The 71846-nt window shown below is 33.6% G+C and overlaps 7 protein-coding genes across 11 annotated transcripts in view; 4 read left to right on the top strand and 3 right to left on the bottom strand.

The window, feature by feature from the left end:
• LOC18102563 (chaperone protein dnaJ 15) overlaps window positions 1-4810 on the top strand; it is a 7574-nt gene extending 2764 nt beyond the window's left edge. For 2 of the 4 annotated variants that reach the window (XM_024610744.2, XM_024610745.2), the window contains exons 5-13: window positions 12-123; window positions 203-307; window positions 437-487; window positions 2943-2966; window positions 3076-3165; window positions 3281-3389; window positions 3475-3623; window positions 3708-3761; window positions 4280-4810. In XM_024610744.2, the coding sequence (XP_024466512.1) occupies window positions 12-123; window positions 203-307; window positions 437-487; window positions 2943-2966; window positions 3076-3165; window positions 3281-3389; window positions 3475-3623; window positions 3708-3761; window positions 4280-4492 (907 nt within the window). In that variant the 3' untranslated portion in view covers window positions 4493-4810. The remainder of the gene's footprint in view (window positions 1-11; window positions 124-202; window positions 308-436; window positions 488-2942; window positions 2967-3075; window positions 3166-3280; window positions 3390-3474; window positions 3624-3707; window positions 3762-4279) is intronic. The other 2 variants (XM_024610746.2, XM_052456434.1) reach the window with 1 other exon arrangement.
• An 8534-nt stretch (window positions 4811-13344) lies between these two features.
• On the top strand, window positions 13345-14291 carry LOC7475578 (zinc finger protein GIS3). Its single transcript, XM_002314815.4, has one exon. The coding sequence runs from the start codon at window positions 13452-13454 to the stop codon at window positions 14193-14195; it is 744 nt and encodes a 247-aa protein (XP_002314851.1). The 5' UTR covers window positions 13345-13451; the 3' UTR covers window positions 14196-14291.
• Window positions 14292-24027: 9736 nt separating this feature from the next.
• Window positions 24028-30703, bottom strand: LOC7475579 (cysteine--tRNA ligase 2, cytoplasmic). 2 transcript variants are annotated; one of them, XM_002315896.4, is made up of 9 exons: window positions 30410-30703; window positions 28581-28644; window positions 27521-27682; window positions 26444-26614; window positions 26085-26366; window positions 25839-25964; window positions 24987-25220; window positions 24783-24899; window positions 24028-24590 (listed from the first exon to the last, which is right to left on the bottom strand). In XM_002315896.4, the coding sequence occupies exons 1-9, from the start codon at window positions 30577-30579 to the stop codon at window positions 24318-24320; spliced, it is 1599 nt and encodes a 532-aa protein (XP_002315932.1). In that variant the 5' UTR covers window positions 30580-30703; the 3' UTR covers window positions 24028-24317. The 2 variants fall into 2 exon arrangements, with proteins under 2 accessions (XP_002315932.1, XP_024466182.1); XM_024610414.2 differs by lacking the exon at window positions 30410-30703 and adding an exon at window positions 29143-30386.
• A 4161-nt stretch (window positions 30704-34864) lies between these two features.
• LOC7466889 (uncharacterized) lies at window positions 34865-35769 on the bottom strand. Its single transcript, XM_002315897.4, has one exon. The coding sequence runs from the start codon at window positions 35585-35587 to the stop codon at window positions 35105-35107; it is 483 nt and encodes a 160-aa protein (XP_002315933.3). The 5' UTR covers window positions 35588-35769; the 3' UTR covers window positions 34865-35104.
• A 5014-nt stretch (window positions 35770-40783) lies between these two features.
• Window positions 40784-42940, top strand: LOC7466890 (uncharacterized). The gene is made up of 3 exons (XM_002314816.4): window positions 40784-41833; window positions 41923-42000; window positions 42585-42940. The coding sequence occupies exons 1-3, from the start codon at window positions 41045-41047 to the stop codon at window positions 42588-42590; spliced, it is 873 nt and encodes a 290-aa protein (XP_002314852.2). The 5' UTR covers window positions 40784-41044; the 3' UTR covers window positions 42591-42940.
• Window positions 42941-50169: 7229 nt separating this feature from the next.
• On the bottom strand, window positions 50170-50964 carry LOC7475580 (uncharacterized). Its single transcript, XM_002315898.3, has one exon. It carries the CDS (start codon window positions 50962-50964, stop codon window positions 50170-50172), a length of 795 nt encoding a protein of 264 aa, XP_002315934.1.
• Window positions 50965-60022: 9058 nt separating this feature from the next.
• LOC18102565 (glutamine--tRNA ligase, cytoplasmic-like) lies at window positions 60023-69590 on the top strand. The gene is given in 25 exon segments (XM_052456016.1): window positions 60023-60385; window positions 60627-60677; window positions 60945-61016; window positions 61249-61348; window positions 61587-61682; window positions 62322-62383; window positions 63352-63453; window positions 63553-63640; window positions 64268-64422; window positions 64544-64599; window positions 65133-65223; window positions 65314-65400; window positions 65629-65672; window positions 65755-65908; window positions 65993-66085; window positions 66858-66989; window positions 67090-67226; window positions 67319-67418; window positions 67493-67588; window positions 68144-68244; window positions 68376-68467; window positions 68470-68480; window positions 68639-68728; window positions 68833-68962; window positions 69303-69590. Coding segments are annotated over 25 exon segments (2358 nt in total). The 5' UTR covers window positions 60023-60262; the 3' UTR covers window positions 69398-69590.
• Window positions 69591-71846: the final 2256 nt, after the last annotated feature.

Genomic DNA, 71846 nt, shown 5'->3' on the forward strand with positions numbered 1-71846 from the left:
GTTGTTTATAGCAAGCTCGGTGTCCCTATCAAGACTACAATTTCTGCTAATGTTCTTGAAGAAGCTCTTAATGGAACTGTCACAGTCAGACCCCTCCCTGTCGGTACATCAGTTAGTGGGAAGGTACTTGCTATGTTTATGACTGATATAAGTTATAATTATACTCTTTCTTTTTTGTTGATGTATTTGATCTTAATTGCAGGTGGAAAAGCAATGTGCCCACTTCTTTGGTGTAACCATAAATGAGCAACAAGCTGAGGCAGGGATTGTTGTAAGAGTAACTTCAACAACACAAAGCAAATTTAAGGTTGTTTGAGTTCCAAGTGCGGTGAATATGAGGAGTTTTTTGGCCCCACACCCCACCACTTTATATCTCCTTCCACCACTTTCCTTTTATGCGAATATAACAGCTTTGTATTGCATTTCTGATTTACAGTTGCTATATTTTGAACAAGATGCCAATGGTGGCTATGGTTTGGCCTTACAGGTGCTATTCCTTTCTTACACTCCTGTATGCTTATAGCTTATTCTTTCTTGAAGGAAAAACTTTCTTTAAAGTTGTGGACTGACAAAATCATGGATGAAAGCTTAATAACTTTTGTGTTGTTTTAGCTTATTGCTATATTTTCTCCATAAAGTATGCGTGGAACAAAGTTCTGTACCTTTATTGATGTTGTGGCAACATTTTGTATGCTTATTGCCATATCCTTATTGGCTTGCAACTTTGGATGACAGTGTTGCGTATTCTTATGATTAGGGCTTGTTGTTAAGACTTTTTTTCCAATCAGTTTCTACCTGTTAAGCCATCCATGCTCTTCTGTATCACTACAACCTGAATCCCACATTCCAACCACTTAAAAGGCACCCTTTTAGGTTTTGAATCTTAATATATGCAATCATAATAATATAATATTGTAGTTTCAGGCAGCAAATGTTAATATTCCAATCCTTTTTCACCATTACATGCACCAAAATGGATTATACATTGTCATACCAACAAATAGTAAAGAATTTATCAAGTTAGACAGAACGAGAGGTTGTACCAACTATAGGATTGTTCTCTGTTATATAGATCTTCTGGGTTACTGATATGTGGTGTTGCTGACCTGTAATGGTGGATCAATGTGGAGGCTTTTAATTAATGACTCATATTTACTTGATTTTATGGTGGTGAAGGTGGCTCTTTAAAATGTATATGTTGAGCTTTATAAAGCTTTGAGACTGTCGACGTATATTACGAGTCACCATGAGAAAATCACAGGAATTGGATTTAATGGATTATTGGATTACTGGAGCTCTCGGGCAAGGTGACTCGTTGCTGAATTTAATGGATTATCTTTTCCCTTAACATGTATTCTTTTTGGCTATTAGTGAGGAAAAAGAATATGCCAAAAGAGTGCCTCCCATTTGTGTATACCACAAGTATTCCTTGGAAGCTAAAAGTGTTATCCTTACGATTTAGGTCATCTGCTAGCTTACAATAAAAAAAGTAGTGAACCAAGTATCGTGTTTAACTAACCTGCACCATAAAATCTTTAAAGAAGAGATCTCTAAACTAGAAACAAGGGTGTCTTCATTAAATAATCTTCAATTTCTCTCCCTCCTAATCAATTATAAGAGAGCATGAGGAAGCAACCCAATAGAGGATGTGATGGCTCATTAAATGGTAGTACTATGTGGATGATAAAGGTATTGACGCGTGCCAATGGCAGTCTCTTAGATGGGAAGATATTGTGGCTTGAACATCTGGAGATGAGCTCCTTCTATCAGATGACTTGGGCCTGTCTTTGTAGTTGTTTCAATATTCCTTCTTTTGAAGTGGTACATTTTTAAACATTTGTCGCATTTTGCTGCTGATTGAGCCTTGATATCTAGGATGAAATTCTTTATATTGGGAGTTTTGAATTGGGGCTTAATTAATTAAAGGAATTGACTAGTAAGAAAGATGGCAATATTCTTCCCAAAAAGGTTGGTTTGCACTGGAAGAATTTGACTTCAACTACCATCTGTAGTTGTTAACTTTCTTTTAGGTTCTGATGGTGTAGCAAATATCATTCAAAAGCTGTTTAAAGGTTCTTTGGATGGTTTTGGCCCTTATTAAGGATTGTAGTGATCTTCCAGAAAGTTTGGTTTAGCATTTCCTCTTGTGATGAATGGTACATGCTAATTTGATTATTTTTTGGGGGGCAAGCTTAATGATTGTGGGCATGTGAGTTCCCCAAGCTGCATTGCAATTGTAATCCATAGAGAGAGAACATATAAGAGTTGCTACTCGGGTGCCGAACTTCCTAAATCTTTACTGTTTTTTGTCTCTACTTTGACTTCCTCTTTTGCACAATCTCAGATTTTCAAAGTACTTAGGACTGCCTGTTATATGTTGAACTGATCTCGGTTGAGCCAAACCGCATTAACCTTTTTACTTTTACATTCGCTTACCTGCTATTTAATGCCTACCATGTTTATCTTGCATTTGGACATGTGTGTAATTTAATGAGGAAAAACTAAAGATTTCTTGTTTTTCTTAATAAAGTTATGAGGAGCATATTCTCTCAAACATCAGAGTTTGATCACTTGATTGTAGTTGCTTCACTTATGGATTTATTCTAGTTGTTCAAAAGCAAATATATTAACTATTCATTTCAGATTTCCCTGGAAGTTCAATTTGATTTCCATGATTACTGTGAAATCAAGTGATATCTCATCCTAGCATTTAAAACTTATGTTAGGTTTATGAAATTTCCCTTTCTTATGATGTTATGTACCCTGGATAATGTTTCTGATCATCCTATTTTATTTGCTCGACCACTTAGACATGTATTTAAATTGTCCGCATGAGCTGTTTAGATGCATGTGCTTAAATCACCAGTCACTATCTGGTGGTGATATAATCAACACCTTGATTGCGGATTCACAAAACTAATTATATTACTATCTATATACAGGAAGATAGTGAGAAACCTGGCAAGGTGACCTCTGCATGCATTTGCTTAAATCACCAGTCACTATCCGGTGGTGTTATAATCAACACCTTGATTGCGGATTCACAAAACTAATTATATTACTATCTATATACAGGAAGATAGTGAGAAATCTGGCAAGGTGACCTCTGCAGGGATGTATTTCTTACATTTTCAAGTGTACAGAATGGATTCAACTTTGAATGCGGTATGGGGTCCCATCCTGTCACTTGATTTTTCCCCGTCTTCTTACTTTGGTGGATGTTATCTGCTTTTTTCCTCGTGTGGCTGTAGTAATCTTTTTCTACACCATGGTGGTGCAGTTAGCAATAGCCAAGGATCCTGATGCTGCTTTCTTTAAAAGGTTGGAAGGTCTTCAACCTTGTGAAGTTTCTGAACTGAAAGCTGGGACTCATATATTCGCAGTTTATGGTTCGAACTATTTTCTGTGTCTTAGAGCATGGTTTAGTTGTCGTACAGAATTTTTATCTGTCTGACGTTTACTGAATTCTTTCAGGAGATAATTTTTTCAAGACTGCTACCTACACAATCGAGGCACTTTGTGCAAAGACTTACGAGGATACCACAGAGAAGCTCAAGGATATTGAGGCCCAAATTCTTAGAAAAAGAAATGAGCTACGCCAATTTGAAACAGAGTACAGAAAGGTAGAATCCGCTTTATTGATGTGACTTGCATGGGTATAGGGTGGTGCCCATTTGTCCTTGAAACTCACTTGTGATGTTCTGTAGGCTTTGGCTCGTTTCCAAGAAGTAACCAACAGATACAGCCAGGAAAAGCAATCGGTATGTTTCAAAAATTTGGTGTCTCCTGTTAGATGTTCTTATTCTACATGTGTGCAATATTTCCAAACTAAATTAGCAGCATACAAAAGCATATACACATGCTATTGTAAATTTCCTTGAATTGTTTTCTGGAGCTGAGTTCATTGCAAGAGGAGAAGAAGGTCATCTCGTTGCTTGGTCATAGTGACAACATTTACCTTGTATCTTCCCTTTTTGTCTTTCAGCAAAGGAAAGTTATATGATGGAAAAAAAAAGGTGAAAATGAATTTTTACAACGAGGAAAATCAAGGGTGTAGCTTCTTATTCTACACAACCATTTGCCACCTGAAAATGCTGGAAAGCTCTGTTTAAGATTGTTTTCCCATCCAACTTAGTATTTGATATCTTTTTCCCGTCATCATGGTGGAATCATAGCTGCCATAGCTTACTCTGGCTCCATATCTTCTGGTCGCACTGTACGTTGGAGGTCCAGGTTCATTATTTTTATTTAGCTCACCTTATCATTTTGGTTGCTGCAGGTTGATGAGCTGCTGAAACAGCGGGATAGTATACATGCTTCATTCACTGTAACTAAGATGGTGAGCTACTTAAGTAATGGAAGTACAAGCAAAGTTATCGGTGACGATTCAAAAGCTGAGAGTCCAGTGGAAGATGGAGGCTCTGATGGAAAGGATAAATCCTCCAAAAAGAAATGGTTCAACTTGAACCTTAAAGGGTCTGAGAAAAAGTAGAGACGTATTTTGATGATTTTGTATTGCTTCGAGGGATTTGACTGGATATCCATCATTGGGTTAAGTACCTGGGCCGCCCACTTAGCATGCATAGACTTGTCTTGTATTATTTGCTTGATTTTTTTTTCTCTTTTAGGGTTTTAACGAGGTGGCCTTTTCCGAGATGGTTCTGCAAGTGTCAAAGTCTGAATGTATCTGTATGTATAATCTTAGTTCATATTTTCATAAAACTGCACCCGTCTTCCTAGTTCATGTAGAACCTGAACATTGGTTGTAATGCTTACAAGTGAAATAAAACATTCTTTCGTTTCTTCTTTATTTTTTTCCTCTCTCGTTGAGGCTGTGATGATGGCGGCTTTTCTTAATGTATCTAAACAGAAATGAGTGGTATTATTGTATTCAGAATTTGCATATTTATTAAACAACAAGACTTTTTCTTGAAAGAGATTGTTAAATCAATCTGATGGCCAGTGACTAGATGCTCAACTACTTCAATCATCTTCTGACTTCCAAGTAAATATATTATATATTTCCTCGATTTACAACTATCTGTAGGCGTTTTCTACAACTTTGAATTTAAAATATTTGTTCATGTTATCCAAGTTTTATTCTCATCTCTAATACAAACAAACATGGGGTTGAGATTTGGAAACATTTGTGAAGACAGACACATCCTTAGAAGTCCAGAAACAAATTGTGTAATATCTATATGTCCAAACTGTACTGAATGTCATCTTTCGCGTGAAAAGCAACATGCAATCAGATAGATAGATGAAATTCCGTTGCCAATACTATTGGATGGAATCTCTTAAAGTAAAAAAGACCTCCGGTTGCCGACATAAGAAATAGCTTTACTTGTACATAAACGATGAACTTTTCCCAACAAGATTTAGTTGGGAAAAAGCTTTTCTGACAGAATGAGGGGTTTTAATTTTACCAACTATAATCGGATTTAAATTGTCCATTTTGATCAGTAAGGAGAATTCCAAAATCAGTTTCATTGACTGGAAAGATGCCGGCGGCATGAGATTTATTGAGGTTGCCACACTGTGTGATCGTCTTAGCTTGAGAATGGTTTAAACATTGAGGGCAATGCGTCTTCAAACAGCATTCCTATTATTATGATTTAGGGTTTTTATTAGGGGAGCTTAAGAGAAATTAAATTAAACAAATAACTTGCGATGATGAGTTGGAGTGACAGAACAGGTAACAGTAGCATCTTAGGTTATCTGTTTAAGAAAACATGTGAGGATGGCTTTTTAAGGTGCTCAACATGAACTCCCTTTCTTTTAATCAAACTTCTTGTCTGGGCCTTTCTTGAATTAAAAACAATTGCAGCTGTGGTTAGATCCTTGTATCTACTTGGATTTTTCCAACAAACAAATTCCTCGAGTGTTCCAGGATTCATTGTTTATACTTGCACAAGGGTCTTGATAATTAATTAATCGATAATCACATGAGGCAGCTATGAACTGCCTGAAACCCATAATATTCCAGCTTTTAATTTCTCTGTTGAGCCCTTATTCAGAGGCCAAGTCCCACATGCACGCTAGGGAACAGAAACTCTATGATTCCAATATTTATCAAGATATACGTACAGGGGTTGCTCAAATGCAGCATAATACTCCAAATCTTTATAAATTTAAAGTTAAGAAAAAATCTATATTTTTTTTAAATACAATATCTTTTCATCTAACAAATTGGAAAGCTATTTTTTTAGTTTTCCAAATTTATACTGAATTTTAAAAACACATTTTAAAAATTCTTTACAGTTTTCCATTAATGTTTTTCAAAAGAAAAAATGCAAACAATATTTTTTTTCTTTATATACAATCACTTTTTAGAAATGTAAAAAATCAAAATTATTTTTTTTCTTACATTTTCATATTTAGTTAGTTAGCATTATAAATTTATTCTTTTTTATGAATCCAATATAGAGGGTTTTGTTTCTTTGAGTTAACAATATAACTTTTTCATAATCATTTTTAATTTAAATAAAATAAAATTAATTTAATTTTTAAATTATCACGCACATAAAATATTAAAATACTTATTATAAATTATGATTTATATTTTTTTATGAAAATAGTTATAATCTTGATATACATACATAGTTTTTGATGAACAAATATATCTTCATATATCTTTAAGTAATATACGAATAAAATTATAATTAGAGATCAAACAGTACTATCCAGCTTGATAAGTTAAAAGCTACCCTCAATTATACATGGTGCATAAATCTTTAAGTAATATCCGAATAAAAAAATCATAGTCTGCAATTCTATTCCTTCCATAACAAAGACAAACAAGACAGGTGGGTTAAACAACGATCTCACATTAAGATAATATTATAGTACCCTGATTAACCTAAGATAAGGGAATCTTTGCTATACAGCAAATTTTAAGGTGGTCGGTATAATTTTTCAGAACTTTTAACCTAGAAAGCAAGATAAATGCTTCCTCTAGGCGAGGCAGCATCAGCAAGGTATTCTCTCACACAAATGTAATGTGGCCAATACTGTAATGAACCAATGCTATATAAGTGTGATTATTTATTTAAGCGGCGAAAATTACGCATAGACTAATAACTAGAGGAAACACAAGTGGCAAAAACTTTGATTTATAAGAAGGCATAAGCTAAAAACTAATTTGGAACAATATTAAATAATTTTTAACAAGTATTTTAATAACATCAGTTGGGCGAACCTGTATAAAATTTGCTATAATATAAGTTGCTATGTCATGTGCAGATGTTTCCCAACTATGTAACTCTGGGCTAGAAGTTATGTGTGTCTAGTACTGTAGTGTCTTGCTTTATTAGAAACCAAAGCACATATATTTTTGTCTCATTGATTGACCAAGGTCTTCTCCTTCCAAACTTATTTCACGGGCTTCTATTTCATTAAAAAAAGAAGAAGAAAAAAGAAAAATCACACTCGGAAGCTTGATGGGATTCATACTGGCAATGATTTGTTTTTTTTTTTAAGAGAAATGGTAGACATTCTAGACGGCAATCGAAGTTTTAAATGCTTCATATCATGTTAACAACATGATTGATTTGTTTAACTGGGTTATAGGAAGACCAGGGAGAGAAAAAAAGTGTCACCTCACATGACTTAAAGCTAACTCCACCCAGCTCTACCCTTACTTTCTTACACATTTTTTAATGAAGGAGGCAGTGTCACTTTGAATACATGGAAGGGTTCTTTGAGTCATACCCACAATGTTTGGGATTGTTTTTTAAAAAGAAGTTTAATGCCTGAACATATCCATGAAAGGGATTTCCAACTTGAAAACTAAGTCACTTTGGGGCAATCTTTTTATCTTTTTGGATCATTCAAAAGTAATTGTTGCAGAAGAGAAGAAAGATGATTATATAAAGTTAATGGATTTCTAACGTGATAGGATCATGTCTCGAATAATCTTTCGTTAAATAATGTTTTTATAGAGGCTCGATCATTGGTTGATTTTCTTTGATAAGCACAACTTTGGTGGGCCATCTACGCGATTCGGGTGATCTTACATGATAATATCGGCATCCCTTCAATCAACCAACAAAGTAAGCATGATTAAGGCCCCAAAGTGTTTTTATAATATCAACAAAGTGTTTTTATAAGATCGGCATCCCTTCAATCAACCATTAACGAAGGAGGAGGAAAAAGGAAACCTTCGTAGAGAGGACAGTTGTTAACGAGGGAAGAAGATGGTGAAAGTATGATTGGACAATTCTTTCACCACCCTACCCACTCTAGCTAAGCTGCTTAAAACTCTTTCCAATGGGCCCAATGCCACAAATTTGCACATGCGGTCCCTTTGTACCCCATTGAGGGGTGGGTCCTAGTGTAGTTTGTTCAAAACAGGGAGAGGCCACTTAGCTTTACCCTCCTCACATGTGTCACCCTCCATTAGTGGAGAAACCCTTGCGCCTCTGCCAACCCACCATCTTGACAAATTCATCCCATAGAACTCCTTCCTTAACCATGGCGGCCTCTACTACTACCCATCTCCTGCCTGTCAACCATGCTTTTATTGATAGGCCTGGCTATTTTTTTTTTTGTAAGGTTTGTCATATCTTGATTCAGCTGATGACGGTTTTGCTAGCCCCCCCGAAGCACACAGCAGGGAAACCCTCAAGTCTGCCCCATTGTTTTTTTATCCTTGTGATTATTGAGGAAGGGCAGTTCATTTATCAAAGGATAAATTATAACTTTATAATCTAACAAAATCATTTAATCAGTTCTTGTGCTTTGAAGAACTGTATATTTGATCCCAATATTTTTAAACCTATTTATAATAAAACTACTGAATCGATGATATTGACCAAGGAACTCTTAATTGTTTTTTATAATGCAAGGACTAGTTAGTTAATTTCGATAAACTCAAGTGACTCCCTTATAATTAACTCTTTACAAGTGAACAAAGAAGTTAATTACCCGGCACAAGTACTGTTCCCGACAAGCATATATCTGTGCGAACTCTTTAACCTTTAGGAGGATGACTTCTCGTATCAGTTGAGGTGGTGGTCACTTGAGTGCTTTTTATTTTCGAGTGGGAAGTACTCCTTGAGCCCCCCCGGTGCGGGGGATAGTGGCCCCGCCTCTGCCTTTTTTTTTTCTAACCTTCCCAGGAAGGAGAAAGACCTAAAGAAAAAGATCATTGGATCCAACATACTAAAGCGAGAGGGGTGGTTAGGTTTAGGAGAGCTTTTTGTCTACACTAATGGAGATCCCAATGAGCTTACTTCTGAATCCATGGAGGTTGAAATTATAATCCAAGCCCTCTTACTGTCCAATTTTTAAACCCCATTTTAGGGACTTCATTATACCTAACGGGGCCCACATAAAACTATTCACCAACGGGTCATCACAACAATCCCATCAGATCCCTCATCGTCTTGTGCATCCGAGTAGATAAGGGGGGCAAAAAAAAAAATGGTTAAATTCGAAAGGAGAAAAAAAATATCCAAGAAGCCACGTCCATTACAACCGTTGGTTATGATAAGCTAACTTGACCTTTAGTTTTTTCACTCGTGATATTTAAACCTTGTGTCATCATATATATAGTAACCTCGTAATTAGGAAAAAATTGCCATTTTGGTTTTTTTTAAAAAAATTTATTCATGAAATGGGTGTGCAGGTAGGTTAATTTATATACACGTCTTAAATGAATAATAGCTATTTGATTGATGTTTAGTCGAGAATCCAATATTTTTCATATAGATTTTTATGATGTGTTTTTATATATAAAAAAACCCCTAGTAGAATTCAATAAGTTCATGCATACATCTAATTAAATAAGTCAAGAATAATTCATGCAATAACAAAAATTATCCAACCCAATCCCTAGCTAACCAAAGTTAATTAGTCAAACTTGTGACACAGGCCATAAACTTAATTAAGTTCAACAATGTTTTTTGTAATTTTTTTAATCTAAAATAGACACCTGTAAAAAATATCAAAGTGATTGGGAAAAAAATAAAATTGAAACAAATTACATTGCTCAATTAATAATCAATCAAATATCAAGTGATGAAAATGGAAAAAGCAAAAGGCAAGAAAAAAATGCAATTTTAATGGATAAAAATAAAAATAAAAAAGCAAAAACGGCTCGCCCTCTCATGCTAGGAAGGCCCAGAGTTCTTAGGCCTCTAGAAAAAGGTCTAGGCGTGCAGGCCTGAAGCAACCCCCGTGCCTAGGTCTTACTTTTTAAAAAATTTATTATGGAGAGGATGACAGGTCACCCGCCCTTTATTGCTTTGAAAAAAAATAGTCACCTACATTGTCCATATTTCAACGACCTCCGATCGTTGAAAAATCAAGTTGGTCTGTTTTAGATCAAGACAAACTCATTGCAAATTTGCAACCATATTTCAACATAAAAAAAAACACTTTAAAAGCTTTGTAAAATATATTTGTAGCCTCTGACAAGCTAGAAATTGGCTCTAAAACTCACAACTAACCAGAAACAAAATTTTTTTTAGGGTTCAAATCTACCAGTTCAATAAGTTTAAGAGAGAAAAAAACACATTTTATAAACTTTACTCACCGACACAGAAACAACTTATTTGCGTGGCTAGAATCACTCTCGACCGAGACTTTTCCTCTCTACCACTGGAATCCAGTCATCTTTTCTCTTACCTCTCTAATTAGAGATAAAAAAATAAAAAAAATGAAATTTAAAACCAAAATTAAAATTCATAAATTGTTATGGTTTGAAGGTTTATAATTTAAAAAGTTAGAGGACCAAAATGTACGTTTAACTCCAACTTTATAAAAATCATCTTTTTCTTTACCACTTTTTTCATGCTAGTACTTTATCTTTGAATCTTCCTATTCCTTAATAAATTTTTTTAATTGACCATTAATTTGGGCCTATAAAGGTGTAATAAAATAAATTAAAAAAAAAGATAAATCATTATGGCAATCCACAATGATTTGTTTACCGGTAAATAGTGATGTGGGGAACAATATTTTTCTTTTTTAAAGCATTTCTTAATTATTTATTCTATATACATATTCGAAGAAAACCCTATCACAACCATGCTTAAATTGAAGTATAGGATATCTTATGAAAATGGAGCAAATCAAACATAGATATACTAGCAACAAAACTTGAATTTGAAACAAGATTTTTTCTTACCATCTAAATCTAGACTATTTAATATTTTATTAGCTAGTAACAATAGTGTTTATTGATGGAATCTAACGGTCGAAAAAGAACATAAGCTTTCAAATCAAAGTTGATCATCAAGATTCATGGGGGATATTGACAAGGCCTTTTTTTCTTACATGGGAAAATTTGAGCAATTGAAAGAGGTCTTTCGAATAGAACACGCATGAGAAAGAGGGGACAAAGGTGGGTCATACGTTGGAGTTGTGATGAAGACATTGCAAGTAGGTTTTCAATAATTATATACAACAATAATAATATTTATGTGCTCTTCCTCAAGTGGGTTATCACAAATTTGCTAAAGAAGCTCTCTCTCTCTCTCTCTCTGTCTCCCGTAGTTAGTAAGATTCGGAGAGATCTCTCAAAAGAAATAAATCCATATAGTAATGAAGATCTCAACGTCAATCACGCAAACATCCTAAACATTATTCATCATCAGCACGTAATGGTAGGACCATGTGATAGTTGTAAGCACCTGAACATTTATATTCAAACAATTCATGTTTGATTTTTCCATCCAGCTAGCCAGTCTTGTATAGTTTCTTGTTTATTAATTATATATAGTATGGCCTTTCAAATAAGTTAAAGCAACTAGCTAAGCTAAGCGTAAGCTAAATTTCTAGTTTCTTATGTTGACTTCAATTCACAAAAAAAAACTCCCATCATCACAGGGGGGGAGAGGGGGGGGGGGGGAGATAGAGCCGATCAGACATAATAGTGAGAAAAAAGGTTATATAGTATATATCATGTGAAACATGCGTATCTAATGCTATATATGCAAGATAATTCAGATGGTGACACGTGGGCCATGAAGAAGTGATTAGTTGGGGACTTCGATGGTGTTAAATCTTGAACGTATCTTGCTGTTTTAGGACATGGATCCAATGTTGCAAGTAGTTAATGTGCTGCATGCATGGTTCAATGTTTTGACTTTTGAAAGTGAGCGTGGTGGGTGGTTGTGGTGGTGTGTGTGCCCTGAGATTGAGAGCCAAGGTACGCGCGCAGTAGCTTTGGGCTTGAGAGTAGGATCGAGAGACTCAAGGGCTAAAACGGCAACAGAAACATGTCTACAGTTGAGAGAGGGAGTTATGCTTTGTAAGATTAGGGCATTATTAATATTTAGCAGCCTGAGACATGGACTTCACGATGTGTCGTCGGGGTTCGTTCCACCGCATTCATTTAAGGACAGTAAATTAAGGTTACAAAAGTGCCCGAGCTCTTAAAAGATGATTGAAGGTACAATCATATACATGTGCAATTTGATTAATTTATCTGTGAGGAATATTGTTTAATCCAAGTCATGGAGAAGCATTGACATTATATACAGTAGAAAGGTACGACGTGTGTCACGTACGAAGTGGTTCATTAGGACTTACTTGTCCATTGCATGTGTACTGAGTATTAGAGCAGCCAATAAAGTCTCTTTAATTGGTTTATCAAACCGATTTGTTGACTTCTAATTGGTCACCTTACTGTACTTTTCATCACCCGTATGAAGTGAATGCAAGTGATCCAGATCATTCTAATTGCACAGTTTTCTAACCTACCTGCAATAACAATAAGTTTCCTCTCATCGCAGAACTTAATCAGTGCAGTAGAATCCTCCAAGGAATCTCTTTGTGCGTAATAATATATCTTGGCTTGTTGGGGGATGTTAGCCATTCCTGTGGTGGTATTATTTGAAGACGATACAGTAGGGTTTTCTTGATGAGAAGTTATGAAATAGCAATGAATTGGAAAATCAAAAAGATTTTAACTGGCAGCTTAATTAAAGAATTGTTTTGGCTAAAAATATAATAAAGAATTATAATAATTATTATTATTAATTACCATTACTATTACTATGTTTAATTAATTAAGAACTAATGGGACTATTATTGAATTGAATCCCAGTGTCTAACAAAGGGCATTCTTGCAATTTATCCCCATATACACCAACAAAGCTAAGAAAGTACAGTGGTGTCACGCAATAGAGAGAGAGATAGAAATTTGCCCGAGACAAGTGCAATCCTTTTGGGTCCAGTGCTCTTGGTTCGTGTTCCCAAAGACCATCACACACTTTCTCCTCCTTGGGATGTCCGCAACCATCTCTCTCTCTCTCTCTCTCTGACATATCACACTACTCTTTTTTATTTTATTTTTCTCAATTACTTTTTTTTTAAATCCTGTATATATACCCCACCCATGCAACATCTCGCCTTGTACTTCACACCCTCAGCTCCCACGCCCCTGTTTCTCTCTTTGTTTCTCTAAACAAGTCTCTCTCACCTTGCTTGCCTATCTAAACATGGCAGAGCTAGACTACGAAACAAAACATAACTCAACCTCTACACGCTTAAAACTATTCGGCTTCAACGTCTCAGAAGATGAAGAACAAATAACCACAACAGACTCTCTCAAGTCATCTTCTTGTAATTCTCCTGACGACTCCTCTTTTGCTACAGCTACAACGACAGTCCCAGCTACGGCTTCAGGAGACAGCAGAAAATACGAGTGTCAGTACTGCTGTAGGGAATTCGCAAACTCACAAGCCCTTGGTGGCCATCAAAACGCACACAAAAAAGAAAGACAGCAACTCAAACGAGCTCAAATGCAAGCCACAAGAAACGCAGCTGCGGCTGCCGTTTCTTTTGGTAGAAACCCTATGATCTCTGCCTTTGCTCCTCCTCCCCATCTCCTGGCCCAAGCAGCAGGCCAGGTTATGGTCCCGGCGGCTTCTCCGTCGTGGGTTTACTTGCCACGTGCTGCAACACCGTTTCACGTTTCACATGGGTGTGTGTTCCCTAGTGGGGTGAGTGGGAGGGGTGGAGGGGGCTTACCATATGGTGACAGCGTAGGAGATTTTGGATTTTCTACTAGTGCTAGTGGGCCACACCAACAACTGCAAAGTAGGGCCCATTTTAGCAGTGTAGTTGATGATCATAGTGGGCCTACATCATTGAGTAGGTTCTCCGAAGGTGACGATGGGCCTAACTTTGATGAAAAACTGGGCTTGGACTTGCATCTTAGTCTTGCTCCAGCTGGGCCATGATTTTGTTAGGAGTGACCTGGAATATTATTTTCCAAGTCGGATATTTGTACATTTTCAAATTTTATTTATTTATTTTTGCGATGATTTATTTCATTAGATCAGGAATTGCTTCTTCGTCTCCATTTTGCTTTGCTAACCAGTTTAATTTTACAACTGACTCGCTACCTTTAGCAAAATATTTGTTTGTTCCTAACAAGCTTGTTAATTGTGTATACACCACATGGTTGATTTTTTCTGTGGACACGTCTAAGAAATTTCCTTGAAGCCTCGAGGTCACATTACACTAGCGTCTAGCTGTGACTTGTGAGACCAGGGATCATAGCTGTTCTGATTGTCATTACTTAGCGTATATTAGGGTTTTGTTTACTTTTCTTTTCAATTTTATTTTTCTAATTTTATTTTGTACAAATTCATCATAGCATCTGACCGCAGGACGATTGAACGCCCGTGCATTCATCCCATCGAGCCCTTCCATACTTCCCTTTTCAATATTCTTACATTATATGTATGCTTTGCAGAATTAATTGACAGTACATGCGGGGGTAAAAAGAAGAATTCTCCAGTGCAAGAAATAATATAAATTAAAGCTTAATTAATTATGAGATAATGTAGTTTGACAAATTAAGCTCAGCTTCATTATTAATTAATAAATTAAGTATATCCATTTTAGCATTAACTGGGATTGACTGCACCACTATCCCCCATTGATGCACGATGAGCAAATAAGAAATCTAGAGTGACCACTAGAATAGAAGGACAATAAATGCCCCATAGAGACACATCACGGGAAAGAGAGAAGGAAAAACTATCATTTCCTAGCAGAAAGAATGAAAGAAAATACATTATTGCACGAGCTCCAGTCTCCAGAAAACTAACAAATCGTTTGATTAAGTGCCTCCCTTTCGTCAGTGCCTTCTGCTTCTTGAATTTTGAGTGATGCAATGCGGGACCGAATCACATTCGCAAGACCAAAATTTTCCACACAGATTGTAGTCAAATTAATATTTGAGTTGGAGTGTGGTGAAATCTGAACCTCTCGCCAAGAAAAAAATTATAGTATAAGAAAATAATAGTACTCCTAGCTAGCTAGGTGCCATCTGCCAACAATATTAGTTTCTAATTATTGCCTTAAGATATTGTTTATCACCTTTTCTTAATTTTAATCAGAAACATGGCCCCTTAATTACATTATCAACTCCAATTTGAAGCTTGTGAGTAAAACAAAGCTTGCGTGGAACCACTGAGACATGATAATGCAAGTGAAGCACCTAACACATCAATATTCTAGCTAGGGTAGTACTTTCCACCATATATATATATATAATTTGACGTATAAACGGTCAATAAAGGTCATGCAGACGCCAATCTTTAATTTCGGTGCAAAAGTGATAAATATAGAACTTTAAAGTATGAACATAATTACAAGGCCGGTCCTTTAGTGCATGCATGCCTGTGAGCGACCACAGCTAGCTTGGCTAACTTTGGCCAATAATTAAAACTTGTTCACCAGAAAAAAACGAAGTACCCATTATGTCCGCGCAAAAATCCTGATAGCCAGGCAGGATTTAGGAGGTAAGTGCATTGGACAAGAATATTCCAAGGAATAGATTGAATTTGGTTGCTTGAAATGATTATGTTTTGGGGTTTGATATTGAAAAGGTAAAGCAAGCAAACGTAATTGCATTTGAAAACTTGTGCCCTAAGAAAAAGTTTCTTCTTTGGACCCTTTGGATATATGAATAAATTTCCAAAAAGAACAACTCCTCTCCTAGTGGCAAGGGAGAAGAGGAGTTGAAGAAAATCAAACCCATTCCCACAAGATGATGACTTTGCATTTAAAACATATATGATACTAGCTGGGGATTGGACCCCGATCTCTTGCTTCATGATGCCATCAAGACTGATGGCGACTTGCACTTCTAGGTAACCAATCAAAATCCCTTTCTCCAAAAACTTGGTCACGATTGGGGAACCATTTCAATGTATGAACTTATATATATATATATATATATATATATATATATATATATATATATTACAACCCAAAATGAGTTGAAAGTATCATTTCATTCCTTCATCGCCATGTTCCAATCAAGCTGAAATATATATAGTTTTTCGTTGCCTAGCCAGTCACCTTGATCCAGACAAATTTTTAGCGCAAGTTGTTTGAATATTCGAACGTGATTGAGCGCTCTCAAACAATCTAATTAATCGATGATTCATCCATAAAAAGGACCCGTTGGAAAGTATTTATATTATATTTATGATGTATTTGTGTTTGAAAGTGTTTTTAAAATATATTTAAATTTAATAATTTTTAAATATCTTTAGATAATTTTAATACGTTGTTATCAAAAACATTAAAAATAATTTAATGATTTTTTAATCTAAGCACATTTTTTTGCAAAAACACTGTATTGAATAGCTAAATACGCAAGTCATTTCTCAGAAATTTTTATCAGAATAAAAGGTAAATACTGGGCTACTTAAAACTTTCGATAGACATGTATCCTTTTGATCATTCGTTTTAATTCCTTGTGCCAGGAGGGGAAAAAAACTTGTAATAGAGGATTTTAGGGTGTTTAAAAGTATAGTCACTGAAGTAAATAGTGTTTATTTTTTAAAGTGTTTTTTACTTGAAAATATATTAAAATAATATTTTTAATATTAATATATTAAAATAATTATAAATTAATCTTATAAATTTTTTTTATAAAACATCTTTTAAAATATAATTCCAACCGGAGTCTTAAAATAAATAAATAAATAAAAGATGCTAACTCTGTCAACCCATTAATTATTAATAATTACCATCTTTAAGGAAAACAAAGACTTGCAAGAGAGGATTTAAAGATAAGTAATCGCATTAATTTCCACATCTCAATTCGTGGAACCAGAATGTCATAGGCATGATGACACTACCCTGGTAAGATAGGTTAAGCATCAATTCTTACTTTTCCTAGAAAATGACCTCATACATTACGGTGAATCCATATCATAATCTTAATTTTTTTTTCCTTTTAATTACTATATATTTTTACATATAAAAATAAATCCACCTTTTTAACTATCCAAGACCAGATGAATCATGATAATTTTATTTGCAAGAAATTTGAAATTAATCCGATGACTATGATGAAAAAATATATACTGATCTATAATTAATTATCAAATCAATTAATCCTTTAAATTTATCATAATAAATAAATTAACTACTATGCAGCGTTGTCTTCCTTTAGAAGTGTAATGGTTGGTGTGACAATAACTCAAAACTTCCCGATTTCATGTCAGTTCTCCTTTTAGTATGTTTGCTATGCAATTTAAACGTCGTTGGTGGGTGATTGGAAGCGACCTAATTCCACTTAAAATAATTGCAATTTCTTGAGAATATTTTAATGGCAGTTGTAATTTCTTGAGAATATTGCAGGTCTGATAGATCAAACTCAAGTTGTGTGAACGATTGCTTTGGTTTTAGGGTTAACGATTAATTAAGTTATGCCTATATGTTGGAGGATTTGTATATTGGATTGCTCCCTGCGTCCTAAAATCAAGTCCATAAATCCTTATATTCTAATATAATTCCCAATATTCCCGTTGTCACTATTTTTATGATGAAAATAGTATTCAATGTGTAAATCTAATTTTTAATTTTGAAAAATAAAAATGTTTCTCCTCAATATAAACTCATGTTAGAATCCGTGTCTACAAACTAAAATAAGAAAAATGGTTCCAAAAGCCAAATGTACATATTAAAATAAAAGGATAAATTTTTTTGAAAAAAATAAAAGGAAAAAATAAAAAATATTATACAAAAATGTTCAAGCATAGAATAAAATAAAAACGAGGGCTTAAGAAAGTTGGTTTTGAAATCAATCTCAACCCACTGCGGGTTTTTTTTTTTTTTTTTGGGAGTAGGGTTGTAATGTGGAACCCCAAACAAAAAAAAATGACATAGTTTTTATATTAGTTTTAGAACATCCAAATTTTTTTAATCCACCCATCATTTAAGCATTGTTTCAAAGAATATCTACATTTTGCATCCCCAATAAAATAAATTACTATTATTAATGTTAGGTGTGTCTTAATTTGTGAGCTTAAATGAGAAAATAAATATTTATATACTTGATCCATATAAAAACATAAAATTGTTATATTTAGGGTTATATTTATTTGTGAGTATTTTTATCCTCTCACTCTAGCGGCCAAAGAAAAGAGAGGGAAAAAAAAGTTTTAGGTTATTTTAGAATTGTGAGATAGAGAGCAATTTTGTGTGACGTCTTATAATCTTTTACTTTTTATAGTGAATTTCTCTAAGTTTTTTGTTTGTAGAGTAGACCGAAATTGTCAAACCATATGAATTTTATGTGTGCTCTTGTGAGATTAATTATACTTGTATTTATATTTCTCTACGTCTCATTTTAGTTTATCATCAGCCTTGTCACCATAAACCAAGGAGGAGTAGAAGAACTTGTCAGGTGTTTAGTATCCTAATGCAGTTGGAAGCATTATATATGTTATGATCTGCACTCGTTAAAGACATTTCACATGTTGTTAATATGGTCTGCAGGTTTATGAAAAATCCTGGTAAAGTTCATTAACAGACAATGAAATGAATACTTTATTATTTCAGAGGTACTACAAATATTGGTTTGGTATATAACAGAGTAGTAGCACTTGAGGTAATGTTAAGGGCTTTATAGATTTAGATTACACTATTGATTTGGACAAGAGAATGTCACTTGCAAGTTATGTTTTCACTGTCTTGGAGTGTGTTATTAGTTAAAAAGCAATTTTACAATTGATTGTTGTCATATCTACAACATAGATCGAGTATATAACATTGATAGAGGTATTAAAATAAGTTTTTATAGCTAAGAGGTTTGGCTGATAATTATGTTTGACCACATGAGTTAACTGTTATACATTGTTATAGATAGAGTGTTATTCATCTAGCCAAGAACCAGATGTATCATGAAATGACCAAACTTATTAATGTCATTTACCATATCATTCTATATATCATGTCACTTGGTGCTGTATCAATGAAGAAGATTGTTTTTTATTCATAACCCTACTGATATATTGACAAAGTCTAACTCCACAATTAAGTTCAAGCATTGTCTGGACTTGATTGGTTTGTATAGTACTTGAGAGGTACTTGATCGAGGTGATCAAACATGAGTTCATTTTTTGTAAGTTGGCTAAACTCATGTCGAGATAGAGATTTGTTTGGCTTGTCTTAAACTATGGGTCCAGGTGAAAAAAGAAATATCAATGCACAAAAAAATCAAATTAATAAAGGGGAAACATGTAACACACTGGAATTGTTGAAAGGTGGCGGTGGCGGAAAAATATAGCAGCGGCGGCTGGATTTGTACAAAGCCCCACAAGTAAGATGAGAGATTGTCGTGGTAGAGAGAGAGAAAGACTCTCGCCGTAGAAAAAAAAAAGATGGAAAGAGAGACTAGATCTACACTAAAAATGAAATAGAAAGTAGGAAGACAAAAATAAGAAAAGAAAGGGGAAGAAATGGTTTTGACATTCTAATTTGAAGGGAATCACGTGTGAGAAATGCGACTTGAAAGTTGAAGATAACAACTATCATTTTAGATTAATTTGAGTCTCATGTGTCAACCGTGATTCTTAAAAATATACTATTATTCTAAATAAATGTTTAAATATGATATTTTTGTTAAAAAAATCTCACCTGCTATTTTGAAAAAATAAAAGGGTGTTTGGGAGTGTGGTTGCGGTTGCTATTCAAAGTGTTTTTCATTTGAAAATACATCAAAATAATATTTATTTTTTATTTTTTAAAAATTATTTTTGATATCAGTGCATTAAAATAATATGAAAATATCAAAAAAAATTAATTTAAAAAAAAATTAACTTCTTTAAAAAACACTTCTAAAAAACAACAAGAAGCAGGAAATGTTGCCCCTCGATCAATGACTCTAATGCCAACATCACAGCAAGGGTTTTTAGTGAGTGGTAAGATTTTCCAGGTATGGAGTAATTTTACGATTCTCAAGGAGTGACTGTTGGCACCAGCTAGCTATCTGACAAATCAGCTTAGTGTTGCTAACAAGAGTTTGAACTATGCCACTGGTTCCAGGGGACCTCTGAAAATTTCCAAAGATTCGGACCATTAATTGCCATGTGCATGGAACCATGGACCCTACAACGGGTTTGGTTGGTAGTTTGACTATAAGCACCACCTCTTTTTCCCTAGGGAGGGATTGATAATTGATTGATCAGGAACTACATGGGATGCATTCAAAGTAAAGTTCACGCCATCAAAGGTCCGATCTACCATTGATTGCAAACTACCATTTACGTTTTTACATGTTTGCCTCTCCTAGTAATCATTCAAACTAGCCGCGAGCCAGCTTTAAAGTACATAATAATAATAATAATAATTTAAAATATAACAGTAATTATTTTCTAGAGTGTTTTTTTGTTTGGAAATATATTAAAATAATATTTTTTTAATTTTTAAAAAATTATTTTTAACAGCATATCAAAATAATCTAAAAACATAAAAAAAATTATATCAAAACTTTTAAAATATATATAAAAAAAATTGAAACCACAAAAGTCCAAGATAATAAAGATAGAATGGTAGGTAGACAGAGAGATAGAAGTGTCGAAAGATGCAACTTAAAGACAACCAAAGGGAGAGGCAGCGGTTTCTACTTTCTACGAGGGAAAGTGGGGGCCGAAGGATTGCGATCGATCAATAGTTTTTCTATGATAATCCTTAGTATTTTAAACTCGACAAAGACAGGAAGCAAGTTGGGCCTTATAGCAAGTTAGCGACTACTTAGGGGCTAGCTCTCTTTTGGTTCCATTCCAGAATTTCCCAGCTCTCAATGGCTATAGCTACTCCCCCTCTTTGGAGGATTTTGGCCCTCTTTTCTACGCAGTGAATCCCTAAACTTTCAAAAAAGAAAAATTATTCGCTGGAAAGGTTTGATTTCATGCATGTTCCCTTTTTCAGATACACGTGTTTGACAAAGGAAACAGGTAGGGCTTGTACGCATAGATGGACACCAAACCTCGTTTCAAAAACCTAATCTATTGATCTATGGATCCATCCTTCTATACAAAGCATCTTTCTTTCTTCATTTCTAATCTGCAAATGAACTTTTAGTCCTCTGTGTTGACGCAAATCCATTAACAAAACAAAACTAAAACCCATGGCACAAGTACGATAGCGATTTTACCGTAGCTCTAAACATTGGGGCATTGTTGATTGGGATAATAAAATTATAGAATTTCATGGGTTTTAAGTTTTTAACATGAGGTTAATTCGAGTTTATTTATAAAAAAAAACTTATATTTTTTTAGTTTTATCTGTTAATATTGATTCAATTGGAGATTAGACTCCGATATTTTTATTTATTTGCTTTCTATAAAAAATTTCATTGGTTTTAAAAATAACTTGTGTTATCTCGGTTCTTTTTATTTGTCGTTTTTTTTTGTTTACTTTGGGAAAAAAATTTAAAATTAATTTTTTTAATTTTAATTTCATCTTTAATATTATATTGGTTGGGAATTAATTGTATTTTTTAATTTTATCCTTCAAGGTTGGAGTTTTTTTTTATTTGCCCTTCAAGATTTTTTTTTCAATCTCTTTTCTATTCATTTATCCTGGTCCCTTTATTTAGACCACGAGTTTGGATAGTTATTTTGAGTTGACTTGTATTTTTGTACGATTGTTTTTTTAATTTAATATTTTTTACATTACATTCCTTCAGCATTGAGTTATTTTAGAATTTAGCTTTGTAATATTTTTAGTTTATTTTCTATTAAGTTGTCTCATTGGTATGATATGAATAATAAAATTTGATAAACTTGCACGGTTTACTAGTTGTTTTTCTTTTTTTAATTGTCACTATCTAGTCTTTTATTATCTCATTAAATTATATCAATTTTTGTTTTTCTCTATAACTCAAGTCATAATTTTTTTACTTATTTGAAACAAGTTTGCATTGCCTGGATATGTTTTTTAACAAGTAAAAAACATTCCGACTCGTGAAATATCAGGGCCCACAAACCTAGCTTACTACTTCATCACACTGGTGGCTTTCTTCTTTGTGCAACAAATGATCGTAACTGAAACGGAATAGGAGGACGATGTTTTTCAGAAGTTCAATTATAAAGCATTTCTTCTCTCTGTTTAATTTGGTGGATCACTAGAATCGGTTTCTGATGCAATGAATTTTAGCAAGCAACCGATATTAACCCAACCATTGATCCGAGACACCATGGACGCTTCTTTTATATATAATTTGCAATTTGTGCCGAAAGAAAATTCAATGATCATAAACAGGCTTTCTAAAAATCAAAACAGCTGCTTTATCCAAAATGGTAAGAATCGAAGTCCTCCAAACAGGCCACCGGTGAAGGCGTAGAGCCCATTCACCTTCGTGATTGAATCATTCGGTGTGTTATATATCCAAAGGCAACAAGTTCGTGACTTTAGGCCTTTATGTAGAGTGTAGACAATGAATTGGGCCAGCCGAGGGAAATGCAGCAATTCTTCCAGGACAAGGAGAGCTCGAAACAGTAACCAAATTGAAAAAAAAAAAAAAAACAGTTTGCATCCTTGGACTCTATGCCGCATCGTCATGTTCGTGATTCGAACCCAATCTTTAGTACCATGTCAAATGATTTTACAAGTTGAATTGGCTATCACAAAAAAAAAAAAGCACCTTGCTAACAACCAAAAACAAATTTCAGATTAATTTACAAGCATTAGAAGCAGAAGTTGCAGGAGAATTTTTTATTTCTTTTTACTCCGACTATTAATTACTATTCTATTGAATAAAAGTGATGAATGGTTGTCATTTGTCAAGGACCAGCTTTTCTAGTTCCTTGCCAACCACAAAATCTTATCCTGTTAGAGAAAAGCTATCTCCATTTCATAGCGCGCGCGCGCACAAAAGTCCATCACCCCAGCACCACGAGAGAATAGAAGAAAGAAACAGTAATATATTAGGAAAAGTTATGAAACCAGTAGAGCTTCCTGAACGTGCTGAGGAATGTCAAAACATCACAGCTTCGAGCAATTTGCTTGGCCTTGTAATTAATCACAGAGTTTTCTACCATAAAAAGTGGATAACTTTGATCATTTCTATTTTGTTTTTGTTCTTCAAGAACAACCGAACAAACTTGAACACCCCCCCCCCCCACCCCCCCCCCCAAAAAAAAAACCTTTAGCAAAAAATACAAATATCTCCTTCACAAAAAAATCCATGATTCCACCCTAAATAACATAGTTTTTTGAAAGTATCTTTTCTGTTAGGGTCTCGTTGAAAAAACTAATAAAAATACCCTTATAAATCCATCTAGTTCCTCTGCTTCTCTAACCTGATGGATAAAAAAAAAAGAGCAAAATATGGAAAAAAAAAATAAAAAATTGAAATCTCTCTGGAATTAATCATCAATACCCACCCACATTAAAATTCTAATTAAATCAATCATTGAAGATGGGTTATGCTTTTTTCTTTTTTGTATTAAGAGTCATGGAGAGAGCAGGAGGAATTGAGAGGCTTTTCATCAACTTTTCCGTAAATTTTTATTGTGCAGGTGTGAATTCGAATAATTATTTTTATCGGTAAAATACATCATCGGTTTTTGTTTTTTATTATTGAAGAGAGTATCTGTTTTTGAACTAAAGTTAGGAAGGCTTTTTACAATTTGACCCATGAGACACCAACAAATATTCCTGTATTGCCGAAGCACATCACTTTTCCTATAGTTCACTTGAAGGCTGGTTACATTTATGGGCTACATAAAAAAAATTTATTTTCTTCTGATACAGGGCTGCTTAACAGGATGTAAACATATGATTACCAACCTTCCTACATTGTATCTTGATCTAACAAGCTGGGAAGAACAATTTTCTGCTCGCCTGCTACATGCAAGGAGCTACTTCACAGGGCCATAATGTGTGTAAAAAGTCCTCCAATGTTACAACATAAACCAGTACATAAATCAAAACCTATTAATATTTTCTCCATTCCGAGCTGAAGTGATCTAATACAGTAGAAAGTGATTATAAAAAAAAACTGTATCACGTGCAAAAGCTGGGGCCAGAAAAAGGTTTGTCCACCGTCAACTTGATGCAGCTTGTGGTGGCGGCGTTGGCTCTTCCACAACTGTCTTTGCCTTCTCTTCGTTCTCAACAGGAACACAAGGCCTCCAAACTGTTTCCTTGCCCACATCCATCAGTGCAATGCCCCTTGCAGACAAATCAGTCCTGATCTGATCACTTTTCTTGAAATCCTGACTTTTCCTTGCCACCGCTCTGTCCTCAATCAGGCTCATCACATCATCTTCTGTTAGTCCTGCTCTCTTCAATGCCTTCCCTTTTAACTGCTGCAAAACCTGTCCCAGGGAAAATCTAGTTTTTGCTAACGAATTTCAAAAAGGAGAAAATTCACATTTTACAAATCATTAAAAAAAAAAAGAATTGGGAACTTTGCATGTGCTAGCTTAGGTTACTATGGCCTTATCCCAAGCCTAGATAAGGAGGGTTGCAGTAGGTTGTTGTATACAAAAGAAATTGCTAAACCTCACCTCGGCGCAAGTGCAAGGAGGAAACAATCCCAGAATTCTCAGAACTTCCGTAACTTCTTTCTTGACTTCAGTAACGGACCGAATCAATGACAATTGTTGCTTCTTTTGTTGTTTCTTCTGGCAATTATCAAGGAAAGAAGTACACGTTTAATCTCCATACATTCACAAAAAAGTGTCCACGGTAATAGAGTGAGATTACCATACCTTTAGCATGCCCAAAGAACCATTTACGACCTTCAAGGCTTCTTGGAAAGCACCAGTCAATAAAGGCGAAGTGTTCAAATCGTCTGACATTTTAGTCTCAAAATCTTCATGTAGCCTAGAAATGCATTTTTGGGCATCAGCAGTAATGGCAACCAGGTTGGCATTCTGTCCTGCGCCTTCCTTCAGACTTCCTTCTTGAAATGGCAATAAAGCATCCTCACAATCTTGCAATGTCTACAATCACGAAATAAATATAATTTACTAGAAGTATGAATACTAATGATATCAAAGTGTCAACATCTGAGTCTGTCACCGAAGGTGGGTGTGGGTGGGTGTAGATGAGGATGCAAGCATAGATGTGCTTGTGATTCTTTGTGTTGAATCATGGCACTACATTTACCAGAATCAAAGCACAATGATAAGGGAAATGAACAAGTTATGAATGAAGCATATCAAGAAAGGAAAATGAAGAACTCCACAAGAAATTCTACTTTCAATAAATTGCTAACTAAAATCATTCTGGAACTCTGTTTAATATAGCACGTGGCAAACTTTACTGTGCAACTCAGGTAAACAAGGATGACTTTGTAAATTTAACTGAACAGCAAAGCTCTAAAAAACACTAACTCGTGAAAAAGTCTCAACTTAAGGAGACGAACACTGCAAGTAAATTAAAATTCTGAAGGGAAAAAAGTAGGCTGAGCGGACATATTCCCACCTACATAGGCATGCACAACTGACACATTGACACACACATTAACATAATTTCAAACAGGTGGCCCTCCATGACTGGTTTATGGCACATGAAAACTTTGAAATGAAAAGTTTGGGGAGCATGCATAAGCGTCAAACCTGATAAATGTAGAAAACAGCATCTGATGAGCTTTCCAGCTGCGAAACAGAGTAATTGAGGGGAGAGCGATAGTGTGCACTTATCAAGAAGTGCCTCAAAGCCAGTGGATGATACCGTTCAGTGATCTACAGAAAATTGTAAAGGGAATTGTAAACATATACAACCAATAAGGATGGAATTTCTTTATTTAAAAGAAATTCAATAAGAAAAGGTGCAATGACAACTAAAAATGATTATCAATTTACCTGGCGAATTGTGAAAAAATTACCCAATGATTTTGACATTTTCTCATTGTTATTAGTGACATGACCATTATGCATCCAGTAACTCACGCTGCTCTCTTCACATGCTGCACAGCTCTGGGCAATCTCATTCTCATGATGTGGAAAAATCAAATCAATCCCACCGCCATGGATGTCAAATTTGAAGGTCAGATACTGAGCACTCATTGCACTGCATTCTATATGCCATCCTGGCCTTCCAGGGCCCCATGGGCTCTCCCAACTTGGCTCACCTGGCTTTGCTGCCTGCAAAAGTAGACATTGGATATGGTGCAATGCCAACAACTTCATAAATTTCCAGTGATCTTGAAAGAGATTTATACCTTCCACAATGCAAAGTCAGCAGGGTTACGTTTCCTTGAGTCAACGGCAACACGTTCCCCCGCTCTATTATTTTCTAACCTCTGCCCAGATAACTGACCATAATTTGGGGATTTATTAACGGCAAAGAAGACATCTCCCTCCACTGCATATGCACAGTCTTTTTCTATAATCTGCATAAATATTGGTCTCCACTTAAATACAAGAAAACAGAACTCTCTTGCAACAACTGAATCACATATATAATAACTGAAGAAAAACTTGAGGTCCATCATGCAATAAACCCGAAATAATCAATTAAACAAAACCATGGCTATACATGAAGCAGAAAGCAACTGCTGTTCACGTCACAGACACATAAATGGCTCAAAGAGGCCAAAAGTGGCCAAAAGTGTGCATCAGAAGCAAATAAAAGGCGCAAGTAGAGTGAGCTGTGCTTTGATTAAAATAAAATAAAAAATTTGTTCCACTGGGTTTTATATATGTCAAAAGTTCTCAACGACCTATTTAATCAAGTCCATTTGGGTTATAATAAGTTACTAAACTTCAAGAGTATCAAACTGGTTTAACCACTCAAAGCCAAAACAGTTCGCGAAATTCCTATATATCTCTAATTGATTATGAAGGACCATAATAGATGACTTACAATGCAGCATTACTTACTGCACCCTGACAGTTCCATTATCTATTTGTTAATAACTTAATATGCTATTACCATTAATCAGTAGAGAGATTACAAAAACTAGTGGCTTCCACAAAGGTAAACCACTCAAAATCACAGTTTAGAGTTTAATCCTGTTTTAATTGAATGTAACCTGGATCCACTAGAAATATGACTGTTGCATCTTTCTTGGTGTGTCCAACACAGACACAGCAGAAAAACTCCATGTCACAATATGAAAAATTGGAAGGGAATATAGATTGAACTGCCTTACCAACCACTCTAACATATTCAACAGGGATCCATCCAATTTCAAAATATGACCCAGTTGGGTGCACACACAAGCACGCTACCACACAATGAGAGTGCAATAATCCAAGCTTAGTCAACAACAAAGTAAACACAGCAGGGGGGGAACCTGAGTTATCATGTCCTTAATCTGTTCCACGTGATCAGTTACACGTGGCTGGTGGGTTGGAATGAGGCACTGCAGATCGGTCATGTCAACAAGATATTCTTCACAAAAACGGCTACTTAAAGATAATGGATCTTCGCCAATCTCATTTGCCCGACGAATTATCTGCAAAGACAGAGATTGGTGAATTTTAGACAAGATACTAGCCAAAAGTAGAGAACATTGATGTATGCGCATGGACATGTGCAAAGTTTATGGGTGTGTGTCTATACAGACACACACCCATACGTTATTGTATGAGGATTGACATGAACAACATCATTATTGCATAAAGCCTGTAGTAAAAGTAAAAAATTGGGAAGAATTGGAAGAAAAAGAAAAACAAGGCAAATCTTGATGTTGAGGCATTAAACTTCAGGCCAGTTTTAATCATTATGAAGATAGATAGAACCACGGACTAGAGACTAAAACTTATTTTGACTCCTTATCGCCTTTAGGGCGATCTTACACGTGTACAATAAAAAACTGTATGCATCGTCATACCTTGACTAAAAAACCCCAAAAGCGTGCACCCTCTGAATGTTTTGTAAGCCTATTTGAGGTTTTGGGGATTAGGAGAGAATTATCTAATGCTCCACTAGCAGACTTTGTTCACATAAAACATAATGGAACATATATAAAGAAAGGATTTCTTTGGGGCCAGGGGTGGTCACAGCCCCTTCTGAAAACTGAAGCTGAATCATAAAAAACAATGGCACAAATTTAAACAAAGTCAGAAATAAAATGATATGGAGTTCTTAATGTATTTCATACACCCTTTGCTCTTTCAAATTACAGTATCAAGTAAGCTTTTTAATAAATTAGCATATTTAACTAGCCAAAATAATGCATTGTCCTTCTGTTTCAGCAACAAAAAACAAATATTCCAAGACTGAAAGAATGTAAGAATCCACAGATCTTTACCAAATTTATGCCCAGTAATGTATAGTGAACAAATGCAATATTGTGATTACTCCAACTATGAGCCTTAGACATGTTGTAATTGTTGGGTTGAAATTCTCACCTTGTCATCAATATCAGTGAAATTGCGGACATAAGTAACTTCATAACCCAAGTGTTGTAGGTATCTGCAGTTGCAGTTCAAATGAAAAAATGGAATCACACAAATCAATGGTCGATGATTTCATTCATACATAAAAGCCAAATAAATAGCATAGAACCGAACACATAAAAAGCCAAAAGGATGCCAGAACTCCAAGCACATAAAGCAGTTTTAAACTTGTAAAATAAAAAATAAAATAAAATAAAATGAGTGCATGATCGACCCAGCGAGGTTAATGCCACATATCAGCCTGAGGCATTGAGCAACGATTTTAACTTCATATGAGGTAACCTCAGCATAAGCAAATCAATCAATCTCCCAAATAAGCAAAACTAAGTTCAATTACATAAAATGCATGCACAAATGCATGTAATGCTGTGTGTTTATGCTCTATGAAGATATGAAACTGGAATTAAACATCAAATGCAGTGGCAGCGCAAGCATGATGAAGGTGGCTGAAATCATAGGCGGTAACACCACAGATATACATTGAAACCTTGCCAGGAATTTTGGACTTGAATACCTCCTTTTGTTGGTTTATTGAAATGTACAGTTCAACACCTTCATTTTCCATTTCAATCTACACACACCTCTCTCAACAAGGACAGTGAGGTTGTGCTGTCGTCAATGACTGCTCTGTAACATTAACACCTCGATGCCAGGGAAGGAAGGGATGCAGTAAACTGAAAAGGAGAGATTATCTGCTTGACAATTGAGGGTAGCAATTTGAAGGTCTAAATGGAATGAGATGACCCAAATAAAAAGCCGACCAGGATGGACCCTAAATTATTTTCGACTGAGACTTGGACCCCAAATAATCAGAAAATAACTAAGACAAGAAAATAGAAATGGAATATGAATTCTTTTATTTTTTAAAGAAATCCTATTTGACATGTTTCATTCTGTTGTAGCGTGTCTTGAATTCCAGTATGGCTCACTTCATGTGACTTGGAGGACAAGTTGTGTTGCTTGGGAGACAAATTGTATGGCTCGGTAGTGAAGTATATCCTAGTTGACCGACATATTATGTGAGTTGTTGAACAAGGATTTTTGGTTTTGAGTATTTTCATATTCTGTTGTAGACTTTACTAGTATAAATGGAGATGTTATGTAGGATCGTTTGATGTGAGGAGTTGTGTGAGCAAAACACATGAGCATCCTAGTTTGAAAGATAGAAGAGGATTGGATGCAAGAGAATTTGGGAGGAGTTTGACTGAACTATGAGTCAAGAACAGAATTTATAAACTGATGTCATAAAAGGAAAAAGAAAGCAAAACTCCCAGCAGTTTTAAACTTGTATAATAAAGGGGGGGGAAAGAAAACTAGAAAGAGTGCATGCCCAGCCGGCAAATCATGGCACAAATCATGCTTAATTTAACTTGAAATGAGATAATCTAGCCAAAGCTTCGAAGTCCAATTAGATACTGAACCCAAACATCTTGTCAGCCAAAATCTAGAAAGGACCAGGGGTTTGTCTAATTGCAGCAAAGTACACAAACATTGTTCGATCAAAGAGATCTTTTTCAAAAACGCTTTCCTCAGCCTAAAACCATAACAGTTAAATTTCCACGGAGGAATCGCCATAGATAAAACATCAAATCTACACGTCAGAAAGCGTATTTGGAATTGATTAAGAAATCAGCATCCCCTATTATCTACCACAATCAAAATAATCAAATCAAATCAAATTCCCAAATAAATAAATTAACAAACAAATTTAATTGCATACATAAAGAGAGAGTGCGTGTGCGTGTTTATATAGATAGATAGATGAATAGAAATGGACCGGCCTGAATAATATGTCGAAGGCAACAGCGGCGCGAGCGTGACCGAGGTGACTGAAATCATAGGAGGTGACACCGCAAACGTACATGGAAACCTTGCCGGGAATACGGGACTTGAATACCTCTTTTTGTTGGGTCATCGAGTTGTAGAGTTTAAGCTCTTCGTTGTTTGCCATTTCGATCTGCGAGGACGATGAGGTAGCTTTGTCTCTCTGCTAACTTTATTAAAACCTCAACGCCTGCCGATACGAGGAGATGCTGTACGGAAGAAAGAACCGAAGAAGAGCGGTGGAGTGATTGGGGTTAGGGGTTTTGGGTTTTAAAATAATGGAACGGGTTGGCCCAAATAGAAAGCCCATCAAACTGGACCACCCTGTATTTCTTCAACTGAATTTTATTTTAACTATTTTCTTTTCAGAAAAATTAACTAAATTTGAAGATCCATTTAATCTTGCTCCTGAAAATCATAATTGAAATCATAGTATATATTTTAGTTAGTTGATTGTATTTAAAACTGCCATGTCTTAAATTGTTGAATGGATCAATTAATAGATTGAATTGTAATTATATCCCAATTAAATGGTATTAATTAACCTGGCCTGTAAATTCATTATGGTAGGTATAAATGGCTTGAAACCAGTTTCACAAGAGTAGAGTTCTTTTTTTCTTTTTCTTTTTATAAAAAAAGAGGTACGAACCAAGATTTTTTTTTATTCTCTATTAAGAAAATAACTGCAGATCCATGTTGATTGAGTTGCAAACTCATTGTTAATTATATAAAAAACATTTGTTAATACATTGTGTAAAATAATTAATTTATTTTTTGAAACTTGTTTTCATGATTATAATGAGTTTTCATTTAAAAAACAGCACTTATAATAATAAAAAATATTTTTTTTTCAAAACATTAAAAAAAAAAAAGAATGAATAGGAAAAGGGTTTTTTTTAATAAAAATATTAGTTTGTTGCCTTTTGATTTAAGTCATTAGAATTTTGACGTTATTTTTTTTAATTGCAACTTAGTTTATGTTCAATAAAATACGCTGCTAAAAAAAACGTAATAAAAAAATTACATCAATGAGACAGGACAGTTTTGATTAATGATTTTTTCATTTAGAATTTCAATCATTATTTTTTTATGGATATTTATTTTAATTTTTATATAACTAAATAAATAATTTTTTAAAAGTGTTCCACAAATCAAATATTTACATTACATTTACTTTTATTTTTTATTTTTCACAAGCAAGAACAACTTCCTGCTTTAATTTTTAATTAATGTTAGTTTTGTTTTACAATTTATCAATTCATATTTTATTTTATTAGGCATAAATTTTTTTATTAATTAAAAATGATTGGTAATGCTGAAGCATTATAAATTAACATAAAATTTTAGTTTTTTTTTATTAATGTGGATGTTCGAGTCAATTTGCGTGCACCTCAACTAATATCACGGACCTCGCAGTTAACGACCACGTAAGTCTCTAGTAGCTTTGAGATTTGTAAGACTCGAACTAGTGATTTTTAGAAAACAAACCTAAAATTTCATTAAAATCCATAAAATCTTAGTTGTAACATAGCGTTAATCCTAGTATCATATACAATTAGAATAGAATACAATAGTGTTGACATGAAAGAGGGAAAAAAAAAACACCCTCGAGGTAAGGGAGAAATTACTATAACCCAGGACTACGATCACTAGAATAGAATAGTGTAGACATGAAATTGCTCTTAGAAAAGAAAAAAAAATGAACTGGTGCCGGAAGCAGAATGATCTTATTATTATCTTATACAATTATTTTTTATAAATTATACAAGGTTGGACTGGTAATTTCATTTTTAATAGTAGAATTATTTATTTGAGCCAATAGTAAAATTATTTAATGCCTCCTACTTAAAGATATTTTTATATTTTTATTTTTATAAAAAAATATAATTATTTTAATACTTTTAAAGACAAAACAAATAAATTCTCACCCAAGATTATCAATTTATATTGTTTATATTGTAAATCACAAAGGTGCTTAATAATATTATTGTAAAATATATTTATTAAATGTTGTAAAAAAGAAACTCGTTGGCATGTGTTGCACAAGAACCGGCGTGTGAACTACCCCCATGCACTGGGTTTGGCATCGACGACAATATTTTTTTTCTCTCTCTCTAACCACCCTTGAATTTCATGTAAGAACCTTAAAAAAACAGACTAGCCCCTGCAATTTATCTCACCTTCACATTTGTCCCCTTTATTTTTTATAACATTTTTGTTTTTTTGAATAAGCCAAAAAATTACAAAAAGTTGTTCAATTTCACCTCCTTTTTAATTTTTAATCTTTTAGATTTGGTCTCTATTCTTTTTTATTATAATTTTCTTATTTGTAATAAGTTATAAAATTACAATTATTTTTCAATTTACCTCACTTTTATTTTTTAATTTTTTTTCAAATCTAGTTCTCATTCTTTTGATTGCAATATATTTTGTTTGTGATCAATTTTTGATTTTTTTTTACAACTTCATCCTCCATGTTTTTTTTTTCTCTTTTCAAACTTAATCCCATTTTTTTTATTGCTATCTTTTTTTCTTTGACAAGTTTTTAAAATTGATTTTTTTTTACGATTTCATCCTTGAAAAATAATTGGTTGGGAATTAAGTTTCTTGATTGTATTCGATTTAAAGATTTTACGGGTTTCGAGTTTTAGAGATAGACCAAGTTTATGAGGTTTGGCCATATTTGCTTGTTGTTTTTTTTTCCTTTTAAAAACTGATGTTTTTTATTGTTTACTTTTACCATTTTCTAAGATATTTACTTTGTTGTTTTTTATGGGATTAGTCTCGGGTTTATAACCAAACTCATTGATTTCAAATATTAACATGAGTTAACTTTTATTTTTTTGGTCTTTTTTCTGAATTGATTTATATTAAATTCATCATTCATCATTTAATTTATTTGAAATTGATCCTTCTATCTTCTTTTTTTCATTTCTTTTATATTGGGTTATCTCAATCATGTGCGCGTGATCACGAGATTTGCAGATTAACTCGAGTTAACTAAGATCTTTTCTTCTATACTATAGAGTCAATCCTGGGTTTCGGACTGGATTCATCGATTTTAAAGGTTAACGCGGATTGATATTTTTTGGGATTTTTTTTAATTGAATTATTTCATTTTTATCCCTTAACATATGATTTGTTGGAAATTAGTATCCATACTTCTTTTTTTTTTCATTTCCTCTATATTGGGTTATCCTCGTCATTTTTTTTTTAATTTTATCATCCATGAGTTTTTTCCCCTGTAAAGTTTAATCTCTATTTTTTTATTGTTATCTTTTTTTATTTGTCAAGTTTTTTTATTTGATATTTTTTACGATTTTATCATTCAAAATTAAATTAACTGAGAATTAAGCTTATTGATTGAACCTAATTCAAGGATTTCATGATTTCCATGGTTGCAGGGTTTGCAGGTTAACTCGGATTGACTTGTATTTTTTCTGTTGCTTTTTTAAATTAAATTTCTTTTTGTTAATTTATGTCCTTCAACACTAAATTGTTTTATGATTGAGCTTCATGATATTATTCAATTTGCTCTCGAACGCGTTTACCCTGGTATCACGACTTGGTTAGAGATCTTGCATTTTGTCCCACATTCGAATCAAGTTTTTTTTTACCATTTTAAATTATATTTTCCTTAATTTTCACCCACCAACATTATATTTGTTAGAGATTAAACTTAATTTTTTTTTATTATTTTTTTTTAAAAAAATTATAATGTTCTTATTCAATTTATTAGAAATTGGTATTTGACTTTTTTTTCCTTGCATTTTTTCTATGAGATTATTTAAATCATATATCCATGATCACAAAGTTCTCAAGTTAACCCGATTCAACTAGATTTTTTTTATTGTTTTTTTTTTATTTTTGCCCTTTATCATTGAGTTATTTCATAATCCGAGCTAGCTTGAATCATTTTTTTTAGTTTATTTATTTATTGTTGTTATATTTTTTTAATTCTTTTATTTAAATTACTAATTAAACTAGTTATTCTAGTATTATTATTTTTTCCTAACTTTATTTTTTTACATTGAAAGTTTTTTCTCCACCAACAAGTGCGGGCTAAAAATATATTATGCACTATATTTAATTTCTAGACTTTCTACTTTTTAAAATCAATTTAGGAGTGTGGAGGTCAATAGTTAATATGGAGTCAGGGCTCCAGATGACATTGTTTGGGAAACACCCTTCAGTTACGTAGGAGCTTCCAAGTATTGATCTGGTGCGCATCAAATAAATTCCAGAAATACAATCTGGGAAGTCAGGAAATATCGTCTTTTTCCTTGAGAAAAGAAATCCCGTGATATGTTTTAACCACATGGATGTACAAGCATCATATATAATAATGCAGAAAATGAACTAGGTAAATTTAAGTATAAATGCCAAATATGTAGAGGCTGACGTCTTGACGATTATAAAAAAAAATGAAATGGTAAATATTATTTGAACCAAATTCCTTAAAATACACTCACAAACGCAAAGATTAAAATTTTAGCTAGAAACGCTAATACTTGACAATCAAATGAGAATCCCCACAGTCTCAAAATTTCACGTGGAGAACAAAAAACGTTAAACAATTGTATCAAAGCAGAGAGATAAAGATGAAAATTTCTGAGATAAGACTAGACTTCCAACACAGTCTACGTGAATGGCTAGATTGATTCCTGCCTCTGCAATCTCATATCTTGATAGAACCTCTCAATGAACCTCTCAGCCCTCTGATCAACTGAATCTTCCTCATCTACCAAATAATCCAAGGGCTCCAAAAAGTCTCCAGTACTGATGGTAGCAACTGGTAGAGTACTATCCATTGACAATCTATACCGCCCTTCCCCTCCCTGATCAGCTTTCAAGCCACCCAAACATTTACACAGGAACAGCATAGTGTATATGTTGTCCTTATAGCTTCTAAATTTGAACTGTTTCCTGGGATGATGAGCGAGTGAGGTACTCGAAGGAGAGAACTCGTATTCCTCAAGAAACCCGTTGTAATGCTTGAGCAGCTTGAACCTCCTACGCTTTCTTGATTTCTTGATGAGAATAAGCTTTGGAATGGTGGGTTTCCTCATCTTGGCAACAAAGATTCTAAGAAGATTAGAGACCTTGTGGAAAATGGGCAGTCTCTTTCTACGCATTTTTGGTTTGAAGAAAAGAAAGGACTTCAATCTTTTTAAGCTGCAGAAAGGGTTTTGGTAGGGATTCGAGGGTTTGATTCATGACTCGTGAGAAAGGGAGCCTTTAAGGATGCCAAAAAGGTAACGAAGTGCAGAGAGATGAGGTTGGTGGTGGAGAGCCAAGCTGTAAAAGGATGGTATGGTCGGTTGCGTTTTGGATTTATTATCAAGGAATAATTAGAAAGCCTCAAGCAAGTAGCCGTTAGACCGGCCTCCTGGCCCTTTCCTTGCTTGAACCTGTATATGTTTTTGAAGTTTAAATTGGAGTTGAACCTTTGACCAAATATTCTATGTTTTATACTCTACCACCAGGATAGTATCCATGGATCTATATGACTACATACAGAAATTTTCAAAGACAATAGCAAACTTTTTTTAACATTGTTTTTATATATTTGATATTTATTTATCTGGTACATTAAAAAAAAGGGTATGGATAAGTTTATTTTCGAAATATAAATGAACAATATGATCTTTTTGTTAAACTAGTAAATTTAGTTTTCAAGTTTTTCTTCCAAATAAGTCTGTCATCTTATATTTTTCTACAAAATCCTTATAATATATTTAAAATTTGTTATTTATCTTTTTTTAAAAAAATACTTTACAAAAACTTTTATGATGCATTTCTTTTTCTTAAAGAATTTTTTGAATTTTATTTAAAAAATCAAAGACCTTATTATCGCACAATTTTATTCTTTTTAATTACTATAATTCTTGGAAAATGTTTAGAGCATCTCATTGATTATGCTAATTATAATCATCAAAATATTTATTTTTTAAAAAATAAGTTATATAAATATGAGTAGTTATTTTTATACCTTTGTTATCATAGTTTGATTTGAATATAATTGAGATTTACAATAATGGTAATATATATATTACATTTTTTTTTACAAGATAGACATTGGACATTTATAAACATTATTATGAAAACTCTTTTTAAAGAAAAATAAAAATCAATTAACAGCATGTAATTGTTTTAAGTGTATGAAGATGTAATAGATGTATAACAATTAAACAATTGTAAAAGTTAATGATAACTTAGTTCATATAATTTGATAAACTAGTTAGTTGATAGGCATAGTTAACAATTATATATCTATTCCTCAGATTGTTTTTTTTTTTTTAATCTTAATCTGTTTATAACTTAGTTTTTCATCAGTTTTATTGGTTTTTTTAAATCTATTTTAAAAAATATAAATAGAAAAGAGAAGTCGACGAAATGGAAGATTTTGATTATAATTTTTTTTAAAATGGTCAACGTCAACAAAGAATTGTTTAACTTTTATAATAATTATGGATTAATCAACTAGTTTCAACAAACCACATGAATTAAGTTATAATTAATTACTCTTAATAAGATGATCCACGCAAAATGTTCATGGTTTCTCTTCGTATCTTGACCGTAACATTAATCGATCTACAAGTCATTTCCACTTTGCCCATGCCATTGCAGTGCATGGCTTAAAAGAAATGGCCTCTGTCATGGGAAAACTTTCGGTACTTCTGGCACAAATGCCATCTGGATTTCACCAAATTAATTGGTAGAATGGTCGTCTACTTCCTTCCATTTCCCTCAGACGTGCACACATTTCTGATGCTATCGATCTATCACCTTTGTCTTGAGTCTAAGCATGCGTCCGTGCGATCCCCGCCTGGTTTCTTTCTCTTTACACATTCTTTCTGTTTTGGGGTCACTGTCAGTTTGATTATTTAAATTCTGGAGATGCTTTAACGGTTTGTTCAAGAAATCGCTTCATAATTCACGTGAAAATGTACGCAGCGAAAGTGATTCAAGTTATTCTTTCTTGAGTTTTAATTTCTCCCTGGCACTGACAATGTACGCCGGGGTTACTTTGCCTGCACAAGTTACAATATCCGTGCCCAGTACGTGTGTTCCTGAGAGTCTCCCTTCACTTCTCGTGTAATATGTTCGATCTTGCAAGTAAAATGGTTAGATCTCGTGTGTAATATGTTCGATCTTGCAAGTAAAATGGTTAGATCTCGTGTACTTTGTTTGCCTGAGTTCTTGAAATGAATAGAGAATATTTCCTTCATTTCTCGTTCAATACGGTCAGGTACTCTGATTTGATCCGGTGATGACAGTCATTTTTTCCTACTACCGATGTTGTTGACTGGTGAAATTAAATCTATTACAAGCAGATGGATTTCAAATAAAATATAGTCAGCATTACATGAAACATATCAATCTAGGCTATGAATTATATATTAATTAAGTCAATATGACATCATATTATATGTAATTTTGGTAATTGATCGCCTTTTGTTTATTTTATTTTTATCGATCATAAAAGACCGTGGATTTATCAACGTTTGTGATGCATAACTCCTAATCACATCGTTGAAGAGGAAGAGGGAGCGGAAAAAAAAGTTTTAAAACCTAAATGTTTTCTTTTGATTAACGTGGGTGTTCGGGCTAACTTGCGGGCTCCTTAACTAATCCCACGAGTCTTGAAGTTAACGAATATGTAAGTCTTCAATGGTCCTGAGATTTGTAAAACTCGAACTGATGATCTCCAGAAAACAAATTTAAAGTTTGAAAAATTGAGTTACATCTCTTAGAATTTTCTAAAACCTGAATTTTTTTAATTTTGATGAGAATATGTTTGATCTAAAATTTCACAAGTTAATCTTAATTAATTTCACTCAGTCAGTATCTCTCTCTTTTTTTTACTAACCTAAAAAAGAAACACAAAATATCTACCTGCCATCTCTCCCTCTATTGTGATGTCTATTCGTTGTCGTTGGATTATAAGAACAGACCACTATCATAGCCATTGTCTCCATCTTTGCCATCACTGGCATCTCACTACCATAATCCTGTCATCGCAACTGTTCATCCTACGACTATTAATAGAAAATGACTCATTCTTTCAGCAAATGTTTTCTTTTCCTTCTCCAAAACATCTGAACAATACAGAATAATTCATTTTCTTACAAAATATCTTTGCTGAACAAAGAATTATAGAAAAAGGTACTGAATAAATATTTTCAAGAAAATCAAAAGGATAAAACAAAAACAACCTTAGCTGAGATAAACATTAATGATCCATCATGCTCATATCTGAGCAAGTGGCGGTCCTTAAAAAAACAAACATGCGCCCGAGTAATAACCAGTTTTTTTCTGCGGAGATTAGCATTAATTGTTGCTCTTCTTGGGATCAAGGAAAACTCAGACAAGTGATTTTTTGTCTTGTATATCTCCAAAGCTTCAAACAAAATCACCTGAATGGCAAACTAAAAAAAACATCAAAATTAATTCAACTATAAAATACAAAATGCCAAGGCTTTACACCAAACTGTTTATGGGCATTCTGTGTCAAATTCCAAGATTAAATTCCTGAGTGTTCCCTTTTATTCTCTCAATCCTTGTGGTGGCAGGCCAAGATTAACATATATATATATATATAGGACGTAGCATTTCAGTGTAGCAATAGCAATGAAATGCTTTGGCATTTTACTATTTGCTCTAAGTGTTTCTTTTTTTCCTTTTTTTTTTTAATTTCATAATCTCGCGTTGGGTTTTAATAACTATTGGACTTCATAATTTATTTTAAATTATTTTTTATAGAGTTATCATGATTTTATGGCATGAGTTTGATGGGTTAACCCGAGCTAACTCGGGTCATTTTTTTATTCTTTTTTAACTGATTTTTTCTCAACTTCATCATTTAACATTAAGTTGATTGAGAATTTGACTTCATATTTTTTTTTAATTTACTTTCTATAGGGTTATACGGTCTCATGATCCGGGTCACAAGTTTTGTCGGCTAACCAGGTTAGCTCGATTTTTCTGGGTCCTTTTGTAATTGAATTTTTTTTCAATTTTATTTTTTAACATTAAGTTGATTGAGAATTTGACTTCATTTTTTTCTTTCGATAGAATTATATCGATCTCATGATCTGGGTTTGGCAAGTTAACTTGGGTTGACTTGGGGTGTTTTTTATTTTTATAATTGATTTTTAATTTCAACTTAATCCTTTAACGTTGAGTTAGTTAAAAATTGTGATTCATTTGTTTTTTTATGGAATTATCACGGTCTCATGACCCGGGTCGTGGATTAACACAATTGGCTCCATTTTTATGTCCCCCACGCCCCAATTCCATTCTTCAATATCGAGTTGATTGGTAACATGCTTCATAATTTATTTCAACTTGCTTTTTATAAGGTTATTTCGGCCTCATGAATTGGGTCATAATTAACTCGGGTGGTTTTTTTATGTAATTTTTTAATTATTTTTTTATTTTATCTTTCAACGTTGAGTTGATTGAGAATTAAGTTTCATAATTTATTTTGATTTTCTTTATATGAGGTTGTTTCGGTCTAATGACTTGAATCATAAGTTTGGTTGGTTAATTCGAGTTGACTCAGGTGGTTTTTTCATGTCATTTTTAATTGATTTTTTTTCATTTTTATTATTCAATACCAAATTGATTGAGAATTGAACTTTATAGCTTATTTTAATTTTTTTCCTTGTGGTTATCCTAGTCTCATGACTCGAATTTAACAGGTTAACCCAGGTTGATTCAACTCATTTTTTTTTAATTTTATCATTTAATATTGAGTTAATTGAGAATTGAGTGTAATTTTTTTTCTTAATTTGCTTTATACAAGGTTATTAGAATCTCATGTTTTAAGTTAAAGATCTAACATGTTAACTTGAATTGTTCCAAGTAAATTAAAATTGATCCAAGTAAATACAAGTAGATTTAATATGTTATTGTCTTAATATTTTTTAAAAAATATTATCTTAATTTTTTTAATCAACTATATTTTTATTAATTATCCGAATTGTTTTTAAACCTAGAAAGTTACTTTATCCTGTCAAGTTAATTTTTTTTATAAAAAATCATGTTAATATTAACTGAATATTATTTTACACTCAACAAAAATTACATCCAACTCACCGCATAGCGTAATTAATTATAGTGTTTCCTAATCACACACGGTTTTACATTTTCCTTCCCGGCTTAAGAAAAAAAGAGTAAATATAAATATTTCTTAATCAACGGCTACAAATAAGATTCCTAATCATCCAACGGTGGCTACTCAAACCATCAGCACTCTAAAACGACGTATTACCCGGGAAAACCCACATCTTTGCCCTCCCACACCCTCAGAGCATTTTAGCACACATCAATTCTCAATTGTCATTACAAAAACACCCTCACACACCTAAAAAATCCCCACATCCCGAACGTTAAAACCGCCCTCTCCTCTCTCCTTCTTTTAAGTATCTATATCCTCCACTTCGTATATAAACTCCCTCTTCCCGGCGAATTCCGAACTTTTATTTTTCCGAGAAAATTCAAGATTCCTGAGAAACAAACAGAAAGTTAGAGAGAGAGAGCTTTTGATCGGAGCTCGTGAGAGATAGAACGATTTTTTTCGATCAATGGTGTATTCTGTTGAAAGAGAAGAGAGAGTTATGGCCATGGGACAAGAGAGATCAAAACCGCCGCTTCATAATTTTGATCTTCCTTTCTTGAAGTGGGGGAATCAAAGGCATCTCCGTTGCATGAAACTTCCCGACTCCAGTACCGCCGCCGCCGTTGTTCGGGACAACAAGAACGAGACCAGAGGAGGCAGGTTCCCAGTTGAGCGACACCGCAGCAGCAACCGATCTCCACCGACGAATTTTGGCAATTATGATGCCCGGCGGTCCAAGGCTCCTAGGGAGAGATTCGGCGGTGTGGAGGAAGGGATTGATGCAGTGAGGGAGAAGATCATGCTTGATCTGAAAACGGCGGCGAATAAGATGAAAGACAAGATTTTGAGGAAAGAAGTGTCCGATGATGATAGTGAAGTCGAAGAGGAACAATCTCTTCAATCTCAGTCTCAGACTCCGCCAGGGGCCGTGGTTCCGGCGGCTGAGGAAGCACCGGCGGAGCAGGAAGTGAGGCCGTGGAACCTGAGGACGAGGAGAGCGGCGATTGGTGGAGGTGGGAATCCAATTTCAGGGAAAGTGAGTGGTAATAACTGTTCGCCTTTGAGAAGCGACAGTGCTAAATCGCCGAGATTAAGAGGAGATAAGAGGGATAGAGAGGAGAAGGAGAAGGAGAGAGTGGTGTTTTCGGTGCCGTTATCGAAGAAGGAGATCGAAGAGGATTTCATGGCGATGTTGGGCCATAGACCTTCTCGTAGGCCTAAGAAACGGCCCAGGATTGTGCAGAAGCAGATGGATGTAAGTAAATTCAGAGAATTTATTCTGTATAGTAATTATTTTTGTTTTTGGGGATTACTAATTCGGTGTGTATTTTATTTTGGCTGCAGGCTTTATTTCCTGGTTTGTGGCTATCGGAGGTTACTGTTGATAATTATAAGGTGCCGGAGTTGCCGGAGAGCGGAAAGGTACAGTCTTTGTGTTTAATTAGCATTTCCAGTGGTTGATTCTTTGATGAGAGAATGTAGGATGATGGAAGGCAGATTTTGAATTTTGTATAAATTTTTGTGTTTATTTGATTCTTGAAGACGAGGTTGGTGTTAAATCAGTCATTTTTTTTGTATAAGGCTCAATTGGTTGGTGGAATTTAGTTTTCTTAGCTCTGCAACAGTGAAATTCAAAAGTTTTGTTCTTGTCTGCCTTTTCCTGTTCTTTCTCAACTACCATTTGAAGCTTGTAAATTTACGCAGTTCTCGTGTTAATTAGTTTAAGAAGATGAAATTTGCTTTAAATCAGCTAATTAGTTGTTTAAATCTCAGTTTGGGTGTTGGGTTTGGTTTTGTCTTCATTGTTATTGGTGAAGTTCAAAACTTCTGTTCTTTTTTTCCGCCTTTTCCCATTCTTTCTCTACTACCAAACTGGGTATTTTGATTTTGCTACATTTAGTGAATGATTATTTTGATTTTGATTATTTTGATTTTGCTTGTGTGATTTGATTGATTTCTTCAAGTTATTAAGCTTAACACTTCTGTCCTTTTTTTTTTTATTGCAGAGGTAGCAATGCTAGTGGTGGTCTTTTGCGAGGTTCAAATTTCAAGGCTTCTTTTGCTGACTACTCTGGTAACTTTATGAACCTAACAAGTGGTATACAAGAGCAGCCTTCATCCTTGTGACTTGGGGATTTCATAATAGAGTTGATATTCCTGGTGACTCATTGAGATGTTAGATCAGTTGTTTTGAAATGCTAATATTGTTTTCATTAATTATAATCTTTTCTGTCGGAATAATGTCCTGTAAAGAAAGGGTAGTTGGATGTTCTAAAACGAAAGGAATGCCTTGTTCTGTGAGCTCCTTTTTGTTGAGTACACTTACAAGTTGATGATAATGAATGGGATTTTCATATTTTAACTATAGTGTTGCCGGTTTGCATTTTAATTTTTTGGACATGCTCACCTTTCCTGATATGCTCCATAGAAAGTTGACGTGGATGCAGCAAAATATGTCTGACGAATGAGGGCAATGTTGCTTGAGAGGAACGAGCTTGTTGTCAAAACGATTTTAGGGCTTGACAAAGCTCTCCTCACATGAACTGCTAGCCTCAGCAGCTGCTAGATTTGAAAATTGTATCTTGCCTTGAAAGCATGTTCAGTCAGCAGGTGCCCTTTTCTGCTGCATCCACCCTTGAACTGACAGCTGATTGTTACTTCGAAGTTTGATCCACTAATGTGTGTGCAGCTTTCTTGTTTTCACTAATTCGTTCAGCTTATATCTTGCTATTAGTTGTCGACCAACTCCAGTTTAGACTTGCTCTCTCATTAGATGGCCGATGGGTCCTCCTTTCAGCCTAGGCAGCGAAGTTGTCGTTCCTTTTCTAATTGGAAATGAAGATTGCAGAATACGTGATGTGATGAAATTCGTCCTTGTTTGATGTTTGATGTTTGATGTTGGATGCTCTGGTACTGTGACCTTATCTTATTTTTCTTCCCTTCCTCCCCGAAGATAGCGTGAAACCATCCTCGTCCTTCTTTCTTCATTTTCCACAGTCTAGGAGTTGTCCAGGTGATTCTGAGGGGTTGTGCAGGTTTCCTCGTCCTCCCCCATTGAATCGAATGATTTCAAAATAAGCAGTTTTTAACTTTGGATTTCTTTTTTTAATGCTATCTGATGCTTCTAAAAATGTGTTAGTTTATGAAACAATGTTCTTTGAATGAAAAGCAATACTCCTGCTATTTGAAATTATACTGGATAGATAGTCTACTGGTCTGGCCTGACGTGGGAGTAAGGATGCACGGGGTACAGATTCGTTTCTTGGCTAGGGTTACTTGTCCAGACCTCCTTGACCGTTAGTAAAACGAAGAAACTAGACAGGTTCTCTTTCTTTTCTTATTTGTTTGTTTATTTTGCTCTCTACTGTCGACTTTTTGGTATTAAAAAAAAAAAAAAAAAGTTCCATGGTGAATTTATTTCACGACTAGATATAGAGACAGTGTTATGTTCCGGATATGCATTATTTTTTCTAGTAAAATATTTAAAACCTCCTACCTCAAGTTACAGTTTTGATTAATTAAATAAACTAACTTTATATGAATCATATTAAAAAAAGGTAATGTTGGAATATATATCAAAAGTGATTATGATAGGATGGAAAAAAATATTTATCCAAGATTAAAAAGACGGATTATTTAACTGGTTGTATTTAATATATTTGTTTATTAAAATTAATTTGTAAAAAAAATCAATACATATAAAATTTATTAAAAAAATAAAAAAATATTATTGAATGTTGCATGTATTAAAAATATCATAAAAATAAATATTTAATCTATATAAAATATAAATAAAAATATAAATAAATCATATTAACCTCTTAAACAATTAAACGCACCAAATATAATAAAAATTAATTGTTATTTAAAAAAGGTTAGAAAAGCAAAAAAAAATAATCACAAAAGAGATATTAATTAAAACATGAAATTAAAAATTATTTAAAAAAAAGATATAAAAAGATATTAACTAAAAAAAATTAAAAAATAAATAAAATGAGATCAGAAGTTATTGGGCCTGGTAAGCCAGGGCCAAACAACCCATGTGCACGAACATTTAAATTTTTTTCTTAAGTTAATAGAATGGACGACATGTCGTCTATCCCAATCATTTTTTTTAAAAAAATATTGTTTGTCTAGATGATGTATTATTTATAGCTCCCCCACAATCTAGCAATTGGTTTGCCTGAAAAATAGGATTTCTGTTTTTCTCATTTATAAATCTATTTTTAACATATTTTTACCTAAAGCATCCTAAAAATCTTGTTAAAATCTATTCATCCTCAAAAAACACAAAAAAACAGCCTCAAAACTCTACCAAGCTTGTTAAATATAATTGAATCAACAACCGAATCTCATGTGTTTTTTTAGCTTTATTAGAAATGCTGGTGTAGTCTCAGTATTTTTTTTTGTATGTTAGGAAATTTAAGATGGCATGCGGCATAGCACTTGCCCATATTTTTTTATTTATTATTTTTGTGCTAAGCATGGCTGATGGACCGACAGCAACAAGGGCGGCTCATTGACTCTCTAGTTGACCATGAAAACGCGGCTGTTAGATGTACTGGTATGGTTCTCTTTAATCCAGGGATCTGGTGGTAGTTAGCACATGTGCTTTAATTTTCAATCTGTATCCAAGAGTGGCCCACCTTTTTTCTGATTAAATATTTCTTGCGAATCTCATTTGGAGGAATTAGAATCCAGTTTCGACGCTTTAAATTTTGAAGGACAACCGTATCTGCTTTGAGTCTTTTAGATTTTTTCAGGTTTTCCTGGGCTATTTTTGCTTATTTAGCATGCTATTTTAAAAATAATTAGTGAAATAATATAATTTGTACTTGTAACAATTAAAAAACATGACATTGAAACTTATCTTTATTCATAAATGTGATATTTCAAAAAAATTATAAAATAGATTGTATAAATTCAAATTAGAAGAGATGATGGGGAATAAAGAAATATAGAAAAAGATCTTAGATACATCAAAACTCTGAATACGATAACACTAAGGAAAGTCACCAGATAGTGACCCATATGAGCCACATTTGCCACTAAAAAATGACAGATGACTCACTTTCCTTTAACAACAAATGTGACCCACTTCAGCCATCATCGTTGATGATCTTTATTGGAAATGTTTGATTCGTCTTGTTGAAATTTTTTTATGTCATCAATGATGTTGTGATTAGAGTTTTGATGCATCTTCAGGGTCTTTCTTTTCTTTTTTATATGTCTTCTCTCCTCATTGTAATTTGAGAAAGGAGATGAGAGATCAAAACAAAGAAAAAAGGGGGAGAAAGACCATAGAGGCACATCACAACTTCAATTACGACACCACCAATACCATAAAAAATATTTTGATGAGATGAATCAAACGACATAAAGAAAATCATCAATTATGAATATAGTGGGTCACATTTGACGCCAAAAGCAAGCAAGTCCCCCACCATCTTTAGAAGACATGTGTGGCACAAGCGAGTCACCATTGGTAACCTTAATTGTTGTCATCGGATTCATCTCATTAAAATCTTTTCAATGATTATGATGGTGTCTAGTCAGAGCTTTAATGTGCCTCCAATATCTCTTTTTTTGTTTCTTTTTTCTCTCCTCTTTCCTTAAGTTAATTTGTACAGCCCATTTCATTTCAAGTTTCTGAATAACGACAAGTTAGATTATTTTATTATGCTGATTTTAATGCTCATATAAACAGTGAATTAATTATGATGGTGTCTAGTCAGAGCTTTAATGTGCCTCCAATATCTCTTTTTTTGTTTCTTTTTTCTCTCCTCTTTCCTTAAGTTAATTTGTACAGCCCATTTCATTTCAAGTTTCTGAATAACGACAAGTTAGATTATTTTATTATGCTGATTTTAATGCTCATATAAACAGTGAATTAAATCAATATGTTTGTTTGATCTTCATGATAATAACTTTGTGTCGTAGCTCAGTTGGTTAATGCACTTATCTAAGCCTAAAGACCATGAGTTTGAGAGCTGATGAAGACAATATTTTCTTCAAGATGACAAATCAAATGACATGTCATTTATGTTTTTTTTAAAAAAATAAAGGGTAGACACCATGTTATGCGTCCCCTTAATAATAAAAAATAGAACAAGGTTAAATGTGCAAGCTTGCTACTAGTGGTCCAAATGCTAGGTCTGACCCCTTTCTATCATTTTCTTTTTCTTTGTTTGTTTTTTGGCACCCCATAAAAAAATTTACCATATTTAATTATTTTTTAGTTTCAACATGATTCTTAAATACTATTATAAATTTTTATTTGGATTTTTTATATTATTATGTATATGATAGGAAAATAACAATACTAATAATAAAATTTTTAAATAGATTTTTAATATGATTTTTACCATATTTATGATTTTTTCAGCTTTTAATGATATAAAATATAAATATATTATTTTGATATCTTTTTAACTTGTTGTAATAATTATTAAATATATATTTTTAAAATATTATTTTAGATTAAAAACCTTGCATTTGTTAAGATAAACAAGAGATATATTAATAAAAAAAAAATTATCTTGATGATTTTTTTTTCTCAAAACCACTGTAGTTTTTTAATTTAATAACAATGTAAAGAATTCTCTTAAACTTGGATATTTTTGTATATTTTAAAAATCCTGGTCCCAGGAGCATAGCAGGGATATACAAACTAGTTCAAGGATAAAGAAAATAAAAGGCATTAAACCATTGAATCACGGGAGATGACTTTGTAGGAATTATTAATATTATTTTCGCTATGAGATGAAAGGACTCCTTATTGTTCCGTTATGAATTATGATTTTAATATATTTATGGGTTTTATGCGAGTGGGGCTTAGGACACTTGCCCACGTCAGTTGATATCGTCCAATCATCATCATCAAGTCTACACGCGGAAAAAATTGACAAGTCAAAATGCCCAATAATAAAATTAATTACAAAGGCAAAACAGGAACCCATCTTCGAGGAAGAGGAGGAAGTTGGACCTCGTGAGGTTTTTGTTTTTGCCTTGCATTGCCATTTTGACGAAGGGCAAGGGTCAACTTATATAATCGTCTATTGTTTGACCCGAGATGATCTACCTCCATTTGTAAAGGTGACGCCGTATAATTGAAAATGTTTGGAAATTGGATGCCGTGTTTTTTCTCAAATATAATTTTAAAATTATTTAAATAATTAATAAATAATATTTTTATATGGATCTTTTGAAAACTTTATCTTGATATATTAATTAATTTTTTTTATAATTTATAGTTTTTTTATAATTTATTTTTTCAAACCATAACTATAAAAACTATCTTAATATTAAACATATACTTTACCGAAAGCTATACGGTGCTTGCTTGGACGTCGCAGGGGGTCTAAATTCCTATGCGCGTGAGAGAGAGAGAGAGAGAGAGCTTGAGTTCAGTTCAAAAGAAGCTGAGGTCAGCGATTGGAAATGGTCATGGTTTCTTCGTATTCACTGCATGGAAGACTTCTGACTTGAGCCGAGCTTGCACAATTTGACCTAATCCTCGGGAGGTTATAAATTATTTCATGAAATCACCGTATCCATTTCGCAAACCCATGTTTAACCTTGTGTTGGATTGCTTTTAGTTGTGATATTTTCTACGTGCTTTCCGTTTCAGGAAGGAAGACTATGAATCTCTACCAGACCAGAGAGTTACCAGGGAGCAGAGAGGTCGGACCAAAAATGAAAAAAGGAAATACTGAAACGATTTCTTCGTTTGAAAAATCCAAATCAAAGATGGTTAGCTTCTATTGGACCTGGGCCTTTCTATCTAGGCCAGCTCTATAATGGGCCCTTGGTCTAAACATTGCTCTTGATTGAACCCCTGAGGCCCATGGGTTGTCCTCTCCTAATGACAAAAAAAAATATGTAAAGATTTTTTTTATGGGTTGTTATGATACAGGGACATGTTTTAAGTTAGTTTAGATTGATTTTTGTGTTTTAAAAATATATTTTTTTATTTTAAATTATTTTTTTGATATTTTTTGGTGTGTTTATGTTAAAAATAATTTTTAAAAAATAAAAAAAATATTGTTTTGATATATTTTCAAACAAAAAAATATTTTAAAAAATAATTAGTATTATATTTTTAAACACCCCTGAATTTCTTTAAGGTTGAGTCTTACTCAAGCCGCACACTAACATTACTAACATTGTATGGGGATACCATAATAGAACTAATGTTAAGCAATTTAAGAGGTGTTAAAAGGAAAGGCAATTAAAGATTGGAAAAAAAAAAAAAAGAATGTTGGCACGTAGCGTTGGATCTCCAAGTACTTTCGAGAGCTCACTTGATCCTCCATGCCGGGTGCGCGCGCGCTAAAGCTAGATAACATTTGCTGGAATGAGAAATATCCACTACATTGACAACTGGATTTTCATTTTCAAATTCTCTGAAAACGATAGTGGAAGCCAAGTCCATGGAAGGACGAAAAACTTAAAGAATTTCTGTATTAAAAGAGGAGAAAGTACACAAGTACGAGAGGAGGAGGTGGATTTACAAATGAAAGCTGAAATGTTCACCAATGAAATAACATCTATATGGGTTAATTTTAAAAATACTTGCCAAATCCTTTTGACATATTTAGATAATGGTAGGTTTAGATTTTATTAAGATTAAAAGGGTATTTGAAATTGTGATAAGGTTATTTTTTAAAATATATTTTATTTGAAATTACATTAATATAATATTTTTTTATATTTTTTTTAAAAATTATTTTGATATCTGCATATCAAAACAATTAAAAAATATAAAAAATTAATTATAAGTAAAAAAAATAATTTTTAAAAAATACTGTTTAAAACACAATTTTAATTAGCCGTTAATTGGCTTTAATAATTTTCTGAGCTGGTAGATAGAAAAATACTTAACAAAATATATGAAGGGACCGCAGATCCGATCCTAAAGGGGGACAATGTTAAGGGTAGTTGAGAAAGCGAAGCCAAAACTAACAAGAGAAACAATTAATCATTAATTTTTAATTCCTGAAACCACTTCCTTGTAGCAGCTGTTTTGTCTTGAATCAATATATATACAGAGAGAGAACAAAAGGAGCAGAACGAATGGACCCAGTAATAGTGTGGTCAAATTGAAGCATCTCCTATATTTTCTACGCACATATGAAGAGACCTAAGGAGGCCTCAAATCAAATTCAAAAGAACAAAAGAGAGCCACGATTAATTAAACTATTGAAAACCAAGAAAGAAAGAAAGAGAATCTCGAAGGATGAAAAGAAAGAAAATCATGGATATGGACAGCAATGAAAGAGAGGAACACCTTGTTCATATGTCTCCCAAAATGACCGCCATGTTGATAGCTAGGCGTCAACAACAGTCACCATCATCCATTTCCAATATTACAACTCCTCCTCCTCCATAATACTGCTGTTTTCACTTTCCAAAAGTAATTAACCCGTGTAGTAGTTGTATTTCTTCTTAAGATCTAATCATTTCTTTACTAGATTTTTCTTCCAATTTACAGACTAATCACATGCTAATCCATGAACCGGAATGATAGACAGCTAAAGACACCTGTACTTGAAAAGATTCAGTCATCAACAGAACAAAACAAACAAATAATTACCCCTTCTTCCTTTTAACCTTACCGTTACAAAACAGTGAGCCAAGACCAAAAGGATTGACAGCTCCTCTGGAAATGTAAGGTGGTGGTATATTCAAGACAGGACTGATTCTGAATCCATTCCCATGAGAACCACACTTCCTTAATAGAGGAGGCTTCTGCTGTGGATTGTAAGAATAAAATGCAGCAGAACTAGGCACCGATGGTTTTCGACTTGGAACGGAAGCTTGTTTCTGCAATTTAGGTTTTTGAGTCTCCTTGGATAACATTGCTTGTTTTGGAGGATTTGGAGCTGACCCAGTAGAGTTACTTCTGGAAAGAAAGTGTAGCGATCGAATTAGGCCTTTGCTTCTAGTGCTATCGCAATTCAGACTACTGCTTCTCTTGAACTGCCAAAAAGATTTCGATGCAGGTTTTTCATCTGCATCAAGACTCTCTGACAAGAATTCTTTCAGTTGCTTCTTCTCTGTAGTCCCGGTACTGGTCTGATGCTGAGGTTGAGAGGTCAAAGACTTCGGCTGATGATTATTACCTTTAGAGGAAATGGAATGTTTCTTTATCTCAACAGGCAGGATCTTGCCATTAGAGAAGAGCTCATCAGCAGAGGACAATTCTTGAACGAAACTGTTGCCAATGCAGAAATCGAAATCAGAATCCAACAGAGATGAGTCTAGTCTGCGATGGTGATGATCTTCGATGGAAACAGCATCTGTTGTTTGGTTGAGATCATGGGAGAAGGAGATTCTTGGACTAATTCCTGCGCTTGAAATCTCTGAGCAGACATCTATAGCCATAGTGGGATCAATTCACTTCTTCTTTCTGAGGTAGCAAGGGGTTTTGCGAGTCTAGTTTCCCATTGCTTGAAAGCGGGCAAAAGGTTCAAAAAAATACCAAGAAGCAATAAATGCGATCGATTTGGAGTCAAGAAAAAGCAAAGGAGAGAGAGGGAAGGAATTATGGAGATTCAAAGTCAGAAATAGCAGCTTTAGCTTTTGCTTTTTGTCAAAACTGAGAGCATCGCTTTTCAACAGCAGAGGATTGATCAATTATATATGTGCTGAGCAAAATTGAAGCAGCAGTAAAACAATTGATCATGCCATGGAAGAATAAAGAGAGAGAAGGAAGAAGAATTTAAGCACCGAAAGGCTACAAAAGAATGCCTCTCTAGGATGGTTTCCAATGAGGCAAGAACACTTTTACTTTAAGAACTGCCTTTAGCCCAAATGAGAGTGAGTGAGTGAGTGAGAGAGACCTTCATCTTCTATACAGTAGAAACTTCTCTGTGGAGTACTACAATACATACACTATGGTACACTCAAAATACAAGCCTGTATATTTGAACGTTTAGGTAACTACAAATTATGATTAAATAAAAAAATAAAAAAACAACTGTGGCAGCCATCTCATTATCATAGATTTTTTTTTAATTGTTTATTGGGAAATTATGCCAGGGATTGACCTGGTAGCTGGATTCGTTAACAGTGAAACTGAAGTAGTTTATTTAAGATCAACTTATAATATTGGACCTTACAATCTGATAGTATTAATTCTCTCTTGCTGCAAGAACAGTTTACCACACCAGAATTCAATTTTTTTACCTAATTAGATCATTTCAGTTTTTTTTTTTTCGCAAGCAGGTAGTATATCGAAGATGTAGTTGTGAAGTTACTGTCAAATGGTTGGAGACACGAGGGGGTGATACTTGAGAGGCTAGCAAAATTATGTGGCACGCGAGGTAGGGTCGATTGGAAAAATAATTGACTTAGGGAAGCATTATATCCTTCAATATTTGGAGTTGCTAGGTATGATTGTTACCCCCAACTTCTTTTTTCGGAGGTACTATCATGTTTTGCATTTCACACACACACACACTTGACAGGGTACTCCGTTCATCGGGTTAAACTCTTTTTTAATATAAAAATATATATTCATGTAATAATAATTTTAGTTAATTTAAGTTAACTTGAGTAATACATCATCTATAATATAAAATCAAAATAACCTCATATAAACAATCAAAAAACTCAAAACCCAATAACTTAATGTCAAATGATATAATTGAAAAAATTTAATTTAAAAAAAAAAACATTCGAGAAAAAACTTGGGTGAACCCAGGTTCACTCGACTGCCATGCGATATGCATCATGAAATCAAAATAAAAAGAAAATTAAAAGGAAACTAGGAAAAGGATTGAAGTTATATCAATTAAAAAAAGGTCGTAAAAAAATCCTTGAGTAAACCCAGATTAGATCGATGAACTCGCGACGTGTGATAACCCCACATAAAAGATAGCAAAAAACAAATCACAAAGCTCAAAGCCCAATAACCTAATGTCAAATGATAAAATGGAAAAAAAAACTCGAGTTAACTCAAATTAACTTAACTAACTTGTGACCCATAACATGAGATCATGATATTAATTTTTTTAAAAAAAACATACCTAGAAAAAAAAAACCAAAGTTAAATCAATAAAAAAAAGAGTCAACCCGGGTTAACTTTACTAACCCGCAACCCGATATAACCCAACGTAAAGGAGAGAGAGAAAATAAAATTTAATTTTTTTTAAAAAAAAACAAGTTAACTCAATTATCCCACAACCATGAATATAAGATTGAGATAACCCTATATAAAAGAAAGTGAAGCAAATAATATCCAATGATGAAAATTTTTTAAAAAATAAAAAATAACCTAAAAAACCCGATGTTAAATCAGGATAATCTTCGAAATCAGTGACCCGAGTCATGAGACCAGTACTTGTATAAAAACTAGATGAAAGAAAATAACTAGGGACTATATTAGAAAATAAAATAAATTGAAAAAATGGTTAAGAAAATAGAAATAAAAAGAATAGGGACCAAAATTAAATAAAAAATTAAATGAAATAAAATGTTTAGAGATGCAATTGAAACAAAAAACAAATTAAGAAAAGGATTGAAAAAAATCAATCAAAAGAATGATGAACAAATTGGATAAAAAAATAAAAAAAAATGTTTGGGGATGAAATTGAAAAAAAAAACTTAAAAAAAAATAAAAAACAAAACAAACAATAATCAAAAGAATGAGAACCAACATTGAAATAAACAATAACTGGAAGACGTATTTAAGTTTTGGAAGGGTGGGCTTGAAAATCTAGGTTGGAGAGAGAAAAAAATTTTACCAGAGACCACCTGTGCATTTGTCGTTGACAAACATCATACTATCATGTGAAGGACAACACGCCGCTCCAACGCCATCGTAGATGATGACATTTGAACACCGGGAGACATCACACGCGCCACTCAAATAACTTGGGTACCTCCTAATTGCTAGCGCGTGTCATTAACGCGCCAATAACTTTTTAATTATTTTCATATTTGTTCAAAGACCTAATTGTGTATCATTTAAATAGACAATAACAAAAAGAATTGCATGGAAAAAAATTCAATTGACCCTCTCTGTAAGTTTTATTTTTTTATAAATGCAAGCGCAACATGGTCAGTTTATTGTGCATTTGAAGCTTCAAAATACCAAATAGCCCTTACACATATCTTTATTTTATTTACTTTCAAGAATATATGAGTTATTACTTTGTTAATTTAAAATGTGAAAGAGCCTTTTTGACCCAAATTAATATGATGATAATAAATAAATTTTATTGAAAATACTTTTATACCCTTAAGACCATGTTATTTAATTTTTTTTTAAACAGGATCAAAATAATATTTTTATTGCTTTAACATACTGTAAACTAAACTATGTCCTGGTACATGGATATGACAGCCTAATCTAATTCCCATAAGATCCAAATAAGTTTGTTTTTTCGGGAAGGCAGAAACGTGATGTGTCCCTTGAAATCACCAAAAACCCAACCAGAGTTCTTCCAGGAAAACACTGTGCAACGCAGGCAAATTATTTCCCATCAAAACTCATCCTCAGCAAAATAACATCATGTTACCGATACAAACGCTAAGGAGTTAAAAATAATTTAATCTAGTTTCGAATGCAACTATAACTTAGTTTTTTTTATATTTAAAAAACTTAACCCTGATTTTATTGACCGTTATCTTATTAAAATATCACCCTGATTTTTTTTTCTTTGAACCCTCGCTATCAGGGGCGAAGGCAATACGTGGGCAGTGGGAGCACTTGCCCCCACTGCCCTTAATTTTTTTTCCCTCGGAACACGTATTATTTTTCTTAGGTAAAAAAAGAAATTAACAGTAAAAAGGTTACATATTCGGTGCATAGGATTTTTTTTTGTTTTTTAAAGTATTTTTTATTTAAAAATAAATTAAAATAGTTTGTTTTTAAAAAATGCTTTTGATATCAGTATATTAAAACGATTTTATAACATAAAAAAACTTAATTTAAAATAAAAAAAATTAAAAAACACAGTTACGCCGCAAAAACAAACTTCCCCTTAATGGTATGCCCCTTAGTGGTGTGCGGCTGTTGTGGGTTCAAAAGGTTGTCAATTTCGTTTCGGTAGGTGTTTTGTTTTTTCAATTGGAATGAAATGTTTCAGTTTCGGAGTGTTTCGGCGTGTCGTTTCAGGGTTGTACTGTATATATATATATATATTCAATAAACATAATTCAAATTCAAGATAAATTAATTATAAATTATGCAATATAAACACAATGCCAAACAAATATAATTTCAAAATTTAAAATATTTCTAAATAGTAAAGATTAAATAGATCTTTAACTTAAAGTAATTTAACTTAAACAAAATATCAAAATATTATGAAAGTAAAATGTTTTAACACAAATATTTAAAATATAAAGTTAGGTAAATATTATCAAGGCTAATAAGATCTGAAGCATCTCTTATTTTGCTCAAATTTCTACAAAGTATAAACATGAAAAAAACAACATGAATATAAACCATATATATTAGTGATAAATCTAATTTTAAAAATTAATATCATTGTTAATGAAAATAACAATAATAATTTTTAATATTATTATTAATATCATTGTTATTGAAAATAGTAATGAAAAAAAGCTTTTTATACTTGAGTGGTTTAATTAATTAAATTGAACCAGGTTCAATTTGATTCAATGACTTTTCAAGATCGGAACGGAACATGTGGAATGAAACCGGAACAGTCCGGTTAAAATTTAGCTGAAAAATCCGGAACGGACCAAGATTTAAAATGAGATGAAAATTGTTCCGTTTTGTTTCATTTTTTGAATTGGTATGAAATGTTTCGGCTATTTCAGATGAAACGAAACGAAATTGACAACTTTAAGTTCAAGTGCTCGTTTGAGACTATAGTTTATCATGCTTTTCATAAGAATTTTTTTTTTTACTTCAAATTAATACTTTTAATATTTTTAAATCGTTTTGATATAATAATATCAAAAATAATTTTTTTAAAATAAAAATAATTATTCTATATATTTTTAAATAAAAATACTTTAAAAAACAACCATAAACCAACTTCCTATTACCCCAAGCATCAAATATACCTTTTAAAAGTCCTTGTTTTATTCTACATTTTACTAAAAGGTCCTCTCTTTATTCTCTACCATCACCGTTCATTTTCTCTTAATTTTCCTGCAGGCTGCAAACAGGTTAATTTTGAGATCCAGAGGCAATGAAGTGCAGAGGGACAAAGAGAGGCCCTTGTCAGCCTGTCTAAGTATTATTCATTCCTCTGCCACATGTTACCTGTCCGATCAGGTCAGACTCTGCTTTCTGCACACATTTTGGCAGCTCCTAGGAAGTTTTACACCCTGCAAGTGCAATTATAAGGGCCGGTCCTGTCTGCCCAGTGCCCTTTGCACGTCGACATAGCACGAGCAACATGTGACGTAAATAATAAAATTTGAGAGATTGCTTCGAAAGATTTTTATCATACATTGATTTTTTTAAAAATTAAAATATTTAAATTATTTTTTTATTTTATATTGAAAAATCATATATTTTTCATTGAGAATATAAAATAGATATATTAATAGGTTTCTAATTACACATTAAAAAAACACAAATTTATACATAAAACTTTAATATAAAATAACAACGAATAAAAAAAAGGTTTTAGATTCACTTGTATAAGATTGAGCCGAACAAGAAAATTTTTTATAATTATCTCTTCTACATGTGAGACAGTAACTATATTTTCTGAATCTTTTGTTGGTAATAATAATTTGTTTTTAACCATTAAATTAAAATTATAATTTTTAAACACTTGAAATTAATTTTCTAACGGTCATTGTAATAACTATATTCTCTTAACTCTTGTAATAACTATACCTCTTTAATTATATGATTTATTTTTCTCCTTTATTGTTAGAGAATAACAACTTGTGTACTCTTTGAATTAAAGAATAAATAAAGCCAAAATATTTTCTCACTCGTTTTAAACCTTGCTAGGTATTTTCTTATGATTTTTATCTTGTTGTTTCTAGGTCCCTCGTTTTGGAGGAAGAACCTATTGAATAATAGAGAGAATAATATTGTGTTGAGGAAATATTATTGACAACAATGTTAATACACACCTCGGGTTTTGTTTACTGTTTTTTCTTTTGTTTCTTATCTTCATCATATTGTTACCAACAATCAACAACATGTTAATTAATCATCCGATTCCAATCACCAATGCTACTAGCTAGCCAGTGCCCTCTTGCTTGAAAAAGATTAAGGGACATCGAGGGAAGACCTGGGAAGTTTTGTGCATTTCCAAGTGGTGAGAGCAAGGGAATATACATGATTATCAGGGAATTAAAGTCCAAGATATATTGCCACGAATTTTGAATGTTCCAGAAACTGGGACTAATCGGAATTTATATAATTTTTAAAACATTTCGAATTTCAAATTTATATAAATTATCTCAAATAAAATAAATAATAATCAAAATAAAAAAAATCAAATCTAAAAAATAAAAAAAATAAAAGATGAAGAAATTAAAATAATAATAATTAACATTTCATAAATTATTTCAAATAAAATAAGTAACAATCAAAAGAATGAGGATCAAATTTGATACATAAAAAATTTCAATAAAAAAATAATAAGGAAAAAACAAATAACAATTATAAAAATAAGGACCAAAGTTAATATAAAAATTAAATTTTAAGAGATGAAATTGAAAAATAAATATTCAAAACAAAATATATAAAACAATCAAAAGTTTGAGGACCAAATTTGATATAATCAGCAAATAATATGATATTTTTAAATTTTTCACAACTTCCGGAAAGTGTTTTCCGTTCAAATTTTTCAGGAAAACACTTTCCTGAAAACCAAGCCAAATTTTTCTTTAACTAGAAAGTGTTTTTCGTTGACCAACTTTTTTAATGGCAAACAAACACAAAAAAAATTTGAAAAGTAATTTCTCACTTTTTCAGAAAATAAACATAACCTAAGATAAAAGAAATCACAATAATATAAATCTATCCACATCTTTACACATAACTCTCGTAGACGGGAAGATTGCTTGTATTAAACTTGCCATTTAATTGGTAACCCTTCTTGAGATGTCACATCAAGAACTTTGGACTGGATTTCCACCTTCAGCAATAATGGAGCAAAGACTTGTAGTAAATAAGAGAAGATAACAGTTCTCATAAGATGACACCCAGCACTAAATATTGTTCATTATTGATTAGAAAATAATATAAATTATTATATTATTTTTAATTAATAATATAAAAAAGTGTAAACATATATAAATATATAAATAATATAAATCATATCCTCTAACTAATAATTTAATTTAGGAATTGAATTAAATTTTTATTTCACGATGTAACATTTCATTATAGCCCAAATGAATTAATTATATGACCTCAACAGGACGGGACTGACACATGATTATATGGCCTGGATGCCCTGCCCCATTTGTGGGACCTGATGCTTCGATCTCTGCCCTTTCATTTTTCTCTCTATTCTCTTTGCCAGCTGAGAAAAAAAAATCTCAGTCAAGAAGGAGAAAAGTACCCTTTTCAAACAGGTAGTTTTATTTTTGTGTATAGTTTTGAAAGGTAGATTTAATCTCAAATTTTCTTTTCAGAGAAGATGTGCAGTCGCCAATTAAATTGGAACCTTGATCACTGTATAATAGTTTTTTTTGAAATTCTTTGTCATTATAAATCAAAATTTACACGTGTCTAAATTAGGAATATTTCATATAGTTATGATAATTATCAAAACATATGAATTTATATTAACAATGCTTTAAATCAAAGTTTAATGGGGTAACTTATTTCAAGAAAATAACAACGTGATTGTCACAAAAAAAGGAGGAGGAGGAGGAGGATGAGGAGGAGGAAGAATACGAGGGTACTAGCTTTCTTTAAAAGGCATCAAATTTTATAAAATGAAACAAGCACGTAGTTACTGCATTATCTTTGCTGTAGGAAAATTATCTTGAAGATGGAATTTAAAATTAAAATTTTTTTTGTAATGCATTAGACTTGAGTTTATAAATTTAAAAATTATTGTAATTATAGCTAACCCACGGGTTAGGTTCACCTAATTATTTTTTTTAGTTATTTCAAATTCGAATATGTTAGCACCAGCTACATATGTCCTTCTCCCTCCCAAAAAACATTTCTTAAAACTAGCATCTTACCTAACAATTTAAATCTAAATTGATTTTTTTTTCATGTGGTTGTTATTATAATATAAAATATTTTTTATTTAAAAATATATTAAAATATTTTTTTATTTTTAGTATCAATACATCAAAATCATTGTAAAACAATAAAAAAATATTAATTTAATAATTTTTCATGTTAAATATATTTTTAAAATATATCCAAATATATGATGAAATACAGTGCAAAACAGCCTATTCATTTGCTAATAACCTGAATAATGGTGTGATAAAACTTTGGATGAAAGGCAATAGGAAGGCTCATACCTTGACGTTTGTAATCTGCAAAGAAATTAAGAGGATGCACGACTCTAACTATGCGACTCTGCAATAAACAATAAAGAGGATGTATACAAAATTATAAAATGAAGTCGTTAATTCGTTTTCTCCGGCGTATTGGATCCGCCAACAGTGACGTAAGGGCCCAACGGAAAACAATCGGTCGAAGCCCAAACGTCCACTTGAAACCGGTCCAAAGCTGACCAGTCCAAAGTGTTTATAGTTTTAAAATCAATCAATCGAGTACTTCTATTTAAAACCGTTAGAAATTTAACGAGCTGTCCATCAAGCATCTATTTTACAGAATAGTTGAAAATTCGAAATTTTATACTGTTTCTAATGCATCTTAATAGAATAACTCAATTAATCAATTTTGAAAGAATAAACACCCTGGAAAAAAATCATAAACTTTGGGTACTGATCTTGCCATTTTCTCGTAACAAGTCACTATCCAAGGGCAAAAGTTCTACAGTGCTTTATTACTATTGAATGCCGAACCCCTTTCAGAATATGGCAAGTTCTACAGTGCTTTATTAATAATATTTAAATATTTTTTTAACTTTAAAAAGATTGATCGCAGCGCGAATGAATTATCTATTTCTATCGAAAAAGGCTACTTCCTATAGATATTGGTACTCGCGACACAAAAATCTTAATTGGAAAAATATCAAGAACCGATAGAGAGCCAAGAAAATACAGCCCGCCCCAATTCCTTGACAGGACAGGTAACTGATTCCCCTCTCATTCCATTTTCGACGGTGAAGATGAGACTCATAGAATAATCTAACGGTTTTCAAGTTTGCGCAAAATGGGTAGCCTGTTTTACGTTGATATCCTTTTGCTTTTCCAGATTGTTTCTGTTTAAGAATATTAAAATAATATTTTTTTTATAATTTTAATATATTAATAAAAAATATTAATTTAATATATTTTTAACTGAAAACATTTGAATAGCGAATGCACTCCGTTACCACACACAAACAAATATAGCAGCGGTCGTCCGCAGAGAATCTAAAAAAATACCGAGAAAAGAAAAACGCGCACAGTCAGTCACAGTTTCCTCTCTTCAATCTTTCACTTCCCGGCTCCATTCCAGCCTTAAATCAGGGTTTTATCAATTTTCTATCTCTAAACTTAAAAAGAAAAAAAATAGTTTGAAATCCGGAACCTTACAAGGTTAATCCAAATCTTCCTCTTTAGCTCTCTATCTGGAAAAAAAAAATAAAGAATGGCGGTGAAGGAAGAAGAGAGATTGGAGCTGTTCTTGAAGACCGGTCTGGATGAAAGGACTGCTCGTCATACCATTGCTAACAACAAGGTTACCAACAATCTCACTGCTGTTATTCACGAGGTATTCGATTTCTTCTCCTTCTTCTTAACTGCATTCACTGGATTTATGTTTGAGGGATGCGTGGGTGGGTTAGAATGTGAAGATAGTCTTAACTTTGAGTTTCTGAAATAATTCAGAGCTTTATTCAAAGAGGAGCAACGACAAACCTCTGTGTGGTGTTTTCTTTTTTTCTTTTGAAATTTTGGTAAAATTACTTCTCTATTCTTTTTTTTTATTATATGTTTTCTTTTGTTGTTTTCAGGCTGGTGTCACAGAGGGATGTAATCGAACAATTGGAAATCTTCTTTACACGGTACGATTAGATAATTTGAAGTGTACAAGCTGTACAATGGAGTAAAAGTAGAAACTGCTGTTTGCATCACAACTTCGTGAAATTTTTAGTTTCCTAGTGGTTGGTTAATGGTTATGCCTTTGTTCATTCTTCTTTTCTCTTTTGGAAAGTAAAATCTGGCTATCTGGGTTCCATGGATTTATTTGCTTTCAATCCAAAGCTCAAAGGGGTTTTCATTCTCTATATTATACTAATGTGAAGCACGGTTGCTTCCCGTGCGCTTAACAGGTTGCTACTAAGTACCCAGCAAATGCCCTCATTCATCGCCCTGCTTTGCTCGGATATATTGTCACCACAAAGGTATGGACTGCAATATCCTTGATCCTTTGTTTTTTTATGCTGTTAAGTTCGGGTTATATGTTGTTTCACCTTTTATGGTGACACTAGTTTTTTTAGCGTGACTAGTTGGTTTCCTCTTAAGTTTTTCTTTCCTTTAATGCTTGCAAATTTTGAATCAGAATTTTAAATGAGAATATTTTGTTTGAAGTAATTAGGTCGATTCTTAGTACTTAGCTCTAATTTTTTTTTGCAGATTAAAACCCCAGCCCAGCTAGAAGCTGCATTTTCATTTTTATCCAGTACTGCTTCAGAGAGTTTTGAGTTGAAGGGATTTGAAGAAGCTTGTGGTGTTGGTAAGCTATCCTTTTGATAGAACATAACTGAGCTATGTCATATGCACCGGGATCATGTTATGTTTTTATGGTTTCCGTTTCCGTTGTGGCTGTATCTGTTTGTTCTACTTATATTTCATCGTTATTTCCTCATATTTTTAAAATGAGTTACTCACCCGGAGTGGTTTTGCCACTATTAGTTGATTAATTTCCTTTTTGGAGTAATAGACATTAGTAACTTTGTTGTACTTGCAAGCAGGGGTTGAAGTCTCTGAAGAAGATATTGAGCGGAGTGTTAATGAAGTATTTGAACAAAACAAGGGATCGATATTGGAGCTCCGTTATCGAACAAATGGTCAGTGTAACAATGTTTATAATTTAAGTTACTTCTCCATGTTGTTTTTTACCTAGTTATCTACTTTGCTTTGAACAAGCAGACTGTTATTTTTATCTAGTGCTTTGGGCCACTGTTGTTATTTCTTTAGTTCTTGGTTTTCCACATCATCATGATAATGTGGGATTATCACCAGGATTGATACTCATGCTTATTTGGGCTATAAGAGAATGAAAGTTGAAACTGGAATTGGTATGCACTGTGACACGTGTGATAACCCCTTTCCAGCGACAGAAAGGAGGAGGGAGTTGAGAAAGACACAGATTCTTCTTTTTTATGCTACCCCTTGGTTTTATCTTGCACAGAAATTTATGAATGCAGAGACAAACTCTATCCTCGTCCTTCACCTGTCCCCCTTTCATCTTTCTTGCATCTCAAGTTTAGGGTTTTATTGCAGCCTTTCTGTACTGAAACCTGCATTCTAGTTGGTGCTCTCTCTTGATGAAAAATTTTGTTTTCAAACTTCCAAGATATATTTCGATGTATATGATTTGTTAGTGATGTTCATTGGAGTCCATATTTTATACAGACTCCTTTCACATTTCACCATCCTTTGCTGATTGTAATCTCTTAATCTGGCATGTACATTTTTGTTGCTAGTGGGAGATCTATTTGGGCATGTCCGCAAGAGGCTTCCATGGGCTGATCCAAAGATTGTCAAGGTGAATACTTTTTTGCTTCTGAAAGAATTTATTGCAATGTCGGTGCCTTAGGTAGAGTTTTTGCTAATTTTTAGAAAGGAGTTTATCACACTGTTGTTGAAAGCACGCTGTAGGCTGTGAGGCACAAGGAACAAGTCACTAGGGCCCAGAATTGATCTACTTTTGAGTCCTTAGGAAAGGTCTTACATCTTGGTGCAATAGAGACACAGAAGATATTAGCATATACTTAGGTTTTGGAATATTATATTTTACATCTTATATATTTTCTTATAAAAAAAATACATGTTTTATCTTAAGATAAAGGAGTTAATTTTCAATTTAAAATTTTTAAAAATCCCAAAATATCTTTTTTCAAAGAAGCTAGACAAAATTGCACTTTTATTTTATAAATCAGATTCCCTCTTCTGAAAAAAAATCTTATGTTTTTTGTGTGGAATTCCGTGACATTTATTCATTAAATGTGTATTCAAACTTTTCATGAAAATATGATGCTCCTTGTAACAATTTAGCTTCAAATTTATGTGACCCTCAGTTTGTACTTGCACTGATCGCAAAGATTAAGCCAAAATCTAACACCCAAATAAAAACAAAAACCCTTAAAAACTAAGAAAACTGATTATTTTCTTGTAATATCTACATAATGGCTCTTTTGGCTGTGGGAATGTAATGGGCCATTAAACATTTGAAGCCATGAGGTGAACTCAATTATTTTCCTGTACTAAAGAATTATTACCATATCATGCTTATTGTTCCCTAATATGTGTTATAAGAACTCATATAAAATATGATACATTCAATTTCGAAGATGTGCCTTTGCTACGGCACTTGCCTACACTCTGTGTCCTGAGGGAAGGGTTCAGTTTTTTGGAACATGGTCCTAGGATTTTAACAACTCTGGTTTATCAATTGCTGGAGTATGTTATTTCTTATTTGTCAACACCTTTTGCTTCCCATGTCTTGTTTGTCAGAAACTCATTGATGCAAAATTATATGAATTGCTTGGTGGAAGGACTGCAGCAGATAACGAGAAGCCTTCAAAACAGAAAAAAGAAAAGCCTGCTAAAGTCGAAGTGAGGGAATTGCATGGATGTTATATTTACCTGAATCTGCCTTGATATAAGAGTTCTGATTGTTTTCCATTTTTGATTGTGTATAATGTACTTGTGGAGGATAAAAAAGTTGCTGATGACAATCCAGTACAGCCACCTGAAGAACTTAATCCATTCTTGATATTTCCCAATCCCGAGGAAAATTTCAAGCTATGTGTTTATGGGGATGCATGATTTTCTGATTTTGATGTTAAAAAATATTGCTATTCATTTTTTTAACCTTTGATGTTGTGCCTTTTTATATCCTTTCTGGAGTTATCGACATTATACTTTTTTTTGTCTATGAAGTTTAAACTTTCTTGTATGAGACTGTTAGTTAGGAAAAAAAGATATATCAGCACCGCTCTTAGCTTGCTTCACTGCTGGTGATATGATGATTATATATGAGATAGTGGAAAGAAAAGGATGGAGAAGTCGGGTGTGTGAAATATGGATTGCGGCAAACTGTATTAACCATTGTTTTCAATGGTTGTATTTGGGAAGGTGGTGGTAATAAGACCAAGATTATGATATTAGCATTTTTATAAATTGTTTGATTGGTACATCCATCTGGGTTGAGTCGATAACTGCCACCATTACTTTGTGTTTATCCGTGCCATACTTTAGAATGAAGATGAAAACTTGTGCTGTTCAAGATCATACTTTTTAAATCAAACATGCTATGTGCACTATGTTTGCTATAAATTTTCATCTCCCTACTTGATGTCATCCCATATGCAGCTTTATAGAGTTTTTTTATTACATGGAAACACCTGATTAATTGCTGTGGATTATCAGGTGCATACTGAAATATTCTTCAGTGATCGACCTGTTCTGCAATGCTGCAACACAAAGGAGGTGCTTGATAAGCACCTCAAAAGAACCAGCAGGAAAGTTTATACCCGCTTCCCCCCTGAGCCAAATGGATATCTACACATTGGTCATGCCAAGGTATTTCATTTTTTATTCATGTTGATCTTTGAGGTTATTGATTAAAAAGGAACTATGACAGGATTTGAGATTTATTATTTGCCTTGCCTGTGGAGCTCCTCGTTTTATAAACATTTCTCAGGCAATGTTTGTTAGCTTTGGCCTCGCAAAGGAACAAGGTGGATGCTGCTACCTTAGGTGAGGAGTGCTGTCATTTTTATTATGAAGACACAGTTGCTACTGGCACATCTATATTCAATGCTTATCTTCTAATCCTTCTAGAATTCTAAGTGCAGCTTTATTATGTTACCTGCTCTGTCAAACATGATGGTCTGCACAAAATAGTGACAATCCTTAAAAGTTCGAACATTGATCATGCAGCATGCTTTTTTCCATAAACTTCCCAGTTTATTTAATCAAGGATCTGGTGTTATTTAAATCTCAATAATACATGTTCTCCAAAACCTTTATCCATCAAGAACATACTTCCCTTTTCCTTTTGTATAACCACATGCACAGACTCCCATGCCTGCCTGCCTACCTCATCTCCGCCCACCCACACGTGTGCGGGCATGCATGCACATGCTGTGTTTAAAAATGGGAATGAAGGAGCATCTTGGTTTTAAGCCATACTTGATTGACCTTCATCTGTATTCATGATAAATAAAATGGACGGGTTTTTTTTATCTGCCATTGCTTTGAAGTCTAACTTGCCATCTTTATTCTTTTAGGTATGATGATACAAACCCTGAAGCTGAAAAGAAAGAATACATTGATCATATTGAGGAGATTGTCGAGTGGATGGGTTGGAAACCATTTAAGGTTATATTGTTGGTTTGTTTCTTTTTTTACTGTCTTTCTATATCCGCTCTATGCACCTCTTTGACATCTAATATCTGCTGGAGTCTGCAGATCACTTACACTAGTGATTATTTTCAAGAGCTTTATGAATTAGCAGTTGAGCTGATACAAAGGGGTCATGCTTATGTTGATCACCAGGTTGCTTCAATTTTTTTGACTTTTGAATCAATATGAGAGAGGGAGGGAGGGATCCATTAATGCTTTAATTGATATTATCTAGTACCAGAGTTTTTATCGTAATGAGTGATTTACATGATATGGCTACTTTCCTGAGCATAGCAGTTGCACCTTGCATTCATGGCACTTATATTTTTGAATTGACTGACTTCAAATTCAAAGAGGTAATTTTGTAAATGCTGTTCATAGACACCGGAAGAGATCAAGGAGTATAGAGAAAAGAAGATGAACAGTCCTTGGAGGGATAGACCTATTGCAGAATCTTTGAAACTTTTTGAATTTGAAACTTGACATGGCATGGCATGATTGAAACTTTCCTTGGAGGGATAGACCTATTGCAGAATCTTTGAAACTTTTTGAAGAAATGAGACAGGGCATGCTTGAAGAAGGCAAAGCGACACTCAGAATGAAGCAAGACATGCAGAGTGATAATGGGAATATGCATGACCTCATTGCTTATCGAATCAAGGCAAGTGTAATTGGATGAATATCATCAATGACCCAACTTGTTCATTATCACATGTATTGGTGGTCTGATTTTTCTGTCCTTCAGTTCACTCCACATTCAGGAGACAAGTGGTGTATCTATCCTAGTTATGACTATGCTTACTGCATTGTGGATTCTCTGGAGGACATCACACATTCGGTATGTTATATTTTTTTTATAGGAACCTGTTTTCTCTTGTTTCACTTTGCTAGTATTAACTTTGAAGATGTTGGTTGTTCATATTTTTTCTGCTAGCTATCTGACATGTCTTTGAATACTGTTTCTGAAATGTTAGAAAGGTTATTGTTTCGCTACTGTCTATTTTGGCGCATGGAAAAAGGACCAAGATATCTGATTGGTATCTTTTTTTTCTGTTTCTAGTTTGTTTGAGATAATCTTGAGGATGAATTTCCAAGACACGCCAAGTTTGACATTGGCCTATCAATTGGATGCCAATGGCTCCTATCAATTGGATGCCAATGGCTCCTATCAATTGGATGCCGATGGCTGGTGAAAAAGTGTTACTTTTACTTCTGTATGGAGGTCTTTGTTTATAATCGTCTTATGTATCTTGTTAATGGCTTTTTAAAAATCTTAAGCTTGATTTTAATGCATTTGAAATAACTTAGTTTTGATCTCGAGCAATTTCTGGAGAAGGAATGTCCCGACTAACAATAATCTGAAGTTGCCATTCTCACACTAAGGCTTTCAATTTCATATCTTGATTCGTAATTTCCTAACTGACAATAATCTGAAATTGTCATTCTCACACTAAGGCTCTCAATTACATTTCCAAGGGAGCTTGAATGTCATTTATTCAAGACAATTCTTTAAGTTCGAGTACTGATAAACGGTCAACTTTTGTATATTTTTAGCAAGTTGGAATGCTGTTTGGATTTTTGTTTTTCAATTTCATTCATATCTTGGTCAGCTCTGCACCCTGGAATTTGAGACCCGGCGTGCTTCATACTACTGGCTGTTACATGTATTGGATCTTTATCAGCCTTATGTGTGGGAATACTCACGACTGAATGTTACCAACAATGTGATGTCAAAGCGGAAGGCAAGCAATAATATTATTCCATTTTGTTGAACTCTTGAAATATGATCACCTGGTTCTGTTTTATGATAAATCTAATCCCTTTTAAGTTTTGCTGTTGCAGTTAAATTTCTTGGTTACAAAGAAGCTTGTTGATGGTTGGGATGACCCTCGATTGATGACTCTAGCTGGTTTAAGGCGTAGAGGTGTAACTTCAACTGCAATCAATGCTTTTGTCCGAGGAATTGGTATTACTAGAAGGTTGTGATAATATATTTAGACAAGTAGTCAGAGATTCCCAATTAATCAGATTTATTTTGCTGCTTTTCTAAAAAATTGTCATACCTCTCTAGTGATTGTTGTACGATACGTTTGGAACGGCTTGAGTATCACATAAGAGAAGAATTAAACAGAACAGTACCCCGTACAATGGTTGTGCTGCAGCCTCTAAAGGTGTGTTTTGTATGTGTTCCTTCCTTGTGAACATTTTTCTTCTCGCTTCCATCTCAGCTTTTCTATATTTCCAGGTAGTCATTACCAACCTGGACTCTGGGTTGGTTATGGATCTTGATGCTAAAAAATGGCCCGATGCCTCAACAGAAGATTCTTCTGCTTTCTACAAGGTAAATATAGTTTTCTGGCTGAAATCTGATTTTATGTATTTGGTGAAGGTGCAAAGTAGACTTCTTGGTTTGGGATTGAGCTCAGCGTTTGTTATGAAACTGTCAACTCTAAGCATCACGAGTTCAAGTTTCACCTGGTGCCACTTTTTCCAGGTTTAACCTCCATACACTGGATTGGGTTAGCTTGTGAAGGACTAGCTTGACCAAGTTCAACTGACTGCCAAGAAATTTGCAATTTAAAGTTAAACAGTTCCTAAAGATCAAAATTCACCTTGAAATGATGATTAAAATACGCCAAACACCAATGCTTTTATAAGTGCAGTGACATATATAACACATTCTAATTAGAGAAGCAGAGTTTTCTCTTGAAATTACAAGTTTTTTTTATCTTCATTTTTATGCCTTGTTGCCTTCTGGCCTTCCAAATGGAAAACCGTAAAGAATATGAGATGATGAAATTGACTGTTTTTATGTCACTAGCGATTTTCTAACTTCATATCTTTCCAATTTTTTGATTTTCTAATTTTTTATTTTATATTATTTCCTGTTATCCAGGTTCCATTTTCCAGAGTTGTATACATTGAACAATCTGATTTTCGGATGAAAGACTCGAAGGACTACTATGGTCTCGCTCCTGGTAAATCTGTCCTGCTCAGGTATGCAGGAGTTTGGCACACTGTCACATTCCTTTCCCCTTCATAAAATTACCTGGGCAGATTTTGTGCTCAGTATGCAAATCCTTTTCTAGAAAGTTGCCACAACATGGAAGGTGTTTTTTTGTGGGCAGGTATGCATTCCCGATAAAGTGCACAGAAGTAGTCCTTGCTGATGATAATGAGACTATTGTTGAGATCTGGGCCGAGTATGATCATTCCAAGAAGAAAAACCAAAGGTTTTTATTTTTTCCATACCGTATTTTGCTAATTCTTGTGTATCAAAATGATGTGCAATGCCTATTGTGCATGATTTTGTGAATGGCATTCTTTTGAGATTGCTAATATTATTGCTGCTTGTTGGTGACCCTTTGCAATATAACTTGTCTATACACAGGGAGTTATACACTGGGTTGCTGAACCTTCACGGGAAGCTGATCCACTAAGCATAGAAGTTAGATTGTTTGCTAAACTATTTAATTCTGAGGTTGGCAGTTCTTTATTTTCTGTGGATTTGTTCATATTCTTTCCCTCATCCCTGCTACAGAAAAACAGAATGATATCTCATGACTTTTGCATTTATTTTTTCAGAATCCTGCAGAACTTGAAGATTGGCTTGCAGATGTGAACCCGAAGTCCAAAGTGGTGATATCTGGGGCATATGCTGTACCATCACTGAGATATGCTGCCATTGGAGACAGATTCCAGTTCGAACGCCTTGGTAAATTTCAGATCTCTTAGTTTTAGATTGTCTGAATATCTTTGGAAAGTGAGATATATTGGTGGACGCTGCAGGCGGAGTTGAATTTTTTTTGTTAATGTGATGTTTAAGTTTAGCATAAAAAGTTGCAATTGTTGCTTTGGAGTCACTAATTTTGTGCAACTCTGCTTCTTAATTGGTGTTAAAACACATGCAACTACCCCTTTCCATTCCATTTGATATTTTTCCAAGCTAGATGTCCAATGCAACTGGTTTTGCTATGGTAGTTTTGTTTCTTACATGTATGACATTAATGCTGTTCCACTCCGTCTAATATTTGTGTTTTCCATTCACAATCCAGGCTACTTTGTGGTTGATAAGGACTCTCTACTTCTGAGAGGCGTCTTCAATCGAACTGTAACACTTAGAGACAGCTATGGTAAGAGCAGGAAGTAGGTTATTACCAAAGGAACCTGGTATCTGAAAGGGATACGAGCAATTGAAGCACCAAAGCCTTTGTTATATGTAAATGAAACATTCAAGTTAGTTACTTACCTGAAGTCATGCATGAATGTTACCTTGTGTTTAGTGAGGCTTTAATTTTGTACATCTTATACGTGGAGAGTCATATTGGAAATTTGTCTTTTCAGTTGGATGCTTCCTTTTCTATGCATATATAGTCTGCTAGGTTTAATCAGATGTGCTCGAAACTTTTCGATTGATGATTGATGTGGCTCATGAAGTTTCACTTTTTCCCGATTGGCATGGTATGGTAAAGCTTGAGGGCATGTTTCATCGGGGATAGGGAACAGGAAGTCAGGTTTAGTCCTTGCTTTGGGAGTTCATGGGGATAAAAGGCAATAATTCTCCCCCCACACAAAAAAGAGAGAGGGTGAAGTAGCTAAGTTAGCTTGATGTTTGTTCCGTGGCACAGCAGTGGAGATCAACCTGGACTGTGGAGAATCGAATGTAACGTTTGATGCCAAATAATGCTGTTCTTTTTCCTGGAGAGTATTGAGTACTAGTTTCATTGTTAGAACAGTGTTTTCTAGTTTGCCCCTCTGATTTTTAGTTGTGCGGTCGCATGCAAGGCAAATGAGGTCTGCGTGCGTTTGTCTCGCAGGAATGGATGAAGTTGGAAATTGAACTGTTGTATCAGTCATGCTTGCTATAAATTTTTCTATGTTCGGACGCATCTCTCTTGCACTGCATCTTGAGAGCCCACCAGCGCGTGGCAGTGTGGTAGGTGTCAAATGCTAAAACTTGGATGGCAACCAAATGATGACGGTGCATGCTGAGCTGGTTCTGAGGCGGGGGATCATAACGACGAGACAGTAAATATAAGCAAAATAACGCATTGCCTCTTTCAAGTTATCATCAGAAAATGGCTTTCCCTTTCTTTGCAGCCTGTTATTCTGAAGAATGAGAACCTTGCTTCCTTGCCTCTTAAATGTCCTTGTCATATTCTAAGTTCTTTCAGCATCACAGCCACATAAACTGAATAGTCACAAACCCCCGGCATCTTATCATTAGTACTTCATCTCGGGGTAGCTTGGTAGGTGGCATTTTGGTAGGGCATCTTGAAATCCAATCTCCAAGGCTTTTAAAGGATTTCAATGCCTTTGAACTGGTGACTAGTTGCCTTTCACTTCGTTGGACCTACCACCATTTGAAAAGCCCTTAGTTCATGCATCATCATCTTGAAATTTTTGGCACAGGGGATAGGTGAAGTGCCCAAGATAACAGTTGTTTGGAACATTTTGTAGATCAAAATAATTTAAAAATATATTAAAAAATTAATTTAAAGTAAAAAAAGTAATTTTTTTAAATTTTTTATAAAAATATTTTTGAAATGTAAAAACAAATAGATCCCATGGAAGGACAAATAAGGAAGATTAATCAATGTTTGAGAATGTATTTATATACATTTTAAAATTGTATTTATTTTGAAAAAAATATCAAATTAAAATTTTAATGCTTTCTGACAATTCTAAATATTAATATTAAAAATTAAAAAAATATTTTAATATATTTTTAAACTAAAATTATTTTAAAACACTTGTCAAAGAACTATCTCAACCCAATAACTTAAGTTGTTAGGTAATGTTTCAAGATATAATTTATATTATTCTCCAACACACCCCTTCAAGTGAAAACTCTTTGAACTTGAAACTTGTACAGGCCCTCAATACCCTGTGCTTATTTTTATCAAATAAATAAGGATGGTGAGATTCAAACTTGTGATTGTTTGGTCATCAAGACTTTGATATAATATCAAAAAACTATTTAATTTAATAACTTAAATTGTTAAATAAAATGTGGGTGTAATAATTTTAAAAACACGTTTACGTGTAAGAAAACGGAAAGGCCCAATCATATGAGAGTTTAGGATGCTGACGCTTATGTGTTGACAATGATAGGTTTGAAGTGATTGAGAATTGAAAGAATGATATCTAAGCATCGAGGATTCCACATCCCTCACATGAAATTAAACCCAAAGAATTTTTTTTGTTCACATGGTAAAGTCTAGCTTTTCCGAGGATAACTATCTAATCCGACTTCGTAGTTCCAGAAAGAATCATCACATCAGAACAAGATACTACTGACACAGTGGGCCATATCAAGGGAGGACCATCCATGATCTTGCAGCTTTATATATCAGCACGTGTAGAATAGTACTGCAATTCTCATGATTGCTTCATCTTCACCTTTAATTCTCTATCTTTTTTTTCTCTTCTCTTTTCCCTTCCTAGATCCCGGGCTACATGCCACCATCACGCAAGCGAAAGGCAACCTTTTAATATTCTGCTACTGTTGCAAATCAAGCCCCCATGGTGTGTTTCATAAAATCGTCGGAAAGTTTTCTTTTTTCCTTTTAATTTGTTGTCTTTGCACAGTTTTTATA

Source organism: Populus trichocarpa, chromosome 10 (genome assembly GCF_000002775.5).
Source record: "Populus trichocarpa isolate Nisqually-1 chromosome 10, P.trichocarpa_v4.1, whole genome shotgun sequence".
Lineage (NCBI taxonomy): Eukaryota > Viridiplantae > Streptophyta > Magnoliopsida > Malpighiales > Salicaceae > Populus > Populus trichocarpa.

Bases quoted from the DNA above. Each gene is read 5' to 3' on its own strand.
- LOC7466890 (XM_002314816.4), top strand. From the start codon at position 41,045: ATGGTGTATTCTGTTGAAAGAGAAGAGAGAGTTATGGCCATGGGACAA. The intron at 41,834-41,922 runs GTAAGTAAATTC...TTTTGGCTGCAG, and splicing joins TTGTGCAGAAGCAGATGGAT to GCTTTATTTCCTGGTTTGTG.
- LOC7475578 (XM_002314815.4), top strand. From the start codon at position 13,452: ATGGCAGAGCTAGACTACGAAACAAAACATAACTCAACCTCTACACGC.
- LOC7466889 (XM_002315897.4), bottom strand. From the start codon at position 35,587: ATGCGTAGAAAGAGACTGCCCATTTTCCACAAGGTCTCTAATCTTCTT.
- LOC7475580 (XM_002315898.3), bottom strand. From the start codon at position 50,964: ATGGCTATAGATGTCTGCTCAGAGATTTCAAGCGCAGGAATTAGTCCA.
- LOC7475579 (XM_002315896.4), bottom strand. From the start codon at position 30,579: ATGGCAAACAACGAAGAGCTTAAACTCTACAACTCGATGACCCAACAA. The intron at 26,367-26,443 runs GTATAAATCTCT...CTACTTTTGCAG, and splicing joins CTGACTTTGCATTGTGGAAG to GCAGCAAAGCCAGGTGAGCC. The intron at 24,900-24,986 runs GTATGGTAATCT...GATAATTGCCAG, and splicing joins GTTCTTTGGGCATGCTAAAG to AAGAAACAACAAAAGAAGCA.